The 66643-nt window shown below is 44.7% G+C and overlaps 2 protein-coding genes across 4 annotated transcripts in view; both read left to right on the top strand.

The window, feature by feature from the left end:
• Positions 1-8116: 8116 nt before the first annotated feature.
• On the top strand, positions 8117-39645 carry LOC137648602 (mitochondrial inner membrane protease subunit 1). 3 transcript variants are annotated; one of them, XM_068381524.1, is made up of 4 exons: positions 8117-8151; positions 20707-20857; positions 21101-21298; positions 38637-39645. In XM_068381524.1, the coding sequence occupies exons 2-4, from the start codon at positions 20744-20746 to the stop codon at positions 38808-38810; spliced, it is 486 nt and encodes a 161-aa protein (XP_068237625.1). In that variant the 5' UTR covers positions 8117-8151; positions 20707-20743; the 3' UTR covers positions 38811-39645. The 3 variants fall into 3 exon arrangements, with proteins under 3 accessions (XP_068237625.1, XP_068237623.1, XP_068237626.1); XM_068381522.1 differs by having other exon boundaries at positions 8136-8271; XM_068381525.1 differs by lacking the exon at positions 8117-8151 and adding an exon at positions 8253-8385.
• Positions 39646-57411: 17766 nt separating this feature from the next.
• Positions 57412-66643, top strand: part of LOC137648601 (serine/threonine-protein kinase Chk2-like) — a 110002-nt gene continuing 100770 nt past the window's right edge. Inside the window, exons 1-2 of the mRNA XM_068381521.1 lie at positions 57412-57570; positions 66480-66585. Of these exons, the coding sequence (XP_068237622.1) occupies positions 57535-57570; positions 66480-66585 (142 nt within the window). The 5' untranslated portion in view covers positions 57412-57534. The remainder of the gene's footprint in view (positions 57571-66479; positions 66586-66643) is intronic.

Below are 66643 nucleotides of genomic sequence, written 5' to 3'. Positions count from 1 at the left end.
CCCCAATTATAACAAGCTCCTACTAGACATCCAAAAACTGAAAATGTTAATACTTTCCAGAAGAAGCTATAGACTCTTGTTTTAAAGTGCTTCGATATTGTCAATTTGATTTGACAGGTAACATAGAATACGCTGTATGATACTTCAAATACTTAAAAATGTATGCGATAAACAGATCTTATAGATCTAGTAGTGCAAAGAATTTCCATGTGTGATAGGACCAGGAAAACATCTCTTTAAGTAAGTAAGTAATAGAATAAGGAGCAAGATACTGCCAATCAACCCACTTGAACTAACATGACCTTATGTTCTAGGTGCTAACTTTTACGATGGGTGGACTTTGATCATTTCAAAGCTACATTCAATAGCAGTATTCAACCTGGGAGATTACTGAATTCAGTCAGAGAGACGTTTTGAAATATGGCCTTTCGTGAGATGTGTTGGATTCAAACCCACCAAAAATGCAGAGAACGAAACATGAGGATTTCCAAATTCATCCCGATGAAAACTCAAAACTAATTGCGTCAGTCTATTCTTGAGGATTCGTTGGGGGGCTATCACATTTTGTCAAAATGCTCCCGTCCTGAGGAAGAAGAAGAAGAAGAAGAAGAAGAAGAAGAAGAAGAAGAAGAAGAAGAAGAAGAAGAAGAAAAATTTGTTTATTATAGCAACTTTTATTTCTGATGACCAGTAGGTTGTTTATGTCTTTTGTCAATACAGGTATACGTGTCATTTACGTTATGTTAGTCTGCCATAACAGTGTACCCTTTAGGACAAGGTTATCAACAGCTCCGCATCTAGCGAGTACACTATTTGAGGACATTATTGAACAGGAAACTGTAGGGGATAGACTCCGCCTGACCATACACGATGCCATGCAAATACCTAATTTTGTATAAAAACTGGAAAAGTGAAATCAAGGAGGAGGAAGTATATGATAATACTTTTTCGTTAATTTTATTATTCAGAGCAAGAAGAAACACATTGGGCTTGAATATATATAAAAAAAAAAAACAGACACCAAGGTGGAAATATAAACTGTGTATTCTGTGATGTAGAAGAAAATGCTAACCACTTCATCTTATATTGTCCACAGTATAGTGATATAAGAATAAAAGCAATTGAGCTCCAACAACTATACGAAGATGGTGCACAAACAGTTGGAAAATTCCTTTTTTTTTTTTGTTGTGAAGAAAATATTGCGAATAAGAAAAGTGTACTACAACAAATGTGGGTGAAAAGAGAAAACACTAGTGAAAATAAGGAACACACAAAACTAAAAGACACAAGAGGAGCCGATGCAAAGGAGAAGCTTCGACCTGAACCTGAACCTGAACCTCGTTATTATAGAAAGGATGAAATCCTCAATTCCCAGAAACATTTCTTAGGTATTACATCGGGTTCAAATATGTCAAGAGGAAGAAGAGAAAAGAATGAAAAAAAAAAAAAAAAAAAAAAACAAGAATATTCGAAAATCCGTTTCCAGCAGATGTGAATGAACCACACCAGGCTCTTTAATAAAACATAAAAGCCCTGGAAACTAACAGCTGGATTTGATGTAGCAACTGGTGTTTTATACAATGAGAGAGAGAGAGAGAGAGAGAGAGAGAGAGAGAGAGAGAGAGAGAGAGAGAGAGAGAGAGAGAGAGAGATTTCCTGATATCTAAGTGAAAAGTTTAAAACAACTTGAAGAATTATAGTTTATCTACCAATTTTCTTTTAATAAAGGTTGGGTGTTAGCGATCAGCAATCAGCAATAAGGATGATGCCATTTCAAATTTAGTATCTGATTTTTTTTTTTCTTAATTCCATTATCTTCAGCAGTAAACCAGATCTATTCATTATTATCGGAAAACAAGTGACATGCTGTCTTCATCTCTTACTACAGGGTCACTTTGAAACTCTCTCTCTCTCCTCTCTCTCTCTCTCTCTCTCTCTCTCTCTCTCTCTCTCTCTCTCTCGTTTATATATATATATATATATATATATATATATATATATATATATATATATATATATATATATATATATATATATATATTTATGTGTGTATGTATATATATAAATATATATATACCGTATATATATATGTATATATATATATATATATATATATATGTGTGTGTGTGTGGTGTGTGTGTGTGATAAAAACCGTGCCTGGCAATACATATACATACATACATACATACATACATATAGAAACACACACACTCACACACACACACACACACACACACACACACACACACACACACATATATATATATATATATATATATATATATTATATATATATATATATATATATATATATATATATATATATATATATATATACAGAGAGAGAGAGAGAGAGAGAGAGAGAGAGAGAGAGAGAGAGAGAGAGAGAGAGAGAGAGAGAGAGAGAGAGAGAGAGAGTTTTAAAGTGACTATGTAGTATCCTGCTTTTCCAACTAGGATTGACAGTTCCATCCTGTTTGTAATATCAGGAATGCAGTTGATTCTAATAGTAAGGCCTTTTCCATCATGAGGCTGAATACTACACAATATTCTAGAAATTTCATTCCAGCTGTGACCAAGTTGTGGAATGATCTTCCTATCCGGGTAGTTGAATCGGTGGAACTTCAAAAGTTCAAACTTGGAGCAAATGTTTTTATGTTGAACAGGCTGACATAAGTCTTTTTGTAGTTTAGAAATCAAATATCTATTTTGATGTTGTTTCTGTATTTGAAATATTTATTTTTTATTTTTCATCGTTTCTTTATTTCCTTATTTCTTTTCCTCACTGGGCTATTTTTCCCTGATGGAACCCTTGGGCTTATAGCAACTCGCTTTTCCAACTAGGGTTGTAACTTAGCTAGTAATATATATATATATATATATATATATATATATATATATATATATATATATATATATATATATATATATATGTGTATATATATATACATATATATATATATATATATATATATATATATATATATATATATATATATTAATTTAATCTATTTATATATATGTACACACATATATATACATACATATATATATACATATATATATATATATATATATATATATATATATATATATATATATATATATATATATATATATACATATATATATGTGTGTGTGTTTGTGTGTGTGTGTTTGTGTGTGTGTAAATATATATATATATATATATATATATATATATATATATATATATATATATATATATATATATATATATATATATACAGATAGTAGTTGGCCAAAGCACCAGCCACCCATCGAGATACTACCTGCAGAGAGTTACTGGGTCCTTTGACTGGCCAGACAGTACTACATTGGATCCTTCTCTCTTGTTAAGGCTCATTTAATCTTTGCCGACACATATACAGAATAGTCTGGCCTATTCTTCACATATTCTCCTCTTTCCTCGTACACTTGGCCACACTGAAATTACCAAACAATTCTTCTTCTTAAGAGGTTAACTACGGCACTGTAATTGTTCATTAGCTACTTTCTTCTTGATGAGGGTAGAAGAAACTCTAGCTATGGTAAGCAGCTCTTCTAGGAGAAGGACACTCCAAAATCAAACCATAGTCCTCTAGTCTTGGGTAGTGCCATACCCTCTGCACCATAGTCTTCCACTGTCTTGGGTTAGAGAACTCTTGCCTAAGGGTACAATCTGACACACTATTCTATCTTGTTTCTCTTCCTCGCTTTATTTTGATGTTTTTATCCCATTGTTATTTTCAAGTTTTCATAGCTTATAAATGAAAGATTTATTTTAATGTTGTTATTGTTCTTAAACTTCTCTTGTAGTTTTTCTTTATTTCCTTTCCTCACTCGGCTATTTTCCCTGTTGGAGCCCTTGGGCTTATAGCATACTGCTTTTCCAAGTAATAATGTATATATGATATATATATATATATATATATATATATATATATATATATATATATACATATATTACATATATATATATATATATATATATATATATATATATATATATATATATATATATATATATATATATACTGCATATATATATGTATATATATACATATATAATTATATATATATATATATATATATATATATATATATATATATATATATTATACATATATATGTATATATATATATATATATATATATATATATATATATATATAAATTCCACGGGGGCATAAAAATAATTAGAATAGCGCCAACGTTATCCCTGCATGTCATAAGAGGCGACTAAAAGGGACGGAACGAGGGGCTGGGAACCCCCTCTCCTGTATTATAATCCTGTGAGACATCAAAGAGGTGGAGCTGGGGGAAGAGTGACTGCTCCCCGCACTCTAGTTTTGGGGTGTTTGAATGTGCGCGGATCTAATACGATAGATAGTAAAAGATGTGAGATTGGAAGTATGTTTAGGAATAGAAGGATGGATGTATTGGCCTTGTGTGAGACAAAGATAAAAGGGAAGGGTGAAGTGATTTTTGGTGAAATGTCTGGTAGAGTGTCTGGGATTGAAAGAGGAAGAGCGAGAGAGGGTGTGGCTTTATTGCTGAGTGAATAGATGACAGGTAAAGTAGTGGAATGGAAGGAGATATCATCTAGGTTAATGTGGGTAAGGGTTAGGTTGGGTAGGGAATGTTGGTCGTTTGTCAGTGCGTATGGGCCAGGTAGTGAGAAAAGTGAAGAGCGGAATGAGTTCTGGAATTAATTAACTAGATGTGTAGAAGGACTGGGTAGAAGGAATTATGTAGTTGTCATGGGTGACTTAAATGCTAGAGTGGGCGCTGGAGAGGTAGAAGGTGTCATTGGGAAGTATGGCGTACCAGGTGAAAATGAGAGTGGTGAGAGACTGGTAGATATGTGTGTTGAGCAAGAGATGGTGATAAGTTCTATCTTTTTCAAAAAAAAGATAAAATCAAGTATACATGGGTAAGAGTGACAAATGGAAGAGTAGTAGAAAGGGCATTAATGGATTATGTTTTGATAACTAAAAGAATGTTTGGAAGATTGAAAGACGTGCACGTATCTAGGGGTATGGCTAACAGTATGTCTGATCATTTTTTGGTGGAAGGAAAATTATTTGTAGCAAAAGAGTGGGGGAACAGAGTAGGTGGATGTAAAAGAGACCTAGTGAGGGTTGAAGAGCTAATAAAACCAGGGGTAAAAAGTAAATATCAGGAAAGGTTGAAAATGATATATGACGAAGTGAAAGTAAGAGAAACTGGCAATTTAGAGGAGGAGTGGAAGTTAGTAAAAGAAAATTTTATTGGGATTGCAAGTGATGTGTGTGGAAAGAAGGTTTTGGAGGCAGCATGAGGAAGGGCAGTGAATAGTGGAATGAAGGCGTGAAGGTAAAAGTGGAAGAGAAAAAGAGGGCTTTTGAAGAATGGCTGCAGAGTAATAGTATAGAGAAGTATGAAAAATATAAAGAGAAAAATGCGGAAGTAAAGCGCAAGGTACGTGAGGCAAAGCGGGCAGCTGAACTGAGGTGGGGTCAGGGATTAGGTCATTCATATGAAGAGAATAAGAAGAAGTTTTGGAAATAAGTGAAGAGAGTAAGGAAGGCTGGCTCAAGAATTGAAGAGACAGTGAAAGATGGAAATGGAAGGTAGTTAAAAGGAGAGGAGGCAAGGAAAAGATGGGCGGAATATTTTGAAAGTTTACTGAATGTTGAGGATAATAGGGAGGCAGATATAATTGCTGTTGCAGGTGTTGAGGTCCCAGTGATGAGAGATGAGAATGAGAGAGAGATTACAGTAGAGGAAGTGAAGAGAGCACTAGATGAAACGAGAGTAGGAAAAGCATCTGGTATGGATGGTGTGAGAGCTGAGATGTTGAAGGAGGGGGGTGTGACTGTACTTGAATGGTTGGTGAGATTGTTTAATATGTGTTTTGTGTTGTCAATGGTACCAGTAGATTGGGTTTATGCATGTATTGTACCACTATATAAGGGTAAGGGAGATGTGCATGAGTGTTGTAATTCAAGGGGTATTAGTTTGTTGAGTGTAGTTGGAAAAGTGTATGGTACAGTACTGATTAATAGGATTAAGAATAAAACAGAGAATGCAATCTTAGAAGTACAGGGTGGTTTTAGAAGAGGTAGGGTTGTATGAATCAGATTTTTACAGTTAGGCAGATATGCAAGAATTATTTAGCAAAAGGTAAGGAGGTGTATGTTGCGTTTATGGATCTGGAGAAAGCGTATGATAGAGTTGATAGGGAAGCAATGTGGAATGTGATGAGGTTATATGGAGTTGGTGGAAGGTTGTTGCAAGCAGTGAAAAGTTTCTACAAAGGTATTAAAGCATGTGTTAGGATAGGAAATGAAGTGAGCGATTGGTTTCCAGTGAGAGTGGGGCTGAGACAGGGATGTGCGATGTCGCCGTGGTTGTTTAACTTGTTTGTTGATGGAGTGGTGAGAGAGGTCAATGCTCGAGTGCTGGGACGAGGATTGAAACTCGTAGACGAGAATGACCATGAACGGGAGGTAAATCAGTTGTTGTTTGCGGATGATACTGTACTGGTTGCGGACACAAAAGAGGAGCTTGGCCAATTAGTGACAGAATTTGGAAGGGTGTGTGAAAGAAGGAAGTTGAGTGTTAATGTGGGTAAGAGTAAGGTTGTGAGATGTACGAGAAGGGAAGGTGGTGCAAGGATGAATGTCATGTTAAATGGAGAGTTACTTGAGGAGGTGGATTAGTTTAAGTACTTGGGGTCTGTTGTTGCAGCAAATGGTGGAGTGGAAGCAGATGTACGTCAGAGAATGAATGAAGGTTGCAAAGTGTTGGGGGCAGTTAAGAGAGTAGTAAAAAATAGAGGGTTGGCCGTGAATGTAAAGTGAGTTCTATATGAGAGAGTGATTGTACCAACTGTGATGTATGGATCGGAGTTGTGGAGAATGAAAGTGACAGAGACAGAAATTGAATGTGTTTGAGATGAAATGTCTAAGGAGTATGGCTGGTGTATCTTGAGTAGATAGTGTTGGGAACGAAGTGGTGAGGGTGAGAACGGGTGTAAGAAATGAGTTAGCAGCTAGAGTGGATATGAATGTGTTGAGGTGGTTTGGCCATGTTGAGAGAATGGAAAAGGGCTGTCTGCTAAAGAAGGTGATGAATGCAAGAGTTGATGGGAGAAGTACAAGAGGAAGGCCAAGGTTTGGGTGGATGGATGGAGTGAAGAAAGCTCTGGGTGATAGGAGTATAGATGTGAGAGAGGCAAGAGAGTGTGCTAGAAATGGGAATGAATGGCGAGCAATTGTGACGCAGTTCCGGTAGGCCCTGCTGCTTCCTCCGATGCCTTAGATGACCGCGGAGGTAGCAGCAGGAGGGGATTCAGCGTTATGAAGCTTCATCTGTGGTGGCTATCGGGGGAGGGTGGGCTGTGGCACCCTAGCAGTACCAGCTGAACTCGGTTGAGTTCCTTGTCAGGCTGGGAGGAACGTAGAGAGGAGAGGTAATGTTGTTGATGTTGGCTAACCCCCAAAATTGGGGGAAGTGCTTTGGTATATGTACAGTATGTAATATATATATATATATATATATATATATATATATAATATATATATATATATATATATATATATAATATATATATATATATATATATATATATATATATATATATATATATATATATATATATATATATATATATATATATCCTGAATATCATGGAAATAGAGAGAAAGATATATCTTAAGGGTATATTAAAGCTGAGGATGTACATTACACTATTCAGAAATTTTCTTCCATAAAAGGGACAATCAATCATGAAACAGAAGAAATGGAATAATTTAGAGAAGATATTAGAGAGCCGTTACAAAGCTAAAATTCTTCTCAGCCGATATGAATAGTTATGTAATATGTAAACACCAGTCGATTGACGTAAAGCCATCGAATAACTATATCGTATTCCAGCTTTATCTTTTATCTTACCTCCGTGACACTTATGGAATATATGGAAAGGGTACAACACCAATAAATGATTGTAATTTACTTTAATCTTTTTAAAGCCCATTCCACTCTTATTTTGATTTCATTGTATTATTTCTGGTATCACTGAGACGTAAATTATTTTGATAATATTAGCTTCATGTTTGATATAGTTGTATGATTTGTTTGTATACGCCGATCTTCATTGTTCTCTCGGTAATTGCTTCTTTACATTGCCTAGCAAATTTTTGTTACGTAAACAGTTAGTCTATAGTTTTATACAGTGTAATGGAAGATTAACTGCAAGTAAATTGTCTATGAAATAGGACTGGCCAAGTAAGAGTCCTATCTTTGTAGTCAGCTTATCGGGTTTCAGAACGTCGAAAGTCTTGTTACTTTTCTAGTAAATTCATTAAGAAACGTTTGAATAAACTTTCAAAACGCAGTTCGGTAGATACAGCACTTTGCTTTGATATCTACCATCCATCCTTACGTAACTTATTCGTAAAGGGCCATTGCAGTCACTTCAAACCATAATTTAACCCATTTTTATAGTCGTCTACTTTACCTCATCTGAGTCCTCTCTGCCTTCTATCTTGTTCAAGGCAGTTTAACTACAAATTCTACAATTTATAAGCCAAGTTTTATTACCTCTTTCTGAGATTTCCAATGAGAAATCTAACTTTTAACTGTGGATGCTATTTGTGTGTTATTTGAATATTTTCCTTGTCTCCTAGAAGGGGTGAATGTGTTTATCGGGACAGCGATGTCTTTCTTATTACTAGCCCAATCTTTGGGTAGTTTGTAGCGCTACGGCCAAGCGTCCTAATTTGCTTATTATCGCTCCGACTGTTATCTTGTATAATAAAAAACATTTGGAAATGGTCTACGGATCTTAAATATGTTGTGTAAGGGGGGGGGGGGGGGCGCAGCCCCCCTGGGTAAGGACACGGGTTTTAGCATAGGTTAGGTGGGTTTTTTAAGTTAGCGGTTTCATTGTAGTGTATTACAGGGCAATGTAACCTAGGAAAACAACAACTTTTTCTTATAGAAAAAATTACGCTCTCTTCGAAAATGACATTCGTTCCCGTCGCAAATTAATAGTTTCAGAAATATATATACATCTATATCCTCCAATAATGGGGGACCCCCAGTGGGAACTCGGGGTTTTGGGTGGGGAAAACATACTGGGGAATCGATATATAAACGTAAAACAAGCCTTTTCTCCTCTATACATTACCTTCTTGAAATTATAATAACCGGAGGAAAATCCAAATAGTATATCTGGATAAACTTTGGAGGTGCCGTTACAAAGATTGTGTCATGAAAAAATACAGTAACCAGTGCTGCCAACGTCCGATGTAGATCAAATGTTATTTTGTGACCTGTCATACTACTAGGCTAGGTTAGGTGGGTTTGTTAGGTTCTGTGCCCTTTTTGTACTTTTTATATATTGAGTAAAACTTATATGGAGAAATTATTTAAAATACATATGGAAATATCTTGTTTCCGATTGAAATGAACATCAAATTCGGTTAATTCACGTTATTTACTATAGGAAAACAATTATATATCGTTTCCCAAGTATGTTTTCCCCACCCAAAACCCCGAGTTCCCACTGGGGTCCCCCAATTTCTGAAACTATTCATTTGCGACGGAAACGAGTGTCATTTTTGAAGAGAGCGTAATTTTTTCTATAAGAAACAGTAGTTTTTTTCCTAGGTTACATTGCCCTGTAATTCACTACAAAAATACCAAGTTAGCTTCTCCCGTCGTACTCGTAGGTAAGGAAACTGTTGTGTAAGGGGGGGGGGGGGGGGGGGGGGGGGGGGCACGAAGCCCTCCTGGGTAAGGATATGGTTTTTAGCATAGGTTAGGTGGATTTTTTAAGTTAGCTTCTCCCGCCAAAATCGTTTTTAGAACGACAGCCATAGATCAGAATATTCCCGTTTTATACGGGATCTGGCCGTCACCCTACAAATGCTCCCAATCTTTTTTCCTTATGGGAAAGATGTGCTTTACTATGATCCGATATACCATAATATAAAGTTATTTTATATTTTCTAAGTTCAGCCCAAGAAGGGGGCAAGCCCCCGGCTGGTGGTTGTGACCTGGGAACTACTAGGTTCGGTTAGGTTGGGTCTGTGGGGTGTGTATGATAGCGAGAGTGGTTGGGGGTGTCGTAGAGGGGGGCGTTTACCATTAGGTCATTAGGAAGGTAAGGACATGGCTTGTAGGTCAGGTTAGGGGGGGAAGTTTGGGTTAGTTGTTGTTCATTTTTCTCGGCGTGTCCCCATAAACTACAAAGGCTCTGATGGCCATACTCCATAACTTCCTTATTTTCAGTCGTATCGCTTAGAAGACGGCAGTTTAATGGGGGTCGCAGTTAATGTTAGCCACCCCCCAGTTATATAAGTAGGTAAAGACACAGCTTGTAGGTTAGGTTAGGTGGTGTTCCATGCATGTGTCCCTGTCAGTCATTATGCAAAGGTTCCTAAAGTACAGTAACTACTGTACTTTCGTAACCTACCAGTAGTGTTTTGGTTGTAAAAATATAGTTACAGACGGAACAACGTTTTTTAACAAAAAATAGTTATATATTCCTGTAGTAAATAATATGCTTTCACTGAATTTCACCTTCATTTTAACAGAAAATGACCGAAAACCCATTAGACCATCTAAGAACGGGGATATATTTTAGAAATCCAATTGTTTTTGCTCCTACGAGCTCGCTTCGCTCATGAAAAAGATAAACATCAAGCTCCTATGTAGTGGCAAGTGGCACATGCTGAGCTGCGCTCTCTAACCCCATTGATTATTATTTCTTAGGTAATTACCTTTTTATTTGTAGTGAAAATAAGTGTCATTTTCAATGAAAATGGACGTTTTTCTATAAGAAACCCCTGTCTTTCAGCAGAGAAGCTTTTTTTGTTCATGACTATTATAAGACCGTCTTGGGTGGTGGGATCAATGGGAGTCGGAAAGAAACGGGCCATTATTTTAAGTCTAGGCTGTAGCAAGTCATAGGATATCTTGCTCTCTTCATATAATGCTCATGATGCAGAGTTTATTACAGACTGTATGCACAATATCATATATGTACTGTACTTGAACAGGTTATGTGCATGATCCCTTGTGTAAATACAACCTTATCTGCACAATATTTGTGTCTGTATGATGTGTGCACAGTGCACCATATGAATTATTGTTACTGACATATGTACACGAGAGATTGTACACATAACCTGTTATATGCACTACATCATATATGTTATATGTATAACATAAATACTAAATAAATACTAAGATTAGTAACAATAATATCCCCCTGCCAAGAAAAATCAGTCTGAAAAACCTGAACAGTTATATTTTTTGAGCAACAATAGGCTAACAAACTATTGATGCAAAATTGTAGCCCTATTTTTTCCCCATTGCTTGGACCTTTTTGCAACCTCAGCTTTATTTTTAAAATTTTTCTTTATCTCCTATCCTTTTCAGCTAAGCAAGGGCTCTTGTAACTTTGTAGCCCACATAAACCAGCAGCTTCATTTTTATAATTTTTTGTTTATTTACTGGCGCTTCTGACCAGACACGAGGTCCTGCAAATTTACAGCCTGTGTAAAACTGCGGTTTTATTTCTTTAAATGAATATTATGTAATACTAAAACTTAAAGGATAAAAGTCAATTAGAGGCATGTGTATGATATACAGTATATATACATAGTATACACTGTAGTAATGTATGTGACCTGTCAAAAAGGGCAGCTAAATATTGAGTTATATATGCACTCGTCTCCCTCTCTTATCTCAGTATCACTACTCTCTCTCCCCTACCCGAGTTATGGGAAGGGCTGAGCATGACCAGAAAGAAATACTCGAGAGAGAGAGAGAGAGAGAGAGAGAGAGAGAGAGAGAGAGAGAGAGAGAGAGAGAGAGAGAGAGAGAGAGTAGTCATTTTCAATATTAATCTTACCCGATGATCATGTAGCTGTCAACTCCGTTGCCCGACAGAAATCTACGGACGGGATACGCCAGCGATCGCTATACAAGAGGGGGGTGTACTCACCAGCGCCATCTGTGGTCAGGTACTCCAGTACTTCTTGTCAACACCACCTCAATTTTTCCTCTGTCGTGCCGCCGGCAAGACCTACATGGATACGCTGTTGATTTTGGAGTCTTTGTTCACGGTTTTGGTGAAGTATTTGCTCTAAAATTTAGCCTTCGCTGTACAGGAAGCTTTTCCCTTAGCTTAGATAGCTTTTGGAATTTAATTGATTTATTGGTTAACGATCTTTGCTTTACTTTGGAATTCCCCCTTGACTGTTCTCTAAATTCAAGATGTCCGACCACTCTCAAGCTCCTAAAATTAGGCGATGTAGTGTTAGGACTTGTAATAGGCGTCTTCCGAAGGCCTCTGTTGATCCTCACACCGTTTGTTCCGACTGTAGGGGAAAATCCTGTCAGTTGGAAGATCGATGTGGGGAATGTGCTGGGCTTTCGGAATTCGAATTTAATGAATTCCTCAAGTATACGACTAGGTTAGAGAGGGAGAGAGTTAGGAGGAGTTCTTCTCGCTCTTTGGTTTATTCCTCCCCCCATGACCCTCAACCTTTTCCTTCCCCTGTGGTGGTGACCCCCGAACCTGCTACGAGTGCTCAGCCTGATATGACGGATATGTTGCGTGCCATTCAGGCTCTTGGTGATAAGGTGGAGTCTTTAGTTAGTGACCACAATCTTCTCTTGGCAGATGTCAAGGAACTTAAAGTGAAAAGTGCTGTGGGAAGTGTTAGTGCCAGTGCTGTGCCTAGTGTCAGTGTCAGTGTTGCGCATGAGGATACTTCTGTGCGTGCCAGTCGTCCTCCCAGTCCGGGACCTCTTGCAAGCTCCCAAGCCCAGGGGAGAAGCAACGTCGAAGGGCAAAAGGGTTCGGCAGGCCTTGATCGGCGCACAGTTGTATCCTCAGTGGTTGCGGGCGTATCTGATAGAGATCGTCACTTCCACTCCCAGACGATTGAGCCCTTAAATTCCTCGTCTGCGGAAGAAGTTTCCAGGAGGAAACGGTGGACCCAGGTCTCACGACCTCTCAAACGTAAGGTCCCGTCCGAGCTAGTCCAACGGCCCAGGTGTAGCCACTGGGCCAGTTCGGACTCGCCGCAGTCATCTGATGACTGCACACCTCCTAAGAGAGGTAAAGCGGTGCCTCAACAGGCCTCTGCTCCAACTTCTGTGGACCCCAAGTGGTCTATGCTGCAGACTATGCAGTCTCAGCTTGCGGCTTTGATGCAGGAGTATCAGGCAGAGAAGGTTAGCACACCTCCTCCTGCGAGCGCTCCTCCACCTCTGCGCAGTCCTCCCTGCCAGACGTATGTTCTTGAGGCTCCTCCTGCTTCCATGCGTGAGCTGCCGCATTGGGAGTTGCCAGGTTCCAGCGCTATGCAGCAACCTCCTCTACCCTTGAGGCAGGAGCCTCTTGCTATGCGGCAACCTCCTCAACCCTTGAGGCAGGAGCCTCATGCTATGCGGCAACCTCCTCTACCCATGAGGCAGGAGCCTCATGCTATGCGGCAACCTCCTCTACCCATGAGGCAGCAGCCTCATGCTATGCGGCAACCTCCTCAACCCTTGAGGCAGGAGCCTCACTCTGCGCAGCAACCTCCTCAACCCTTGAGGCAGGCGCAACCCTTGAGGCAGGAGCCTCATGCTATGAGGCAGCCTCCTCAACGCATGCAGCACGAGCCTCTTACCATTCAGCAGCCGCATTCTTCGCAGCATGAGCCTCTTCCCTTACAGCATGAGCCGCATACCATGCAGCATGAGCCTCATGCCTTACAGCATTCGCTTCTGACCACGCTTGCTCCTCAGACCACCGCAGAACCTCCCTCACCCCAGCCTCATGACTTTGTCATTGCCAGCCCTCAGTCTCTTCAGCAGAGGCATGATGATGGATCCGCAAGTGCGCATGCACCCGTTCTGCAGGATTCAGCCATTCAGCATGCCGCTCTACCGTTACCTCTCGCTACTCAACTCTCAGGCGATGAGGTTTCTGAGGATGAAGCTGCTCACCTGGATGATCCTACTTCTGATGTGGAGGGACACAAGTCTTCGCCACCTTCCTTAGACTTTCGTAAGGTCCTGGCTCTGTTCAGAGAGTTATACCCTGAACACTTCGTATCTGCAACCCCTCGTTCTCCTCCATCCGAGTTTTCTCTAGGCATGCAGCCTATTACGTCTGCCTACACCAAGCTTGTCCTCGCCAGATCATCAAGGAGAGCTTTGAGGGTTTTAGGGGATTGGTTGCAGTCCAAGCAGCAACTGGGAAGGACCTCTTTTGTGTTTCCTCCTCCTAAGCTGGCTTCTAAGTCGGGCGTCTGGTATGCCACGGGAGAGGAACCTGGCTTGGGGGTTCCTGCCTCTGCCCAGGCCGACTTCTCAAGTTTGGTTGACTCTCCCCGCAGGTCGGCTATGAGACGCTCGAAGGTCTGCTGGACTTTTTCTGATCTGGACCACTTGATGAAGGGAGTATTTCGCGCCTTCGAAATTTTTAACTTCCTCGATTGGTGCCTGGGGGCCTTAAGCAGGAAGACTGCCCCTTCTGACAAAGACTCGGCCATGCTGATCATGTCCAGTATGGACAAAGCAATTCGCGATGGTTCTGGCGAACTTGCGTCTATTTTTGTCTCAGGAGTCCTCAAGAAAAGGGAACATCTATGCTCCTACTTATCGACTGGTATCACCCCTTGCCAGAGGTCACAGTTGCTGTTTGCTCCTCTCTCCAAGTTCCTGTTTCCGGAGGAGTTAATCAAGGAGATGGCTGCGGCTCTTATCCAGAAAGATACGCATGACCTCATGGCCTCTTCAGCACGTAAGGCTAAAACCTTACCTTCCGTGCCGAGATCTTACCGCACCCCTGTGGCTGATACACCTGCTACCAGATTCATTCCGCCCTTTCGTGGCAGAGCCCCCAGTAGAGGAAGTACCCGTGCAGACAGTCACCGGGGCAAGTCCAAGAAAGGTGCCAAGTCCACGAAAAGCAAGCTTTGACTTCCTTCCTCTCCAGACAGCTGTAGGAGCCAGACTCAAGACCTTCTGGCAAGCCTGGGAGAGCAGAGGTGCAGACGCTCAGTCTGTCAAGTGGCTAAGGGAGGGTTACAGAATTCCGTTCTGCCGCAATCCCCCTCTGACCACATCTCCCATCAACCTCTCTCCCAACTACAAGGAGAAGGACAAGAGGCTAGCGTTACATCAAGAGGTGTCGCTCCTGTTACAGAAGGAGGCAGTGGTGATAGTCCGGGACCATCAATCCCCGGGCTTTTACAACCGTCTCTTCCTGGTGGCCAAGAAGACAGGAGGTTGGAGACCGGTGCTGGACGTCAGTGCGCTCAATGCTTATGTCACCAAGCAGACGTTCACAATGGAGACGACGAAGTCGGTCCTAGCAGCGGTCAGGCAGGAGGACTGGATGGTCTCGTTAGATCTGAAAGACGCCTACTTTCACGTTCCCATCCATCCAGACTCCCAACCTTTTCTGAGATTCGTCTTTGGAGAGGTTGTGTACCAGTTCCAAGCCCTGTGCTTTGGCCTGAGCACGGCACCTCTTGTGTTTACGCGACTGATGAGGAATATTGCGAAATTCCTTCACTTGGCAGACATCAGAGCCTCCCTTTATTTAGACGACTGGCTTTTAAGAGCTCCCACAAGTCGTCGCTGTCTGGAGAGTCTCAGATGGACTTTGGATTTGACCAAGGAACTGGGCCTCTTGGTCAATTTAGAGAAGTCCCAGCTCGTTCCTTCCCAAACCATCGTTTACCTGGGGATGGAGATTCAGAGTCGAGCTTTTCGGGCTTTTCCGTCGGCCCCAAGAATCAACCAAGCCCTGGAGTGCATCCTGAGCATGCTGAGGAGGAACCGATGCTCGGTGAGGCAGTGGATGAGTCTAACAGGGACTCTTTCATCGCTAGCCCTGTTCATCGAGTTAGGGAGACTCCACCTCCGCCCCCTTCAGTACCATCTGGCAGCTCACTGGAACAAGGATATGACGCTCGAGACGGTCTCTATTCCTGTTTCCAAAGAGATGAGGGCTACTCTAACGTGGTGGAAGAACAGCATTCTTCTCAAGGAGGGTCTCTCGTTAGCTGTTCAGACCCCCGACCTTCATCTCTACTCGGACGCATCAGACTCGGGCTGGGGCGCGACATTGGACGGACAGGAATGCTCGGGGACATGGAACCAGGAACAGGAAACGCTTCACATCAATTGCAAGGAGTTGTTGGCAGTTCATCTGGCCTTAATGAACTTCAAGTCCCTCCTGCTAAACAAGGTGGTGGAGGTGAACTCCGACAACACCACAGCCTTGGCGTACATCTCCAAGCAGGGAGGGACTCATTCGAGGAAGCTGTTCGAGATCGCAAGGGACCTCCTCATTTGGTCAAAAAGTCGAAAGCTCACGCTGGTAACGAGGTTCATTCAGGGCGATATGAATGTTACGGCAGATCGCCTCAGCCGGAAGGGTCAAGTCATCCCCACAGAGTGGACCCTTCACAAGAACGTGTGCAACAGACTTTGGGCCCTGTGGGGTCAGCCAACTATAGATCTGTTCGCTACCTCGATGACCAAGAGGCTCCCATTGTACTGTTCCCTGATTCCAGACCCGGCAGCAGTTCACGTGGATGCCTTTCTGCTGGACTGGTCCCACCTCGACCTGTATGCATTCCCGCCGTTCAAGATCATCAACAGGGTTCTTCAGAAGTTCGTCTCTCGCGAAGGGACACGGCTGACGTTGGTTGCTCCCCTTTGGCCTGCAAGAGAATGGTTCACAGAGGTACTGCAATGGCTGGTCGACGTTCCCAGGACTCTCCCTCTAAGAGTGGACCTTCTGCGTCAACCTCACATAAAGAAGGTACACCCAAGCCTCCACGCTCTTCGTCTGACTGCCTTCAGACTATCGAAAGACTCTCAAGAGCTAGAGGCTTTTCGAAGGAGGCAGCCAGAGCGATTGCCAGAGCAAGGAGGATATCCACTCGCAGAGTCTATCAATCTAAGTGGGAAGTCTTCCGAAGCTGGTGCAGAGCCAATGCAGTTTCCTCTACCAGTACCACTGTAACCCAAGTTGCTGACTTCCTGTTGCATCTTAGGAATGTTAGATCTCTATCAGCTCCTACGATCAAGGGGTACAGAAGTATGTTGGCAGCGGTTTTCCGCCACAGAGGCTTGGATCTTTCCACCAACAAAGATCTGCAGGACATCCTTAGGTCTTTTGAGACCTCTAAAGAACGTCGGTTGTCCACTCCAGGCTGGAATCTAGACGTAGTCCTAAGGTTCCTTATGTCATCAAGATTTGAACCTCTCCAGTCAGCCTCTTTCAAGGACCTCACTCTAAAAACTCTTTTCCTCGTCTGCCTTGCAACAGCCAAAAGAGTAAGTGAGATTCACGCCTTCAGCAGGAACATAGGTTTCACATCTGAAACGGCTACATGTTCCTTACAGCTCGGTTTTTTGGCTAAAAACGAGCTTCCTTCACGTCCTTGGCCTAAATCGTTCGAAATACCTAGCCTTTCCAACATGGTGGGTAACGAACGGGAGAGAGTACTTTGCCCTGTCAGAGCTCTTAAGTACTATCTTAAAAGGTCAAAACCCTTGCGAGGACAATCGGAGGCCTTATGGTGTGCTATTAAGAAACCTTCACTGCCTATGTCTAAGAACGCAGTTTCTTACTACATAAGGCTTCTGATTAGAGAAGCTCATTCTCATATGAAGGAAGAAGACCTTGCTTTGCTGAAGGTAAGGACACATGAAGTGAGAGCTGTGGCTACTTCAGTGGCCTTCAAACAGAACCGTTCTCTGCAGAGTGTTATGGATGCAACCTATTGGAAGAGCAAGTCAGTGTTTGCATCATTCTATCTCAAAGATGTCCAGTCTCTTTACGAGAACTGCTACACCCTGGGACCATTCGTAGCAGCGAGTGCAGTAGTAGGTGAGGGCTCAGCCACTACATTCCCATAATCCCATAACCTTTTTAACCTTTCTCTTGAATGCTTTTATTGTTGTTTTGGGTTGTACGGTAGGCTAAGAAGCCTTCCGCATCCTAGTTGATTTGGCGGGTGGTCAATTCTTTCTTGAGAAGCGCCTAGGTTAGAGGTTGTGATGAGGTCCTTTAGTATAGGTTGCAGCCCTTTATACTTCAGCACCTAAGAGTCGTTCAGCCTCCTAAGAGGACCGCTGCGCTCAGTAAGGAAGACGTACTTATTAAAGGCAGAGTAATGGTTCAAGTCGACTTCCTTACCAGGTACTTATCGTTTTATTTGTTAGTTTGAATAACTGATAAAAATGAAATACGGGATACTTAGCTTCTTGATTAACATGTATACTGGTTTTCACCCACCTCCCTGGGTGTGAATCAGCTACATGATCATCGGGTAAGATTAATATTGAAAACTGTTATTTTCATTAGTAAAATAAATTTTTGAATATACTTATCCGATGATCATGATTTAATTGACCCACCCTTCCTCCCCATAGAGAACCAGTGGACCGAAGGAAAAATTGAGGTGGTGTTGACAAGAAGTACTGGAGTACCTGACCACAGATGGCGCTGGTGAGTACACCCCCCTCTTGTATAGCGATCGCTGGCGTATCCCGTCCGTAGATTTCTGTCGGGCAACGGAGTTGACAGCTACATGATCATCGGGTAAGTATATTCAAAAATTTATTTTACTAATGAAAATAACATAATTAAGGGATAAAATTTAATTAGAAATACACACTGCTATAAATAGAAATTAAAATTTTATTTCTTAACCCAATGCTTTTTAAAAACATTAATATCTTATGTTGAGCAAAGAACAACTCATATAAGACACTACCTGTTGTGCATATAATCTGTTATTCACACAATATTATATGAATAACAACCAATAAACACAATTGAGTGTTGCGCATTTTTTACTATACACTTGAGCGATCGTGTGCATACATACAATAATATTGTGCCAATAGCCTTCCCATTAATATGTAAGCATTTTAATTCTAGGTTTTGGCAAAGATATAACCTTACCCATCCAACGTACAGAGATGTTAGAATGTTGAAAGTGTATGAAAGTATCACCCTGTGACAGTTAAAGTATGCAAGGACACAAAGTCTTAGGTTAGGTTAGGGGGTCTTTGAATGTATACTAATGTCAGTGCAGAGATAGATATTTGTCCTTAAAAAAATGTATTTAGAGGGGACCAATATCATCATTGATTCTGCTGCTGAATCTTGCTAACTGGTCAAAATAGGATGTCAAGTTTAGTTCCGATGTCAATGTACATTCAAATTCTCAACCAATATGATAGAATGTAAACAAGTAGAAAATAAGTACTGTATACAATTTGCACAGTATCTTTATTTCCCCAACCAAACCTATTATAAGGATTTTTTCAGCTTGGGATAATGGAGGGCTTTTAAATTTTAGTGTAATTTGGTACAGTATTGGCATCAAAACTCAACCAATAAACATGATTCAATAATGGAAGTGATGTAGTTACTGACCTGGTTAATTTCAAGAGGTACCTAAAACCTTTTTGTTATTACAGTTCTTTCTACTATAATTTGATAGATATCATCATCATCAGCCATTGCTATTTTACTGTAGGACAAAGGCCTCAGACACGTCCTTCCACACACACATCTGTTAATGGTCTTTCTATGCCAGTTTATACCCTCAAATTTCTTAGCTCATCAATCCATCATCACTTCCTTCCCCTGCTCTGTTTGCAATCTCTAGGGGCACACTCTCACTTATTTTTATTCCCCTTGTCCATCTACAGTATTATCTGTCATCTCATTATGTCCTGCCCATGTCCATTTCCTTTTCTTACAAGTTGTGAGAATATCTTATGTTCTAAGGCTTTAGTAACGCTCCAAGTTTCTGATGCATAAGTTAACACTGATTAAATACTTTTCTTTTTAGAGAATGTGACATTTTACTTTTCATAATCTCATGTTGTTTATCAAAAGCACCTCATCCCATGCTTATCCTTCATTTAATTTCAGTCTCATGTCCTGGGGAAACACTTGTTGTTTGACTTAGTACATATATTCATTAACAATCTCTAGGGGCTCGTCCATAACTCATATTTGTTGTCTTTGCATTTTCATTTAAAATGATATTAGATTTACTCATATTCATTCTAGCATATCCATTCAGACATTTTACCAGTAAGCAATGAAAAAGAAAATATATTTGACTTATGTAAATTGAGTAGTAATTGGGAGAGCTAGAGCTACAAACATATGTATCACATAAGGAAACCTTACCAATCCAATGACAACTGCAAAACGAACCTCTTCTTACTAGCCTAAAAAATTAGTGTCTGTATAAACAAAACAAAGAAAAAAATCCAGAACCATTGAGGTCAAATAAGAGAGACTTGATTTCACAGAACTAAAAAGCTGAACTAGTAAGATTAGCTTTATGAAAACAGGAATGGAACAGATTGAGCTGGACTTTGATAACACTCCTAACAGTACTTTAGGTAGCAAAATTTCTTTTATGTGCAAATTGGTTCATCTTAATCATTGGAATGATTGTTACTGTAATTTCAATCAAATGAAAGCCAGTTGTTTATAAATAGAGGAAACATTACCTTCTCTGATTTAGAATTTTTTCATACAAGAATTTTACTCAAGTGTTTTTTTTTTTTTACATTTATTTCTCCAGGATGTCAGTAGTTTTGGAGGAGCTCATTGCACATTTTATATGTTGACACTAATCCTATACTTTTGCATTGCAGGACAAAAAGTGCTGATAAAGATGCAAAGTTAGGAGTGATGCGTGCCAAAATTTCTCACCTTCTTGGACGAGCCTTAGGAGTAACAGGGTATATGGTACAGTATGGCTGTATAGCTCACTGCACCTTGGAATTTGTTGGAGACTTTGTTGTGGTAAGGGATGGTATTGTACTTAATCATATTTCTTTGATGAATTTTATTCTTGCATGATTATGTCATACTGTAAAGTAACTATCGCATATTTTCATAGATTTATTTTTTTAATCTTTATTAAGTCCTTTCTCATGTGATTCTATAAATACTGGATTGCTTTTTTAAGAAAGATTCATATTTAACTCTGCAACCTACACTCATTAGCTCAAGATTATTAGGTTTGTTTTTATTTTTCTTTAAAAGTGTAAAGGTCCTTCAATGGAGCCCACTATCTACTCGGAAGACGTGATAGTAACGGAACACATCAGCCCTCGTTTCAACCGTATCAGTCGAGGAGATGTGATTATTGCTCGATCTCCTATGAACCCTCATCATCATATATGTAAAAGAGTGACTGGACTTGGAGGAGATAAGGTCAAGAATGGGTTTCGTACACATATTGTGAGTTTTTTATACTTTGTTCCCTTCATAGATAAACATGACAGTTTAATTATGATCCACAAAATAGATATTTGTTCCGTAACCGAAATACAAACCACGCTATTTACATAGGGTATTACTTTCGGCGTAGCTGAAATGACGAGCCATTAGATTTTTAATGTGGGTTAACTACCCCCCGCTAGTTAGCAGGGGGTAGGGAAGGGGTAGCTTGCTACCCCTCCCCCCCACACACTGGTGAGTTGTCTCACTTCACTTTTGGCTCGGACGAAGTACAGACGTTTCTGTTTTCGTCCTCGTTAATGATAGCCTTAATTTGTTTTTTTGCTTTTTCTAGTTCTGTGTTTGGAAGTTAGCCTCGACCTTTTTCATCATGATGCGCAAGGTCCTGGACTTGCTGGCCGCCCCTGTGGGACTTTCATGTCAGCGGAGGACACTGATCCTTACACCCTTTGCCCGCAGTGCCGAGGTCAACGGTGTGAGAGGGAGAATACTTGTAGTGAGTGTAGGGAGTGGTCTGCTTCCCAGTGGGAGAAGTTCGGCCGTCGGCGTAAGAAGAAGTCCAAGAGAGACCGTTCTCCTTCAGGGGCAACCTTGAAGAAGGAAGGCTCTAAGGACTCCTCTTCCGCCGCCTGAACCTCCTGCAAAGCTCCCACTCGAGCGGTCTCTCCTCAGAGACTGCCGAGTGGTAGTGCAGGCCCTAGTGGTGTTTCTCGACCTCGGGGTGCGGGAGAGGGCGTTGCCTCCCTTAGTGTGGCAGCTCCCTCTTCTTCTCCGGGGGAGGACAATTTGGATTTTGATGAATATGACCAAACTGTGTCTAATAATGATTTGTTCCAGCTTTGGGCTTCCTTGGGGCTTAAGGGCTCGCCCTCCAAGGAAGCCCTGTTTGACCTGATCCAGTTGGAGGCTGCAGTCAAACAGTCGCCGGTAATACCGGAGGTATTCCCTTCGGATATTGTCGACACTGTCTTGACCGAGCCTTCCGACGGGTCTGGTCAAACCCTTGATGCTGCTCCTGTTGCGGACGCTGCTGAAGGCTCTCCGCCCCCCTCCGAACATCCTTCGAGGGGGGAGGGGAGTCCCACGGTCTCTCCTTCGGGCGGGTCTCCCTCTCGGGGGAGCGCGCTGACAGAGACTCCTCTTCGGAGGACTGATGACCCGGACGCGCCCTTCCTCGTGGTCGTATTCGACGTAAGGCCCGTCGGCCTCTCCGCAGCAGAGGACTTCCTTCTCCCTATAAGGGAGTTAAGAGGCGCCTCTTTGGGTCTTCCTCTCCTGTTCCTCCCCCTAAGGAGGAGGAGCCCCCCGTCAGGAGCAGACCGTCGCAGTAGCGCCCCTTGACCTCTCCGCAGATTGTTCGCGATATCCTACGCCTGCCAGACCTTCCGATCTGCCTTCTCCGTTCCTGGCTGCAGATGCGCTTTGGGCGCCTACTCACCCTGTTATCCAACAAGCACTGATCCCTTCTGGGAAAAGGGACTCTACTCACGGTGTGGGTAAGTCCCTTGCGCGTCAGGGTTCCCCTGCGCGTTCGCGTACAGTAGCGCACAAGCGCTCTCCAGAGTTACAGTCTTCGGATTTAACTCGCCAGCGCTCTCCTGCTCAGCAGCGATCACCTGCTCGCAAGCGCTCTCCTTTTCGCAGGTCTCCTGTGAAACAGCGCCCTCATGTTCCTGATGTGCGCAAGGCGCACCCACGTTCTCCTGAGCGCCCTCGTTCTCCTGTGCGCAGCCGCGCGACTACTCAGCCTGTTCCTGATGCGCGCCCAGCGCGCCAACGATCACCACCACGTCCACGATCGCCAGATCTGGACTTAGGTAAAGGTTCCATCCTGTCGCCTCGCCCTTCTGCTCTGGCGCAACAGCACTCGCGCTCCCCAGAGCGTTCATCTAGAGCTCCTGTTCGCGAGCGTTCGCCTGCGCGTTCGTCTCCCTCCACCTCTTCAGGTGTGCGCACTAACATTACTTCGTGCCAACGATCTCCTGCGGCCTACGCGATCACTCGCCTGTGCGCACACGCTCTCCTGAGCGTCAACGCCCTCTTAAGACTGATCGCCCCAGGTCTCCGACTCGCCCGCGCGATAAATCGCCTGCGCGCAGTCGTTCCCCTATTCGTGGTACGCGCCGTCGTTCTCCGGAACACACGCGTCATCGCTCGCCAACACGCCAGCGTTCACCAACGCGCCAGCGCTCCCCGCCTGGCAAACGCTCGCCAAGTCGCTCACGACTTCTTTCGCCCGAGCATCGTCATTCTCCTACGCGCTGCCAACGGTCATCTAGTGATCAGCGTACTCCTTCACCTACGCGACAATGCGATCCCTCGCCAATGCATCAACGCGACCGCTCGCCAACGCGCCATCGCGTCCCTTCGCCTGCGCGCCATCTCACCTGCGCGCTCTCTCGCCCATGCGCATTCCTCTACATGTGACAATGCGCCTGCGCCTCGGAAATCGCCCGCGCGCGATCCCTCGAATGTCGTGTCGCGCAAGGGCCGCCGCGATCCCCTTTCTCGCAGGGATCATCAACGCGGCCAACTGATGGGGACGCGTACTTCCAGATCGGTCTCTGGATTGCCACCGCGCAAGCGTAGGAGTACCCACCAGGATCAGGACCAGGAAAGATCTACGGAGAGTTCCATGCAACATTCTTTTTCTTCTTCCTTTCAGGCAGGCCCCATGGCGTCCACTCCGAAGGGTCAGGAGATCCCCTTCTCTCCAGTGGGGATAACTGACTCTGCGTCAGTTACCCGTCAGCCTTGGTTTCGTCACATTATGAATGCGGTGGTTCAGGCTGTGAAGCCTGCCCTCGCTGATTTGGAACTTAAACCAACGGCAGACTCATCCCCGCTGAAGAGAAGGAGAGTACTGTAGTGGACTTCGTGGTGACTTCTCCGCGGGAGAAGTTGGCTCCCAAGAGGTCGGTCAGGAAGGCTTCTTCTCCTTCACGTGCTGTTTCTCTTTCTCCTGTGGACGAGGTTTTTCCGTCCTCAGGAGAGTCCAGCGAGGCAGGGTTGTCCCCCACGACACCAATGGGAGGAACCCCTCCTCTTAGGAGAGAAACTTCTCGCGAGGAGGCTCCCTTCCGGACCTCTTTGCTGGAGTCCTGTATTCCTCCTAGGAGGGAGCCCAAGGACTCCAAGAAGATTCCTAAATCGTCATCCAGGATCCGTCCAGAGCCAACTAGACCCCGGGAGGACGTCCACATGTCTCCCCAAGATGAGCCTTTGGGGACCGGAGACTTAGCTGCCAGTCCGCAAGGAGGCGACCAGTTCGAGTCAGAACACGCTTTCTGGAAGGTCCTAGGCTTGATGAGGCAACTCAACAAGTTTAAGGACCCGGAGACTGCCCCTCGTGAGGGCAAGGACACGGTGCTAGACCAAGTCTACGGCACCCAGAAACCCACTGAGTCCAGCGCAGCTTTGCCTTGGTCCAAAGGGGTAAAAGGGGCCAGGGACAGGGTCGAAGCCCAGCTCTCCGAGCTCGCCTCCTCCGGTCGTTCTTCTGCCGGGTTCAAACTCCTCCCGCCTCCTCGAGTACATCAGAGGAGGTACTTTGAGATCATGGGGGAGTCCAGTATGGCCCTTCCGGAAGCTCCACCATTCTGTGGAAGAGCTTACCAGGGGAACTCCTCTCCAGAAGCTCTCCGCCCGGCAGGTGACGTTCTCGGCGTCGGAGATCCTGAACCTTGAGAAGGTCGCGAAGAGTGCCATGTAGGCAACTTCGTGGCTGGACGTGTGGCTGGGATCTCTGGGCATCCTATTGCGCTCTGAGGGTCTGTTCAAGGAGAGCAATAGGAAGGCTTTGGAGACCTTCCTCCTCTCGGGCACGCGATCGATCGAGTTTCTCGCTCACCAGGTTGCTAACTCGATCCTCAAGCATCGCGACGCAGTAACCGAGCGGTTCCATCCGAAGGTCCCCGCCGTGGACGTCTGCAGGCTCAGGCACTCCTCCATCACTGGGAGAGATCTGCTTGAGCCCAGGAAAATAGAACGAAGAACTGAGAGGTAGAGGAGATCAAATCAAGACTCTCTCCTCCAGAGGGCCCTGACATCTCGGCCCTACAAGCCTCCAGCACCTCAACAGCAACAGCAGCCTCGCAAGACACCGAAGCAGGCTCCGGCAGCTAAGAAAGGGGTGTCTAAGCCGCAGCCCTTTCAAACTAAGGACAAAAGGCGCGGCAAGTCCTCTAGGGGAGGAAAGAATCCTAGAGGCAGCGGCCGAGGCCGCAAGCGCTAGGATCGGCAATCCCCCCTCTTGTCCACCTGTGGGGGGATGCCTGAAAAGTTGCGTGCACAGGTGGCAGCAACTTGGGGCCGATTCTTGGATGGTCTCTGTGATCGGCCAAGGTTATCGCGTCCCATTCACGACATCTCCACCTCCCCTGACAGCGAAGCCAGTGTCGCTGAACTCCTATGCCATGGGATCGGCAAAGGGGTTAGCCCTTCGGGCAGAAGTCGAGACCATGCTCAAGAAGGATGCTCTCCAGGAGGTTGCCGACGGCTCCCCAGGCTTCTTCAGTCGACTCTTTCTTGTAAAGAAGGCGTCTGGAGGCTGGAGACTGGTCATCGACCTCTCAGCCCTGAACAAGTTTGTCAAACAAACTTCGTTCAGCATGGAGACAGCAGACATGGTCAGACTTGCAGTGAGACCGCAAGACTTCATGTGCACACTGGATCTGAAGGAAGCGTACTTCCAGATCCCAATCCATCTGTCTTCCAGGAAGTACTTGAGATTCAGCCTAGACAGCAAGATCTACCAGTTCAAGGTGCTGTGTTTCGGTCTCTCCACAGCCCCTCAGGTGTTCACCAGAGTGTTCACACTGATTTCGTCTTGGGCGCACAGGAATGGCATACGTCTCCTCCGTTATCTGGGCGACTGGTTAATCCTGGCAGACTCGGGAGTCGACCCTTCTTCGACACCGAGACAGGCTTCTGGGAGTTTGCCAAGATCTGGGGATCATGGTAAATCTCGAGAAGTCCTCTCTGCTTCCGACGAAACGACTGGTATATCTAGGCATGACATTAGACACCGATCTCCACAAAGCCTTTCCATCAGACGACAAGATAGCAAGGCTGATGAGGGTCGTAGAACCTTTCCTCAGACGGGAAGAGCTTCCACCCCAGTCATGGTTACGTCTTCTAAGCCATCTTTCCTCCTTGGCACGTCTAGTTCCGAACGGCCGCCTCAGGATAAGATCTCTGCAATGGCGGCTAAAGTCCCGGTGGAATCAGGGCTCCGATTCTCCGGACTTTCTGGTTCCTATAGAATCCATGGAACTGATGGACCTTCGGTGGTGGCTGAGCGACGTGAACCTTCGAAAGGGAGTGGATCTTCTCGTCCTCCCCCCGGATTTGACTCTGTTTTCGGACGCGTCAAAAGAAGGGTGGGGGCCCACGTTCTGAACCAAAGGATCTCAGGCCTCTGGTCAGAATCAGGAAAGTACCTCCACATCAACCTGCTAGAAATGAAGGCCGTTTTCCTGGCCCTTCAACAGTTCCAACGGACCCGTGGGCCACTCCTTGGTGGTGATGAGCGACAACACCACAGTAGTGGCTTACATCAACAAGCAGGGAGGTACCTTTTCCCATCTTGCAGTAGAGATTCTGAGATGGTCCGAAATCCACTCGATAGCACTTTCGGCTCGCTTCATTCCCGGCAAGAGGAATGTGCTCGCCGACAGTCTGAGCAGAACGACGCAGATAGTAAGTACCGAGTGGTCTTTGGATCCTCAGATAGCCAACAAAGTCCTGACTTTGTGGGGTTCCCCGGCAGTAGATCTGTTCGCGACAGCCTTGAATTTCAAGCTGCCCTGGTACTGCTCTCCAGTCCTGGACCCCAAGGCTCTATGGCAAGATGCTTTTCAGCAGAGGTGGGACAACATCGACCTTTACGCCTTCCCACCTTTCTGTCTGATGAGAAGGGTGCTCAACAAGACCAGACTATGGGTCAATCTCTCCATGACTCTTGTAGCTCCGCTATGGCATCACGCGGAATGGTTCCCGGAGCTTCCGAGAGAACTCCCTCCATGACACGAGCTACTCAGACAACCACACTGCAACATCTTCCACAAGGCCATAACGTCGCTTCGGCTTCACGCCTGGAGTCTACCCAGCGTCTCCTCACGGAGAGAGGATTTTCGCAACAGGTTGCGGACAGGATGTCTCGCCACCTGCTCGAGTCCTCTATCGAAGTCTACCAGGCGAAGTGGAGAGTCTTTTGTGGTTGGTGTCGTGGGAGGGGTATCGCTCCACTCGATGCCACTATTCCAGCAATAGCGGAGTTCCTTGTGTATTTACGGGAGGAAATGCGCCTTTCAGTCCCGGCGGTGAAAGGCTATCGCTCAGCCTTAAGCCTGGCTTTCAGGCTGAAAGGAGTAGACATTTCCTCTTTGTTAGAACTTTCCCTACTCATACGCAGCTATGAGCTCACCTGCCCTCAGTCAGAAGTAAGACCTCCTCCTTGGAACGTGGTTCAGGTCCTCAGGGCTCTGAAGAGAGCTCCGTTTGAACCATTACGCCAGGCGTCTGATCGCCACCTGTCTTGGAAGACGGCTTTCCTGCTCGCTTTGGCCTCGGCCAAGCGGGTCAGTGAACTTCATGGTCTTTCTTACGACGTCGCCCATTCAAGGGGATGGGGGGGAGGTAACGTTCAGGTTTGTCCCTGAGTTTGTTGCCAAGACTCAGAACCCTGGGGTGCCAGACCCTAGGTTCGACTCCTTCGGGGTAACAAGTCTTCGTTCTGTAACAAGTGACCCAGACCATCTGTTACTTTGCCCAGTGAGGAGTCTGGGGCGTTACTTGAAAAGAACAGCTGCAGTCCATCCTCATGTGCAAGCGTTATTTGTAAGCACAGGCAGGACGAAGAGGAGGGTCACCAAGAACACCATCTCGGCCTGGATTTGGAAGGTTATTCAACACGCATTGAATCCTGACCCTCCTCCGTCACGTCTCCCTAGAGCGCACGATGTCAGGGGCATCGCTACGTCCCTGTCTTTTAAGAGAAATTTCTCTGTGACGCAGGTCTTGCAAGCTGGGGTGTGGAAGCGCCAAACGACCTTCACAGCCCACTACCTGCAGGACGTGACCCACAGGAGCCTCGATACCTTCTCTATTGGCCCTGTGGTGGCTGCACAACAGCTGGTCTAACCTCAGGCTCCTTAATGGACAGGTAGCAGAAGGTTGGGGGCATTGTTACCCGGTTTTAGTCTGCGTGATTGAAAGAGTATGTCTGGCCCTTACTTCTTTCTTCATTCTCCCCTCTCATGGGGAAAGCAGCATCCTGGTCTCTGCATAGCTGACCTCAACCTCTGCAGGTAAACCATGCTTCCTTGTGCTCCTAGAATTAGCTGTAATACTGTTTGCGTCCCCCATACCCTGACGAGTTGGTATTGGGAACGTCCTAGCCTAGATTTCTATCTAAAGAACTCCAGGTCAACTTCCTAGGACGAGTCACAACTTCCTCCACACACAAACTTATGTAGGCCGCACATTTGTAGCAAGCAACGAAAAGTGCGAGGTGCAGGGACCCCCTTTCTCGAGCACTGCTCACTCGGATTTCGGGTCCTCGGGTAAAAGCCAAAGCCAGTAAGGCTGGGGACTTTCCGCCCTTCCTAAGGGGTAAGTCACCCTATGTAAATAGCGTGGTTTGTATTTCGGTTACGGAACAAATGACAAATTCGGAGATAATTTGTATTTTTCCTAACCAAACAAACCTTAGCTATTTACACATATTTGCCCGCCAGCCCTGTCCCCCAAGGCAAGTCCTACCTCTAAGTGAAGTGAGACAACTCAACGGTGTGTGGGGGGGAGGGGTAGCAAGCTACCCCTTCCCTACCCCCTGCTAACTAACGGGGGTTAGTTAACCCTCGTTAAAAATCTAATGGCTCGTCATTTCAGCTATGCCGAAAGTAATACCCTATGTAAATAGCTAAGGTTTGTATGGTTAGGAAAAATACAAATTATCTCCGAATTCATCATGTTTGTATGTGGATGCCACTCTCCCATTAAAATTTAAGGTACACGGGTGCTTAGTTTCTATTTAGATGCAAAAGATGTCTGATATATTTTGCCTGTTGTGTGTTCAAACACTTTTTCAGTTGTGAAGATCATGTTCAAGATAACCCTTGTGAGGCAAAATTTAAGAGAAGTTGAGTTTAGGTTTTTAGTAAGTTCTCTTCATACTATTAATTTTTTTAGTTGTCAGTGTTGGTAGACATAGAATCTTCAGACTGATTAATATAATTTGAGGTTTAGAAGATATCTAGATGGAAGAAGCTATAGATGATAGAAGACATAGGGAAAAATCGTAAGCAGAAATTCAGTCTAATAAATGGCTGGATTAAAAGGCATCCTTAAACGAGGGATCTGCAGTATATCCAAAGATAGTTGACTGCATGTTGGTATCCATGGTATGTGCTTGCAATCTTTTCAGTTTACAATAAGAGCCTTTTAGTTGACTAAAGAAGCTATAGTCAATCCTCACAGATAACATGTCTTGAGTTTTTTGTTAGAAAGCACTGTTTTGTAATTATTCTCTTTTGGTAATAAAGTAATTGCTGTGGAATAGAAGAACCAAATACTGAAGTTAGAATGTTACGGAGATGCATAAATTGAATGTCAATTTTACTTTTTAGTAAGACATTTTTGTCTGTATGATAGCATAAAAAACATGAATATTTTTTGGGAAATTTTATGGTGCAGATTTCACGTTTTTTTTAAACCTTAAGCTCCCACCATCATTGCTAATTATTTATATGAATCATCCTTGATTTTCATATTGCTTTTTCTAAGCCCGATTTAATAGACATTTATCCATGAAATTTTCTTTTTCAATATTAATCTTACCCGATGATCATGTAGCTGTCAACTCTGTTGCCCGACAGAAATCTACGGTCGGGATACGCCAGCGATCGCTATACAGGTGGGGGTGTACACAACAGCGCCATCTGTGGTCAGGTACTCCAGTACTTCTTGTCAACACCACCTCAATTTTTCCTCTGTCGTGCCACCTGCTAGACCTACATGGATACGCTGTTGATTCTGGAGTTATTGTTCACGATTTGGTGATGTATTTGCTCTAGAGTTTAGCCTTCGCTATTCAGGAAGCTTTATCATTAGCTTAGCAAGTTTTTGGAATTAATTTGATTTAATTTTGGTGACGAAGAGAGTATGAACTCTCTTTCACTTTTAAATGGCCGACCCTTCCCTTAGACGGAAGTGTTGGTGTCGAAGAGAGTATAGACTCTCTTTCTTAATTTTGCTTAACAAAGTTTTAGATTTATTTTATATCTCTCCACCTTTTATAGGCCTCTTCGATTAACTTCCTTTTATTATAAACTTATTAAAATTAATTTTTATATTTGTTTATATGCGACCTTTCCTAATAGTAGGCGGTCTTTTCTTGGAACCGAAGTTAATTAACATTGAGCCCGTCATTTCGTTTTTACCTGTTAACATTTTATGCTATTTTAATGTTTTTGAAAGAATTTCTTTGATAGTCTCGTACTGTTTTCAAAGTTGAACTAACGTTTTGTTTTGTCTCTGCAGTTGTTGACGTTCAGAACGTTCAACTTGCGCTCTATCGTTACGATAGAGAGAGAAGATTCACGGTTTCACGTTGCAGTAAGAGTAAACCGATTCTAGCGTTTTGTTCATTCTTTCTTAGCTTAAATGGTTTTTAATTCTAATAAAGGAACTTTTTATTTGGGAAATCTTTCAGTTTTTTCCTTTAACAATATGTTTTAACGATATATATAATTGGGCTCATCTCTCAGGTTCTAAGTCAAGAGAGAGAGAGAGAGAGATAGAGACGGAGGGAGAGAGAGGAGGATAAACGTTTCGTTCAAGCGGGTAACGTTGTTATCGTTTTTGCTCTTCTCCCTAGTCTCTTTAGGGGAAGAAGGTAAACGTTTCTAGAGTTTTATTCTTGTTCCCAGGCTTTATGCGGTGAGAGATTTTAAACGTAGTTTATTTGATCTAGTGTTTAGTCTCTTTTCCAGCCACTGAATTCTTTATCTTTCATTATGTTTTTCTGTTACATTGTAATACTGTTTTCGCAATTACTAACTTTTAATGAAGGATAGAATTGCGTGTTTCAGGTACAAACCAATTAAAGTTTCGAGTTCAGTGAAATAAGTGCAAACAGAAAATCAAAAGTGATAAAGTGATAAGCGCAAAGTGTTACAGTGTTGCGTTCGAGGGTTTGTCTGTTCGTGCCAGTTGTTCGCCTAGTCTGGGACCTCTTACAAGCTCCCAAGCCCAGGGGAGAAGTAACGTCGAAGGACTTATGGGTTCATCAGGCCTTGATCGACGAACAGACGTTTCCCTCCGTGGTTTCAGGTGTAACCAACTCACGTAGCCGACGTGATCACCCCACCCACACAAAGACGAGAGAGCCCATTTATTCCTCGTCTGCGGAAGAGGTTTCTCGCAGAAACCATGGACCAAATTCTTGCAGCTTTTAAGTGCAAGTCGGTCCCTTCCGCGCAAGTCCAACTCCTAGGTGTAGCCATTAGCACTGGGTCAGTTCGGACTTGCTGCAGTACGACAACTGCACACCTCCCAGAGAGGCAAGGTGGTACCGCAACAGGCAGTAACTCCGTCTGTTGCCGCACCAGCTGTTTTAGACCCTCAGTCTCAACGGACAGTAGCTCCGTTTGTTGTTGTCTTTCATAGACCCTAGTGGTCCATGCTGCAGACTATACAGTCTCAGCTTGCTCCTTCATACAGGAGTATCATGCTGGAAGGTTGACAATGTAGCCTGTTAACCTACAACCCGCCGAGGTTGTGCGCTCAGCAGATACTGCGGCTGCCTGCTCCCACCCTCCACTGTGAGAGCTCCACCTCCGATGAGCAGTCCACCCTGCCAGACGTATGATGTTGAGGCTCCTCCTGCCTCCATGCGTGAGCTGCCGCATTGGGAGTTGCCAGGTACCAGTGCTATGCAGCAACCTCCACTTTCCTTGAGGCAGGAGCCTCTTGCTATGCGGCAACCTCCTCAACCCTTGAGGCAGGAGCCTCATGCTATGCGGCAACCTCCTCTACCCATGAGGCAGGAGCCTCATGCGTTGCGGCAACCTCCTCCATCCATGAGGCAGGAGCCTCATGCGTTGCGGCAACCTCCTCCATCCATGAGGCAGGAGCCTCATGCGTTGCGGCAACCTCCTCCATCCATGAGGCAGCAGCCTCATGCTATGCGGCAACCGCCTCAACCCTTGAGGCAGGAGCCTCATGCTATGAGGAGCCTCATGCTATGAGGCATCCTCCTCAACCCATGAGGCAGGAGCCTCATGCTATGAGGAGCCTCATGCTATGCGGCATCCTCCTCAACCCATGAGGCAGGAGCCTCATGCTATGCGGCAACCTCCTCTACCCATGAGGCAGGAGCCTCATGCTAGGCGGCATCCTCCTCAACCCATGAGGCAGGAGCCTCATGCTATGCGGCATCCTCCTCAACCCATGAGGCAGGAGCCTCATGCTATGCGGCATCCTCCTCAAACCATGAGGCAGGAGCCTCATGCTATGCGGCAACCTCCTCAACCCATGAGGCAGGAGCCTCATACTATGCGGCATCCTCCTCAACACATGCGGCATGAGCCTCATCCCTTGCAGCATGAGCCTCATCCCATGCAGCATGAGCCTCATACCATGCAGCATGAGCCTCTTCCCATGCAGCATGAGCCTCATCCCATGCAGCATAAGCCGCATGCCATGCAACATGCTCTGCATACCTTACAGCATGCTCTACATACAGCATGCTCTGCATACCTTACCGCATGCTCCTCAGTCACACATCTTTGGTTGTTGCCAACTCACAAGACTGTCAAGCAGTTTCATAACGTTGCCTTCTGGTCTGCTGCTTTTGCACCAGTGAAACCCTCACTGAGAGAACTTAGCTTTTCTCGGATATGGTTCCTGTAGATGAGAAAGTGCTATTCTCCCTCCTTCTGATATTCCCTTGAGGACTCTGTCATTTGGAGAGGAGCCTTAAGCTGCTTAGCCTCCTATGGACTTTTATTAAGCATAACATACTTCCAGGGAGGGTAATGGTTCCGCTTCAGTCGCTAACCCCGTCTGTTGCCACACCTGCTCCCATAGACATAGAGCTTTGTTGCAAGACATGCAGTCCAAGCTTAGTCCTTTTTAGAGGATTTTTTTTTTGTTTACGGAGTTAGTGTGTCACTGGGAAGACGTTCAACAACCAGCAGAAATGACTTGTGACGCAGTGCGGCAACCTCAGCAACCCGATAAGGAGTTGTCTGTACGACCCAGACAGTCTAGACAGTTTCGGGTTGTCGCTGTACTTCCTCGCTTCCCCATGGTTGACAGTTCACAGACTGTGCAGCAGTACCAGGATCTTGTGTCCGGCTCCGTCAGACGACTGGCTTTTAAGAGCTCCCACAAGTCGTCGCTGTCTGGAGATTCTCAGATGGACTATGGATCTGACCAAGGAACTGGGCCTCCTGGTCAATTTTGAGGAGTCCCAGCTCGTCCCATCCCAGACCATTGTCTACCTGGGTATGGAGCTTCAGAGTCGAGCTTTTCGGGCTTTTCCGTCGGCCCCAAGGATCTACCAAGCCCTAGAATGCATCCAGAGCATGCTGAGAAGGAACCGATGCTCAGTCAGGTAGTGGATGAGTCTAACAGGGACACTTTCATCGCTGGCCCTGTTCATCGAGTTAGGGAGACTCCACCTCCGCCCCCTTCAGTATCATCTAGCTGCTCACTGGATAAAGGACATGACGCTAGAGACGGTCTCAGTTCCTGTTTCCGAAGAGAGGAGGTCTACTCTCACGTGGTGAAAGAACAGCTTTCTTCTCAAGGAAGTCTACCTTTGGCTGTTCAGAAACCCGACCGCCGTCTCTTCTCGGACGCATCAGACACGGGCTGGGGTGCGACTTTGGACGGACAGGAATGCTCGGGAACATGGAATCAGGAGCAAAGGACACTTCCCATCACTTGCAAGGAGCTGTTGGCAGTTCATCTGGCCTTAATAAACTTCAAGTCCCTCCAGCTTAACAAGGTGGTGGAGGTGGACTCTGACAACACCACAGCCTTGGCTTACATCTCCAAGCAGGGAGGGACTCATTCGTGGAAGTTGTTCTAGATCGCAAGGGACCTCCTCATCTGGTCAAAAGATCGAAAGCTCACGCTGGTAACGAGGTTCATTCAGGGCGATATGAATGTCATGGCAGATCGCCTCAGCCGGAAGGGTCAGGTCATCCCCACAGAGTGGACCCTTCACAAGAATGTTTGCAGCAGACTTTGGGCCCTGTGGGGTCAGCCAACCATAGATCTGTTCGCTACCTCGATAACCTAGAGGCTCCCGTTGTATTGTTCTCCGATTCCAGACCCAGCAGCAGTTCACGTGGATGCTTTTCTGCTGGATTGGTCCCATCTCGACCTGTATGCATTCCCGCCGTTCAAGATTGTCAACAGGGTACTTCAGAAGTTCGCCTCTCGCAAAGGGACACGGCTGACGTTAGTTGGCTCCGCTCTGGCCCGCGAGAGAATGGTTCATAGAGGTACTGCAATGGCTGGTCGACATTCCCAGGACTCTTCCTCTAGGAGTGGACCTTCTACGTCAACCTCACGTAAAGAAGGTACACCCAAACCTCCACGCTCTTCGTCTGACTGCCTTCAGACTTTCGAAAGACTCTCAAGAGCTAGGGGCTTTTCGAAGGAGGCAGCCAGAGCGATTGCCAGAGCAAGGAGGACATCCACTCTCAGAGTCTATCAGTCTAAAGGGGAAGTCTTCCGAAGCTGGTACAAGGCCAATGCAGTTTCCTCAACCAGTACCACTGTAACCCAGATTGCTGACTTCCTGTTACATCTAAGGAACGTAAGATCCCTTTCAGCTCCTACGATCAAGGGTTACAGAAGTATGTTGGCAGCGGTTTTCCGCCACAGAGGCTTAGATCTTTCCACCAACAAAGATCTACAGGACCTCCTTAGGTCTTTTGAGACCTCAAAGGAACGTCGATTGTCCACTCCAGGCTGGAATCTAGACGTGGTCCTAAGGTTCCTTATGTCATCAAGATTTGAACCTCTCCAATCAGCCTCTTTTAAGGACCTCACATTAAAAACTCTTTTCCTCGTGTGCTTGACAACAGCTAAAAGAGTAAGTGAGATCCACGCCTTCAGCAGGAACATAGTTTTCACATCTGAAACGGCTACATGTTCCTTGCAGCTCGATATTTTGCTAAAACGAGCTTCCTTCACGTCCTTGGCCTAAGTCGTTCGAGATCCCAAGCCTGTCCAACTTGGTGGGGAACGAACTGGAGAGAGTACTTTGCCCAGTTAGAGCTCTTAGGTACTATCTAAAAAGGTCATAACCTTTACGAGGACAATCAGAAGCCTTATGGTGTGCTATCAAGAAGCCTTCTCTTCCAAAGTCTAAGAACTCAGTTTCTTACTAATTCAGGCTTCTGATTAGGGAAGCACATTCTCATCTGAAGGAAGAAGACCTTGCTTTGCTGAAGGTAAGGACACATGAAGTGAGAGCTGTGGCTACTTCAGTGGCCTTCAAACAGAACCGTTCTCTGCAGAGTGTTATGGATGCAACCTATTGGAGAAGCAAGTCAGTGTTCGCATCATTCTATCTCAAAGATGTCCAGTCTCTTTACGAGAACTGCTACACCCTGGGACCATTCGTAGCAACGAATGCAGTAGTAGGCGGGGGCTCAGCCACTACATTCCCATAATCCCATAACCTTTTTAACCTTTCTCTTGAATACTTTTTATGGGTTGTACGGTCGGCTAAGAAGCCTTCCACATCCTTGTTGATTTGGCGGGTGGTCAATTCTTTCTTGAGAAGCGCCGAGGTTAAAGGTTGTGATGAGGTCCTTTAGTATGGGTTGCAGCCCTTTATACTTCAGCACCTAAGAGTCGTTCAGCATCCTAAGAGGACCGCTACGCTCAGTAAGGAAGACGTACTTAATAAAGGCAGAGTAATGGTTCAAGTCGTCTTCCTTACCAGGTACTTATTTATTTTATGTTATTTTTGAATAACTAATAAAATAAAATACGGGATACTTAGCTTCTTTGTTAACATGTATGCTGGTCTCCACCCACCACCCTGGGTGTGAATGAGCTACATGATCATCGGGTAAGATTAATATTGAGAAATGTTATTTTCATTAGTAAAATAAATTTTTGAATATACTTACCCGATGATCATGATTTAATTGACCCACCCTTCCTCCCCATAGAGAACCAGTGGACCGAGGAAAAAATTGAGGTGGTGTTGACAAGAAGTACTGGAGTACCTGACCACAGATGGCGCTGTTGTGTACACCCCCACCTGTATAGCGATCGCTGGCGTATCCCGACCGTAGATTTCTGTCGGGCAACAGAGTTGACAGCTACATGATCATCGGGTAAGTATATTCAAAAATTTATTTTACTAATGAAAATAACATTTTACTTCAACAAATACATACCCTTAACTTAGGAATAGAGCCCCCTAGCAGTAAGTGGTAGGGAGCCCAGGCTGTCGCTTGAGGTACAATGTTATAATCTTCGGTTATCTCTGTCGTCAGGTTGCGATCGCATGCACTGCAGTTCAAGAGATCTTCCCCCTGGTTTAGTTGACAGTTACTGCCTGAAATGTGCACAGGAAATATTTATTGGCGATCATGATCCGCATTCCCTTTGTGTATTGTATCAGGGCCAATTCTGTGATTTAAACCATCGTTGTGAAGAAAGTTTCATTTTGGTACCAGTAATGGGAAAATGTTTTAATGGTTGCTGATCAAGTTAACAGTTCTAGTGCAAAAGAAAACTTGTAGATAGTTTAAGAGAGGAAGCCAGCAAAGAATAGGCTAGTTAATTGTAGTAAGATGACTACACTATTGAAATGCCTCCACCTTTTGACAGCACACAAGTTCAGCCACCTTTTGATAATGATGAGCTTCACAAGCTTTGAGCATCAGTTATTCCCTTTGTTAATCCTTGGTTATTTGGTTTTTCTCAACCCGTTGCCAAACCTAACCCAACCCTTCCATTGTCATTTTGATATTAATAGTGTTTCATTCAGTAAGGGTTCTGAAAGTATGTTGCGCTCCATAGATTCAAAAGCCTCACACAGTCTCAAAATCTTTATATACTTTAGTTCCTTCAGGTGCTAAACCCAGACTGTAGTTTAAATAGTTTATCAAAGTAAGCTAGACAAGTAATCTAGACCAGGCTAGTAACTCTTATCCTCGTTGCATTACTTGTACGGAAATTTATCAGTCTCATTCCTTCAGTTGCACCCCACCTCCAAGAGCGTGGGAGTCAACAATAAGATCAGGAGGGATTCATAGAAATAAATAGAATTTTAGTAATAGATTTTTTTTATTTCTATACTCACCTGATGTTTATATACATGCTCACCCTCTCTTCCCTGCTGACTTACAGTATCAAGAGGAGGGATAATGTTGACTTCGAATCTGAAGATTATAATACCTAATATGACAACCTGGGCTTCTACCACTTACTGTTAGAGGGATCTATTCCTTTTGTTAAAAGCATGAATTTTTTGAAGCTAAAGGAAATTGGGAAAATTTCACGAGAAAGTGTCTATTAAACCGGGCTTTTGAAGAAGCAGCAATATGAACATCAGGTGACTATAGAAATAAGGAATTTTATTATTAGAATTCTAATTTTCCCTTCTGGGCTTGAATCATGGACATTCTCAAGATGATACTACACGCATCTATGCACTGCTACTTCATAAGAAAAATCACTCATTATTCAGCAATTATTTAAATATTCTTGAGTTGCTGTACTGATAAAATCTCTATAAAGTAAAACAGTAGTTATTTGGAATGGAAGTAACCTCCCTTGTTGCCTTTTATTATTGAATTTGAAATGGTGATACCATTGAAAGCAGAGATATTGCATTAAGATGTCAAGTTAGTATATAGTCATGAGAGTTGATTCAGTTAAGATGTCAGGTTTGAAGAAAATCAGGAGAGGTGATTATGTAAATATGGATGATCTTAAGTAATTTGCATAACTGCAGAAAGGTTATTGTAAAAGAAGCCTGAATTATTTACATTATCTTTTTTTTTTTAACTTTTAATAAATGTAGATGTCAATAGTAAGTTGTACAGACCTAATTTGAAACTTGAGGAAAGAAAATGGGTGGACTCACCCTTAAGAAGAAGGTGACATGTCTCTACTGGAAGATAGGGTACTTATAACTCAAAAGCTTAGGTTTTAAAGGTTCTTTTAGGGATAGAAAGAGAATGATTTCAGGTTATATAATCTGTATTCTGCCAGTGTGAATATCATGTAAAATCATGAAAAGTATAAACTCTTTTTATTTCTTTTTTTTTTTTTTTTTGTCTATTTCCAGGTGCCAAGAGGACATGTATGGCTTGAAGGGGATAACAAAATGAACTCGACCGATTCTAGAACCTTTGGTTCCGTTCCCGCTGGTCTTATTCGTGGGCGTGCTGTGTGTCGAATTTGGCCTATCTCTGACCTGGGGAGATTGGATTCTCTCCAAGAGTGGCAAATTGATAGGTGATACATTTTCTAGATAATTGAAAAGTACAATTTTTGGAAATATATTTTTCTTTCAAGATATTTATAAGAGTAAATATCTTCATGGTATTATGGGTCAATCAGTTACCATATTTTTAGGCAAAAAAGATGTACTCGTATGGAAAACACTCCATTTTTGACTGCTGTACATTAAATTATGAAAAAATTTTCTATCCACAGAATAAGAAGAAAAGCAACACTATTCCATAAGAAAAATCACAATACTAATAAAATAGAAAATTAGGGAAGCCATTTTAAACATTACTGTATCTGGTAACTAGTGATGTAGGAATATCTTTTTTTTTAATGCCATAACATGGTCTGTTTTCAACATTTTCTTTTACCTGAAGACTGGAATAACCCTACCAATGCAAGGGTGGATACAGCTCTGAAAACAACTAAATTAAACTTATAGCATTTTATGAACAGCATAACTAAATTATTCTCTTCCCTACGTTCACCTTGGCTACAAAGTGTACCCTACATTTGCATTGTCTACAGATTGTACCCTATGCGCTTATGTTAGTTACCAGCAAAGTTATCTGTGCCACTATAGACACAGGGTAGATTTTTAGAGAGATCTTTGGAACAAGGTAGCATCTTTTGTGTCAAAAGATATGGTAATTAGTTCCAAGTTTAAAGAAAATTTCTTTTAACTCCAATTATATTATGTATGCTGAAAAATGCAAAACATTTTGTAAATATAATTTTTTCCATTTTGTATTTATGTAAATACTACAGTATTTTATTTGATATGGTACTGAATTCATTTGTGTAGTTTGGTAATTTTATAATAAAAAAGATAACTGTCTCAAGTATTCTCAGTTTGTGTTACAAGATACTCTTTGCAGGTTTATTTAGAGAACCTTCAACATTTGCCATAATGGAGTCTGGAGTTTGAATAGCTTATGCCAGCAAATATCTTGTTTTTTTGTATTTTTGCTTTGCTGATGTTGTTTTTTTTTAGAATGTTAGCTGCGTAAGCATAAAACATTAAGGTCCCCTTTTTTTCATTTGTTTGATGCCGGCTACCCCCTAAAATTGGGGGAAGTACTGTACCTTGGTACAGTATATGTATGATGTAAGCATAAAACTACAGACCGATAGCTGATTTAATGGGTGTGTTCTCAATATTCTGTTGAAGTTACAGTTCCAATGTTTATTTTATGAATTATGAATATTGAAAAGTTAGTAGATGCTAAATGAAGTTTATTTATGTTTCATTGAACAGTATTTTAACAAAATTCTGGTCGGTTGGGAGGAGATCCCAGATACTCCTAGGAAAGTAGTTTGAGGTAAGTACTGTTAGGAAAAATACAATTTTCAATATTTAACTTAGCCGGTGATTATATAGCTGCAACTCTGTTGCTCGACAGACAACTCTACGGAAAAACTCGCCAGCGATCGCTACACAGGTTGCGGGTGTGCCCAACAGCGCCATCTGTCGACCAGATACCCAGCTCTCATGTAAACAAAGACTCAATTTTCTCTCTGTCGAGGTGTCTACAAGACGTACTTTACTCGCTGTTGCTAAACTGGAGTTTTTCACATCTAATTGGTGAAGTACTATATTCTAGTTTTGAGCTTTCGCTGTGCAGGGTTTTTCTTCACACAAATCCTTGAACTATTTTTTATATCGGATTCTTTGTTGATGACTTTTTGATCGTTTTTTGGAATTTCCCTTGACCAATTCAAAATGGCTGACCCTTCACAAGTCCCCAAATTTAGGAAATGCAATGCTAGGGACTGTTCTAGGCGTCTTCCGAAGGCTTCTATCGACCCTCACACTGTTTGTTCCAATTGTCGGGATAAAACCTGTCAATTGGAAGATCGGTGTGAGGAGTGCGTTGGCCTTTCGGAATTCGATTTTATCGAATTTCAAAAGTATACACGTAGGCTAGAGAGAGATAGAGTTAGGAGAAGTTCTTCTCGTTCTATTGATATATCCTCTCCTCATGCCCCACAACCTATTCCTTCCCCTGTAGTGGTTGCTCCTAACCCCCCTCCTGGCACTCAGGAACCATCGATGGCTGATATGATGCGTGCCATCCAGGCTCTGGGTGAGAGAGTTGAGTCCCTTGCTAGTGACCGTAATCAGCTCATGGCGGATGTGAAGGAGCTTAAGTGCCAAAGTGCAGTGGGAAGTGCTAAAGTGCCAAGTGATAGTGTTGTGGACAGTGTTGCGCTTGAGGGTTCGTCTGTTCGTGCCTGTCGTCCTCCTAGTCCGGGACCTCTTGCAAGCTCCCAAGTCCAGGGGAGAAGCAATGTCGTACGACGCATGGGTTCGAGAGGCTTTAATCAGCGAACAGACGTTCCCTCCGTGGTATCGGGCGTATCTACCCAAGATCGCTCCTACCTACCTAAGACGAGAGAGCCCATTTATACCTCGTCTTCTGAAGGTGTTTCTCGCAAGAAACTTTGGACCAAGGTCTCACGACCGTTAAAACGTAAATCGGTCCCTTCAGCACAAGTCCAACGGCCCGGTTGTAGCCACTGGGTCAGTTCGGACTCGTTGCCGTCATCCGATGACTGCTCACCGCCTAAGAGAGGCAAAGCGGTACCGCTTCAGACAGTAACACCGTCTGTCGCCGCACCTGCTCCTGTAGACCCTAAGTGGTCTCTACTGCAAGACATGCAGTCTAAACTTACGTCTCTGATGCAGGACTTTCGTGCGGAGAAGGTTGCTGCCGTACCAGCTAGTGCAGTACCTAGCCTACAACCCTCCACGCGATCGGTTGTGCGTCCTGTGGACGCTGAGGTAACCTTCTCACGCACACCAGTTGAAAGAGTTCCTCCACCCATGCGTTCCAGTGTGATCTGCCAGCCGCATGTTGACGTTAAGCGACGCACGGAGGTTGCCGTTGACGTTCTGGATGTTCAACAACCGTCAGAGTTGCCTTGTTTTGACGCGGTGCGTCAACCTCCGCAACCCAGTGTGGTTTCCACTGCGCAACCCCATCAGTCTAGACAGTCTGGGGTAGACGCTGTGCGTCCCCGCGCTACCATGGTTGTTGCCAGCTCACAGACTGGGCAGCAGTTCCATGACGTTGCGTCCGGCTCAGTCACGCATGCACCAGTGCGACCGGACTCAGCGAACCAGCCGTTACCCACTCCATTGCCGTTTCCTCATCAGTTGTCGGATGAGGAACTTTCTGATGATGATGTTGCTGCACATATAGATGAACCACAATCAGAATTGGACGAGCCTAAGTCTACTCAACCCTCTTTGGACTTTAGAAAAGTTTTGGCCATTTTCAAAGAGCTGTTTCCTGACCAGTTTGTTTCTGTGGCTCCTCGTTCTCCGCCTTCAGAGTTTGTTTTAGGCATGCCGTCTACCACTCCTGCCTTTACTAGACTCGTCCTCGCACGCTCGTCCAAGAGAGCTTTGCGGGTGATAGGAGAATGGTTGCACTCCAAGAAGAGCTTAGGGAAGACAGCCTTTGCTTTTCCCCCTGCTAGACTCTCTTCTAGATCGAGCGTCTGGTATGCCACGGGAGAAGTTCTCGGCTTGGGAGTTCCTGCCTCTGCCCAGGGCGACTTCTCAAGTCTTGTAGACTCTCCCCGCCGCCTTGCCATGAGACGCTCAAAGATATGTTGGTCATCATCGGACCTGGACCACCTTTTGAAAGGAATCTTTAGGGCCTTTGAAGTTTTTAACTTCTTAGACTGGTGTCTAGGAGCCCTAAGCAGGAAGATCTCTTCGACAGATAAAGAGACTTCCTTGCTCATTATGTCCTGCATGGACAAGGCCGTACGTGATGGGTCTAATGAGCTTGCTGCATCATTTGTGTCCGGGGTTCTAAAAAAGCGAGAAAATCTCTGCTCATTCCTTTCTGCTGGAGTTACACCGTGCCAGAGATCTGAGCTTCTCTTTGCTCCTCTTTCCAAGTGCCTTTTTCCAGAAGTCCTGATTAAGGAAATAGCCGCTTCGTTAGTGCAGAAGGACACTCACGATCTTGTTGCGTCCTCAGCTCGCAAAGCTCCCCTTTGCCTACCTTGTCAGCTAGACCAAGGATGGACACTCCAGCGTCTCGATTTATTCCGCTATCGTGGCAGAGCCTCCAGCAGAGGAGGTGCTCATGCCGAAGGGAAGCGAGGGAAGAAGAAAGGATCCAAGTCCTATAAGGGCAGAGTCTGACTGCCCGCATCTTCAGACAGCAGTGGGAGCCAGACTCAAGAACTTCTGGCAGACCTGGGAGAAGAGAGGCGCAGATGCACAATCCGTGAAGTTGCTCAGAGAGGGGTACAAGATCCCTTTTGTACGGAAACCCCCTCTAGCAACGTCTCCCATCGATCTCTCTCCCAGGTACAGAGAGGAAGACAAGAGACGAGCCTTGAAACGGGAAGTGTCTCTTTTGCTAGAGAAGGGAGCGGTGGTCAAAGTCTCGGACCTTCAATCTCCGGGATTCTACAACCGCCTCTTCTTGGTTTCAAAGAAGACAGGAGGGTGGAGGCCGGTGCTAGACGTCAGTGCTCTGAATGTCTTTGTCACAAAGCAGACGTTCTCCATGGAGACCACAAAGTCAGTCTTAGCAGCGGTCAGAAGGGAAGACTGGATGGTCTCGTTAGACCTAAGGGACGCCTACTTCCACGTCCCCATCCACCCGGACTCCCAACCTTTTCTGAGATTCGTTTTCGAAAAGGTGGTCTACCAGTTTCGGGCCCTGTGCTTTGGCCTAAGCACAGCTCCTCTTGTGTTTACGAGGCTGATGAGGAATGTAGCCAAATTCCTCCATTTATCGGACATCCGAGCCTCCCTTTATTTGGACGACTGGCTTCTCAGAGCCTCTTCCAGTCGTCGTCGCTGTCTGAAGGATCTGAAGTGGACTCTAGATCTGACCAAGGAATTGGGTCTCCTTGTCAATATGGAAAAGTCGCAACTGGTCCCATCCCAAACTATTGTGTATTTAGGGATGGAGATTCACAGTCTAGCTTTTCGGGATTTTCCGTCGGCCCCCAGAATAAGCCAAGCCCAGTTATGCATCCAGAACATGCTGAAGAAGGAACACTGCTCAGTCAGGCAGTGGATGAGTCTGGTAGGGACGCTATCATCCCTGGAACAATTTGTGTCATTAGGAAGACTACACCTCCGTCCTCTTCAATACCATCTAGCTTTTCACTGGAAAAAGGACAAGACGATAGAAGCGGTCTCGATCCCCATTTCCGAAAAGATGAAGTCTTGTCTGACTTGGTGGAAGGACAGTATCAACCTAAGAGAGGGTCTTCCCCTGGCTGTTCAGACTCCCAACCACGTTCTCTTCTCGGACGCATCGGACGTAGGCTGGGGCGCGACATTAGACGGTCGGGAATGTTCAGGACTGTGGAACTCGAGTCAAAGGATCATGCATATCAACTGCAAGGAGCTGCTGGCAGTACATCTGGCCTTGAAAAGCTTCAGGTCTCTCCTTCGAGGCAAAGTGGTAGAAGTGAACTCGGACAACACCACTGCCTTGGCGTACATCTCCAAGCAAGGAGGGACCCACTCACTGACGTTGTACGAGATCGCAAGGGACCTGCTCATCTGGTCAAAAGGTCAAGACATAACACTAGTAACGAGGTTCATCCAAGGCAACTTGAATGTCATGGCAGATTGTCTCAGTCGGAAAGGGCAAGTAATTCCAACAGAATGGACCCTCCACAAGGATGTATGCAAGAGACTTTGGGCCACTTGGGGCCAACCAACCATAGATCTCTTTGCAACCTCGCTGACCAAGAGGCTCCCAATATATTGCTCACCAGTCCCAGACCCAGCAGCAATACATATAGATGCCTTTCTCCTAGATTGGTCACATCTAGATCTATACGCATTCCCACCGTTCAAGATTGTCAACAAGGTACTGCAGAAGTTCGCCTCTCACGAAGGGACAAGGTTGACGCTAGTTGCTCCCCTCTGGCCCGCGAGAGAATGGTTCACCGAGGTACTTCGATGGCTAGTAGACGTTCCCAGAAGTCTTCCTCTAAGGGTGGACCTTCTACGTCAGCCACACGTAAAGAAGGTACACCAAAGCCTCCACGCTCTTCGTCTGACTGCCTTCAGACTATCGAAAGACTCTCGAGAGCTAGAGGCTTTTCGAAGGAGGCAGCCAGTGCGATTGCTAGAGCAAGGAGAGCATCCACCCTTAGAGTCTACCAATCGAAGTGGGAAGTCTTCCGAGACTGGTGCAAGTCAGTCTCTGTATCCTCGACCAGTACCTCTGTAGCTCAAATAGCTGACTTTCTCTTATACCTGAGAAAAGGACGATCCCTTTCAGCTCCCACTATCAAGGGCTACAGAAGCATGTTGGCATCGGTCTTCCGGCATAGAGGCTTAGATCTTTCCAACAATAAAGATCTTCAGGACCTCCTTAAGTCTTTTGAGACCACGAAGGAGCGTCGTTTGGTTACACCTGGTTGGAATTTAGACGTGGTACTAAGATTCCTCATGTCAGACAGGTTTGAGCCGCTACAATCAGCCTCCCTGAAAGATCTCACTTTAAAGACACTTTTCCTGGTATGCTTAGCCACAGCTAAAAGAGTCAGTGAGATTCATGCCTTCAGCAAGAACATCGGATTTTCGTCAGAAAAAGCTACATGTTCGCTACAACTTGGTTTTCTAGCCAAAAATGAGCTGCCTTCTCGACCTTGGCCGAAATCGTTCGATATTCCCAGCTTATCGAATATTGTAGCCAATGAACTAGAAAGAGTCTTATGCCCTGTGAGAGCTCTTAAGTTCTATTTAAAACGAACTAAACCTTTACGAGGCCAATCTGAAGCTTTATGGTGTTCAGTTAAGAAACCATCTTTGCCTATGTCAAAGAATGCTTTATCCTACTTTATCAGACTGTTAATACGAGAAGCTCATTCACATCTGAGTGAGGAAGACCAAGCATTGCTTAAGGTGAGGACACACGAAGTTAGAGCTGTCGCAACTTCCGTGGCCTTTAAGCAAAATAGATCTCTGCGAAGTATAATGGACGCAACCTATTGGAGAAGCAAGTCAGTGTTTGCGTCTTTTTATCTAAAGGATGTCCAGTCTCTTTACGAGGACTGCTACACACTGGGACCATTCGTAGCGGCGAGTGCAGTAGTGGGTGAGGGCTCAACCACTACAATTCCCTAATTCCATACCCTTTTAATCTTTCTCTTGAAATGTTTTTATTGTTGTTTTTTGGGTTGTCCGGAAGGCTAAGAAGCCTTTCGCATCCTGGTTGATTTGGCGGGTGGTCAAAGTCATTTCTTGAGAGCGCCTAGATTAGGGGTTTGATGAGGTCCTGTTGTATGGGTTGCAACCCTTGATACTACAGATCCTAGGGGTCGATCAGCATCCTAAGAGGATCGCGAGGCTCCGTAAGGAAGACGTACTTAAAAGGCAGAGTAATTGTTCAAGTCGACTTCCTTACCAGGTACCTATTTATTTTGTTTTTGTTATTTTGATAACTTCTAAAATGAAATAAAAAACTCTTAGCTCATAAAAGTGTAACCATATATTACTGGTCTCTACCCACCATCCTGGGTGTGAATCAGCTATATAATCACCGGCTAAGTTAAATATTGAAAAATTTTATTTTGATTATAAAATAAATTTTTGAATATACTTACCCGGTGATTATAAATTAAATGACCCTCCCTTCCTCCCCAATAGAGACGCAGTGGGACGAGGAGAAAATTGAGTCTTTGTTTACATGAGAGCTGGGTATCTGGTCGACAGATGGCGCTGTTGGGCACACCCGCAACCTGTGTAGCGATCGCTGGCGAGTTTTTCCGTAGAGTTGTCTGTCGAGCAACAGAGTTGCAGCTATATAATCACCGGGTAAGTATATTCAAAAATTTATTTTATAATCAAAATAACATATTACTTAAAATTTGTGATTTTGTTCAAGTTTGTTGGCCTCCAAGAAATGTTTCATGAATGTTTAGTAGCTACTGATTGTTTCAAAGAAAGGAAAGAAATGGAATGTAGGCAGGGGTGAATAGCAAGTTTTAAAGGAATTTGTTTTCTTTGTGTAATTTTAGAGTTTTTTTTTTTTCTTTTTGATAAACTGTACTTGTTCCATCATTACACCTTTTTTAAGAAAAGTTTTATGACTGCTCATAACATGCCATCACTAACCATACTATAGTCCTTTTAGTATTTTTCTATGAAAATAATCATGTTCATATGATGCTGGAATGTTATTTATTTTTAAATGGCTTATAAATTAATGCAAAGCAGAGATTGAAATACATTGAATAAAATCATACAGAAAGCTTTGATTATATAATTCAGTGAAAGGAGAGTTATTTTACTTTAGTCAGAATGTTACTAATTGCTGTGAAAGTACAGCACGACTTTATAGGGGACGTATCATAGTAGTGAAAGAATGTATGGAATACTGAGTAGATTCCTTTTTTTTATATTATATATTTGTCCACTGAATTTCAGTTGGCTGCATACTATACCATAATTATTTATTTTTCAGTTGTATAATACAAAGGCGATTTAAAAAAGATATTTCATCTTGTAGTGTTCACAGGTTTAAATAAAGTTGAGTCATGCAAGTTTTTCAGGACTTTATTTACCACCTTAGAATCCAACTTTGCAATTGTGGATAAGTGGTTAAGTTGTGCATTGTTGTTGTTGTTATTATTATTCTTAAGACTACAGTACATGATAGAGTTTTTCGTTACCATCAAACCATTACCTGATTCTAATTCCTTATCTTGATGAATCATATTTGTGATTTGTGTTATTTTTTTTACTGCTCTCGTACTCCTGTTTTCTTCAGCTTAGCTGCTGTAGTCTTCTCTTATCTGTTTAAAATACAGTTTGTTCCGTAACCGAAATACAAACCACGCTATTTACAAAGGGCTATTACTTTTAGCGTAGCTGAAATGGCGAGCCATTAGAATTTAACGAGGGTGTATTACCCCCGCGCTAGTTAGCGGGGGGGGTAGGGGAGTGGTAGCTAGCTACCCCTCCTCCCCCTCACACACACGTGAATACTCACTTTAACTTTTGGCTCGGACTGTGACAGACGTCTCTGTCTTGGTCCTCGCTTGGCAGCCATTGTCTGTTTTGTCTTTACTTAATTGCTTACTTTTCTTTTACTCAATATATATGTAAACATGTTTTCATGTTTGTATATATATTTGAGTATAGAAGTAAGTAAGTTTCCTTTTCAGATGTGTGTGTGTAGTGTACGATATCTACGTGGAGGCCTCGGCAGTTAGGCCACCACGGCGTATTTTATGGGTGGCGATCGAGTTTGACTTATGTCTTTCTCTCTCTCTCTCTTTTGAGGTCGTTCACCCTTTTACTACGTGTTACTACGCCCTTGTAGCCTAGCTTCCTTTCCGTGTGGGGGGTTGCTACATCGTACGTTTGTATCAATTAGTTATGAATCTAATTGTAGTTGTTTTTTGTTTTTTTTTCAGCTTGTAGAACGATTCCTTACGGGGTTTTCGTTCTTTCTTTAGTGTTCATTCATTTTTAAATTACGATCTAGTTCGTTTCTGTAATATAGCAACAGTGTGAGCTGTCTGGTTGAGTCCTGGGGATTCGGCTGTTGCTGCCTCCCCCCTTGTATTTTCGTCAGGGGCGTGTCTCCTTCTACTGGTAGTACTCCCGTGTCGACGGACAGCTCTCCAGTTCATTTTAGAACAGTCAGGAGGCTTGCCTCCTTGGGCGGATAACTTTCCTTCCGAGGGAAGTTTTTTTCCTGTCCAGGCTTGAGTTTTTCCCCTTTTGGGGGGTTCTTCTCTTGCCTTTTTTTCGTGCGACTATGCTCTTGGTGCTGAGCGGTCGCACCTGCAGTTTCGCTCAAGGGGCTGGGAAACTGCAGGAGCTCCTCTTCGGAGGAGTGCTCCTTTTAGGTCACTGGCTGACCAGTCTCTTCCACGAAGTGTTTCTCTTTCGTTCGCGAGAGAGTACACTCATAGAGACTCCTCTTCGGAGGTTTCTTCTGTTGCTGTTGCTGTTGGCCTCCCTCGCCGTAAGGCCCTCCGTCCGCCTCGTCGTAAGGGCCTCTCATCTCCCTATAAGGGTGCTTGAGGCGCCCTTTTGGATCTCTGTTTGCAGCCTACAACTCCTTTTTTCTCGATCTTCCACCTTGGTGCAGATGGACAGCAGTCTGATCTCGTCTTCCGACGGGCAACGGTCTTCCCGACGGACAACGGTCTGCCCGACGGACAGCGGTCTTCCGACGGACAACGATCCCTTCGGGGCAAAGGGTTGCCCCCACGGGGGTTCTTCCCTTGCGTGTCAAGGTTTCCCTGCGCGCCCTTCTGCTCATCAGCGCTCTCCTGTTCGTCAGCGCTTTCAAGATGATCTTCCCTGCGGTTCCTGTTACGTGCCCTGTGCGCCCACGTTCGCCCTCGCGATCTAGAACTTCGGTTCAGGTCGGGGTCAAGGACTCTTCTTCTTTGCGCAGGCTTCCACGCGTAGCCTTCTGCTCGTCAGCGATCATCAGCTCGTCAGCGATCATCAGCTCGCCAGCGATCATCAGCTCGCCAGCGATCATCAGCTCGTCAGCGATCATCAGCTCGCCAGCGATCATCAGCTCGCCAGCGATCATCAGCTCGCCAGCGATCTCCGGATCGCCCACGTGTGTTACAGCTGGCACGCCAACGTTCTCCAACACTTCTGAAGGAACATGGTTCGCCAGCTACTAGCTCACCTGCGCATGCTGATCGCCATCGCATGACCCTCAACTGCGGATGCTGATCGCCATCGCGCGACCCTCAACTGCGGATGCTGATCGCCATCGCGCGACCCTCAACTGCGGATGCTGATCGCCATCACGCGACCCTCAACTGCGGATGCTGCTCCTCATCGCACAACCCTGAACGATCGCCCTCCTGCGGATGCTGATCACCATCGCACCCTTTCACGCGATCATTCACCTGCGCATGCTGCTCGCCATCGCACAACCCTGCACGATCGCCCGCTTACGCATGCTGCTCCTCATCGCACAACCCTGAACGATCGCCCTCCTGCGGATGCTGATCACCATCGCACCCTTTCACGCGATCTTTCACCTGCGCATGCTGCTCGCCATCGCACAACCCTGCACGATCGCCCGCTTACGCAATGTGCTCCTCATCGCACAACCCTGAACGATCGCCCTCCTGCGGATGCTGATCACCATCGCACCCTTTCACGCGATCATTCACCTGTGCATGCTGCTCGCCATCGCACAACCCTGCACGATTGCCCGCTTACGCATGCTGCTCCTCATCGCACAACCCTGAACGCTCGCCCTCTTGCGGATGCTGATCACCATCGCACCCTATCACGCGATCATTCACCTACACATGCTGCTCGCCATCGCTTACCATCACGCGGTCATTATCGCCAGCGATCTTCTTCACCTACGCGGCAGCACGATCCCTCGCCGTCACGCCATCGCTTGCGTTCGTCGCCTCGGACACGTGTTCATTTACCTGCCCACCCTCACGCCCACTCGCCTGCGCGCCCGCGCGACCGCTCGCCTGCGCTACCGCTCGCCTGCGCTACCGCTCGCCTGCGCTACCGCTCGCCTGCGCGCCCGCGCGACCTTAGTTCGCGGCGAATTCCACAGCCGGTGGTAGCAGCAGGGACGCGTGCTCCTAGACGGCACTCGGGATCACCTCCATCCAAGCACAGGTTGGTAGTGCAGGACGAAGACAGGTCAGTACAGCATTCTTCCCCACCTTCTTTTCAGGCAGGTACCGTCGGGTCCACTCCAAAGGATCGCCCGATCCCTTTCACCTTAGCGAGGATTTCGGACTCTGTGTCCTTGGAGCAGCAGACATGGTTTGGTCCGCTGGCACGGGCGTTAATGAGGGTTATGAAACCAGCACTCGCCGGCCAGGGTAACAAACCAGCGGCTGTCTCTCCTACGCTGAAGAGAAAGAGAGGAGTGGACTTCGTGGTGACTTCCCCCAGGGCGAAGTTGGTTCCCAAGAGGTCGGTCTCGAGGGTCCCCTCTCCTGCACGAGTACTCTCTCCTTCTCCCGCCCTGGAAGGATTTTTGGCGAGGGGGCTTTCCGTTCAAGATTTCTCCATCGGACAAGGGGTGACTGCTTACCTCTTCCTCTGGGAGCTTACCAGGTTCTTTCCCTCCTCGGTTACGGCCCGAGGTTTGGTTCAAGGAAGCTACAGGAAGATCAAGGGTACTTTCCTCCTCTCAAGCTCAGACACCTTGGCCTTTCGTCGTTAAGTATCTACATGCGGACAAGCTTGATGTTGTACCATCTGGACGCGCTGACTGAAGGCTTCCTTCGGGTGTCTCATCTGTGGAGGTCGACGACCTCAGACACCCTTCCATCCTTGAGAAGAGTTTTGTCTGTGCCCAAGGACAGAGACTTAGACAGCTGCTGTGCGTAGTAAATCGACTTCCGGTTTCACTCCTCCAAGGCGCTTTCTTCCAGACTCTGCAGGGCTCCAGCGCCCTTTTCTTTCAACCACGTCGGCCTAAGTTATCGGCTACGACAACTGGGACAAGGTGTCCAATTGCAGTTTCCTCCTGTCAGGAACAGATGGCACGGGAGACTCCCCGGGGGGGGCATAGTCCTAAAAGGAGTTCACCAACTCTAGGATTGCAGGTTTTTCGCTGGGAGGATGCTTAAGGTTACTCATCCGAATGACAGCTTCCCGATGCCCATTCCCGCACAATCTCTGTGAGTAGCCAAGGATATCGCGCCTGCCGTCTCTGTCAGCGAATTCAGTGTCTCTGAACCTCTATGCCATAGCGTCAGCAGAGTTGCCCGGTTGGGCAGAATGATCCATACCTTAGGCGAAGGTCTTCCTTAGGATCTTCGACGGCTTCACCCCCGGCCCCCTCAGTCGATCCTTTCTTGTAAGGAAGGATCTGAGAGGGGATGTCCATATTCGACCTCTCAGCCCTGATCAAGTTTGTCGAACAAACTTCGGCCAGCGTAGACCAGCAGAATCGATCAGACTGGTAACGAGGCGACAGGACTCCTTTAACCCTGGATCGGAAGGACGGGTACTTTCAGTTTCCATTCCATCCATCTTCCAGGGTGCTCGTCGAATTCAGCCTAGACTGCAAGTATTCCTGCTTATGATGCAGTGTGGCTATCCCGCCGTGGCATAGCAGGTTTGTTTCCCCAGAGAACTCTCCCTGCCTTCCTCTTGGCCGCTCAGGTGCAGGCTTCCGCCTCCTCTGCTGTTTGGAGGACTGGTCAACTCCGGTAGGCTCGGGTTTCGACCTTCTTCAGCGCCGGGACAAGCTTCCGGATGCTGACCATGAGTGTGGGCTCATGGTATTTTGCTTGGAGCCTTCTCTTCCTCTGCTTCAACATCTGGAGTATCTGGCCATGATATTGAGTCAACCGCCTTACCACATTGGAAACCCCGCTTCTCGTCCGTCCAGCGAGGTTAAGCAACGTCGGTACTTGGATGGGTGACCACCTGGGGACGCCAGATTCTGTTACCGCATCCTCCGAGCCTTCCTTTCGGTTGACTGTGGCAAGACTGAGGAGAGTCGCAGTACCTGTTCTCAGTCAAGCAGAGCTTTCAGCCCTGCCTTGGAACGTTTCCTAGTTCTTCTTTCCTCATTGACCCGTCTATAGTCCGAACGGTCGCCTCAGGATAAGTTCCATGTGGGGCGATCCAAGTTCCGGTGGCTTCAGGCAATGTTTAACCGGACTCCCTGGCCCTATGGGACCAGCGGAACTATTAAACCTGCAATGGGTGTTGACCTATGGAGCCTCTTGATGGTAGTGGATATTCTCGTCCTTTCCCCACATTCTTGATACGGTTCTCGGACTCGTCAAAGGAAAGGGGGGGGGGGCATGTTCCGGTCCAGGCCTATGGTCAAGACCTGAAGGATACCTCTCCATCATTCAGGCAGGCTTAAGGGCCTTAGTCTGGCCCCTCTTCAGATCCTACAGCTCCTGCCAAGTCGCCCCGTTGCGCGTCGACTTCATTCTAACCAGCAGGGGACGCATTTTCACACCTTCACATCTTGCAGTAGAGATACCGGGATGATTGAGATTCTCTCAATTCCACCATCGGGTCTCTCATTCCAGGCAGGGGAATGTTTCTCTCAGACTATCCGAGCAGAGCCTCATAGAGAGTGTACCTAGGGGTCTTTGACCTTGGGTAACCAGCAAGTGCTGGTCTGGGGGACCTGATCGCGACACCTTGGAACCTCAAGCTTCCACTAGTCTTCCCCCCAGTCTCAGACCCCGAGACTCTGGCAAGATGCATTCCGGTGATGGTGGGACAACTTCGACGCCTGCGTCTTCCCTCCTTTTTGTCTGCGGACAATGGGTCTCAACAAAACCAGGTTGTCTGTCAACCTCTCAATGGGAGAGCTCCACTGGGACTATGCGCAGAATGGTTTCTGGACCCTCTGCTTCCCCTGACGGAACTCCCGGGAGAGCTTCTCCCACGGCGCAGACTACTCAAGCAACCACACTGTGACATCTCTCCCGAACCAGGGCGTCGCTTCAGCTTCATGCCTGGAGACACTACGCTTCCTCCTCTAGAAGAGACAACCCGCTACAGTCGCGGTACGGAGGTCGCGTCATCTGCGATAGTCATCCACAGGGGTCTCCCAGGCAAAGTGAAGAGTCTAAGGTGGTGGGTGCCGTGGGAGATATACCTCTTCCCGTGAGGCCTCTTCTCCAGCAATAACGGTCTTATTGCCTTTCGGCGGGAGGAAACTCCTTTCCGCTCTCGGCAATGAAGCCTGTCGCTCAGCCTTTCCCTGACCTTCAGGCTTAAAGGAATAACTTTTTCCTGCCCGCTGGATCTATCCTCGCTCATGCGAAGCTACGATCGTCCCTGCCCTAGTCGGAGGAAGACCTCCAACTTGGAGCATGGCTCGGACTTTTAGTCCTTTAAAAGATCTTCTCAAGACCCTTTTACGACAGGCCTCGGATTGTATTCCGCCTTGGGTCTTCTGCTCACTCTGGCCACGGCCAGTGTGTAAGCAATCTTCTTGGTCTCTTACTACTCCCCCCTTTCTAAGGAAGAGGGGAAGGCAACATTCAGGCTCGCTCCTGAGTTGTTGGCTAGACTCAGAATCTGAGGGTCCCGACCCTTCGGTCCGATTCATTCAAGATTTCGAGTCTCCATTCTGTGTGTGATGTCCCAAGACCTTCTCTTTCTTGCCAGTAAGGAATCGAGAGGTCAGCGCTGGGAACAGCTGCAGTTTGGCCTCAGTTGCAGCCGATTTGGGAACACAAGGAGGACATGGGGGGGAGAGTCACCAGTATACCTCTTCAGCCCGGACTCGAGGACATTCATCTCGACCTGTCTTCAGACCCTCCCCCGTCACGTCGCCCTACAGCACGATGTTGGATACATCGCAACGTCCCTCGCCTTCGAGTAATACTACTCTGTGACGCAGGTGCTACAAGCTGGAGTCTGGAAGCGTCTGATGACCTTCGCAGCCCGCTTCCTGCAGGGCGTGACCCACAGGAGTCTCGATACGTTTTCTATTGCTCTGTGGTGGCTACACAACAGCTGGTCTAACCTCAGGCTCCTTTTTGGACAGGTAACAGAAGGTTGAGGGCATTGTTATCAGGTTTTAGTCTGCATGAACGAAAGAAGTATGTCTGGCCCTTACTTCTTTCTTCATCATCCCCTCTACGGGGAAGCAGCATCCTGGTCTCTGCATAGCTGACCTCGAACCTCTGCAGGTAAACCATGCTTCCTTGTGTTCCGAGTATTGAGTCAATACTGTCGCGTCCCCCATACCCTGACGAGGTGGTATTGGGAACGTCCTAACCCAGAGTTCCTTCTGGAACTCCAGGTCAACTGCCTAAGACGGGTCACACTTCTTCCTTTACATACAAGCTTACGTAGGCCACATGGTTCCTTGCGGAGCAAGGAACTTGTGAGGTGCAAGGACTCCTTTTCTCGAGTGCGACTCACTCGGATTCTGAGTCCCCGGGTAAAGCCAAAGCCAGTATGGCTGGGGACTTTCCACCCTTCCTAAGGGATAAGTCACCCTTTGTAAATAGCGTGGTTTGTATTTCGGTTACGGAACAAATGACAAATTCGAAGATAATTTGTATTTTTCCTAACCATACAAACCTTAGCTATTTACACATATTTGCCCGCCAGCCCTGTCCCCCAAGACAAGTCCTACCTCTAAGTGAAAGTGAGTATTCACGTGTGTGTGAGGGGGAGGAGGGGTAGCTAGCTACCACTCCCCTACCCCCCCCCCCCGCTAACTAGCGCGGGGGTAATACACCCTTGTTAAATTCTAATGGCTCGCCATTTCAGCTATGCTAAAAGTAATAACCCTTTGTAAATAGCTAAGGTTTGTATGGTTAGGAAAAATACAAATTATCTTCGAATTTGTCATATTTTTGTACCTTTGATTTGCCTTTTCTAAATTTGTTATTATTTATTATTATTTACTTTATAATCACTTATTTTCTTTATGCAGAATACACTTTTATCATTTTGGCATGTTATGTAGAATATTTATTTTTTGTTAAGTGATGATTTATCGCTCTTTCTATGTAATAGAGGTGCATGTTAAATGCAGTTCATATTGCCATTAAGTCTTCATATCAACTGTTGATCCTTGTCCTTGTCAGTTCTGCCTCTTCAAATTTTATTTCTACTGAAATACTGTATCCTTTTTTTGCAATATATCTGGAAATTTTATCTATCTGGTAACAGGATATTATCAGTTCATACCACCATCCTATTTTAATTAGGAGGAGACTTATGTAGAAGTAGTTAAAAACTATAAAAATAGTAAAATTTTACAAATTCAGTGTGATGCAAAACAAGACAATATTTTTTTTAATCAGTTACTATCATAATTTAATCATAGATTCTCCATGAATTTATTTTCTGATCTAGTTCTTGGATTTTTGTCTTAAAATGCTATGCATAAGGGACCATGTAATAAATATACTGTAATATCTCTTGCATCATTAAACATTAAGTCTCCCCTGACCCACTGCTAAACCATATGACATATATTCCATAAACCAAATGAAATAAGACATTAATTCCATTTGAAAATAAGAAAAATTAACGTTCCTATAATAAATGAGTTCTCTCTTTCTAATTCTTTGAATATAAAAGTATGGAATTTACAATTGATTCTGACAATGCTATAGGACTTCAAATGTGTCTGCTCAAAGGGAACTTGTGACAAACTAATGTGAGCTCCACCCTTCATTACATTCGGTGGAGTGGGACCAGGATAAGCAAACTACAGATTCCTATTACTAGCTAACCCATAATCCAAGTTGGAAAAGCAGGATGCTTAAACCCAAGGGCTCCAACAGGGAAAGTAGCCCAGTGAGAAAAGGAAATAGAAATAAATAAACTTCAAGAGAACTAATGAACATAACTTAAATATTTTACAAACAGTAACATTATATTAAATCTTTCATATTGAAACTATAAAAAAAAAAAGTAAACAAAAATACATGGTTTGATTTTGGAGTGCCCTTCTAAAACGGCTTACCATAGCTAAAAGAGTCTCTTCTACCCTTATCAAGAGGAAAGTATTCACTAAACAATACAGTGCAGTAGTTAACTCCTTGAGCAAAGAAGAATTGTTTAGTAATCACTGTTGTCAGATGCATGAGGATAGAGGACGGGAAAGGAATAGGCCAGACTATTCAGTGTATTTGTAGGTAAAGGAAAAATTAGCCGTAACCTGAGAGGGATACAATAGAACAGGCCAGACTATTCAGTGTATTTGTAGGTAAAGGAAAAATTAACCGTTACCTGAGGGGGATACAATATAATACTGTCTGACCAGTTAAATAACCCAATAATAAAACTCCAGCGGTAGTATCTTGACGGGTGGCTGGTGCCTTTGCCAACCTACTACACTACAAAAGTAGCTGAGTTCGGCTAACTTGCAGTCAAATTTTAAAATAGTCCTAGTCCAACTATTATATAGCTTTGATTAAGATACTGTATATTTTTGGGGAAATTGTAGTTAATTATACAGTGCAATATTAATGAGTCGGTTTACCGGTGTTATTCGTGAAGCTACAGACATATCTATAAGCTATGGAATGTAACTGACCATTAGATGGATATGGTAAAAATAATCGTAAACTTAGAGAGAGCCGCCAAAAATGAATAGCGTAATGATCAAAATTTGTAAACATGATCTTTATCTTCCCTTTGACCATGTCAGGGAATTTCCATGATGCAATATCTTCAAATGAGTCATGTGCTGGTAAAAAAAATTTGTCAGCACTCTGTCAAGTGTCTGTATTTATCAGCAGATGTACAAGGTCCCATACAATATAAATATATTTGTACATGAGGCTGGTTAACCTATATTAAACTCAACAATACACTTGGCAAATTTAGAAAGGAAAAACAATCACATTCTATTGACCTATGCCAACTTTTCACTAGTGGTCAGTCCGACATTTATCAACAGAAGGATGAATTCTACACGTACATTTACGAAAAGATGAAGCATTTTCTCAATTTTTGGAATTTAAATTCTATATAATACAATAATATAAATAAAAATAATTGAAAATTATGTTTTAATGAATTAATATAACTTTATACTATTCATAAAAGATAAAGTTTAGAAGTTAAAATGCCTTGAGTCAAACGAAACGTATCATTTTCAAAACAGATAAAACTGGCTATGTGAACGCGCCCATAAATACAACTCAAACACAAATACTGTGCGTGTATCACTATCCAGGGCAGAGATTCCTGTTTGTGTTTATATATTGTTCCTTTAACGATTACGAATGAAGTTGTGATATTTGGCAGACCACGAACGATGGACGCATATCCAAATAGTCAAGCAAGCACTCAGGTAATGATATCATGGTTTTATTTTTAGAAATTTTGTTTTCAAAGACAGGAATTCCTAATCGGGTCATGGTAGTCTTGAAGGCTATTCCTAGGTCTCATGTTTACTAAAGCGTATATTTGTAGTCTAATAGATGCAGTCATTCTCTATATTTGTAAAGTAATTATTCATTTTATGTGAGGTATCATTGTCAGATATTAGAAAGAAAATAGCTTACGATAGGTGTTCTAAAGGCGGTGTTTTGAATGTAATTTAACACTGACATCACCTGGATATATATTCTGTACAATGAAACATTGATAAAGGAGCCTTTGTATATCAGCGGCCATTTCTTCCCACGCAGATTAAAAGTGGACATCAATTAACCTAATCTTTCACCCCTAATCTAATCTATAAGCCGTGTCCTTACCTGACGGGGGGGGGGGGGGGTAACGGCCCTATGTGACCCCCTTTATACTGCTGTATTCTAAATTGGCCATAATCATACTTACAAGTGGCCACTATCATACATACACCCCCTGATAAATACATGATACTTTACTTTCTAGCTGAATACATGAACCACATACATTTCCTACTCGTTATCTCTTGTTTAATCCATTTCTGACCATGAATATTGGGGCAAACTATCTGTTTACGAGTTTTCTGGTAAATATTTCTATATTGATAATATCTTTTACGACTTTAAAATTGGGAATATGGTTTTGAACGTTTAATGGTTTTAACTGGCGGAAAATAACTGTTTTTGAACTATGGGACCCCAGACTCCAACCACACTTAAAAAACATTAAGTTCTCACAAAAACAGCTATTATTATCGAGAAAACACAAAAAAATTGCCAGTATTTACACCACCCCCAACTCCAAGACAGGAAATGGTACATGTTTTGTATAGTTCTGATGGTTTAAGTGGCAAATTTTAAAAATTTTCAAATTCCAAAAGCTATGACTGAAAAACCGCATTTTAAAAGTGAAACAAACTCAGGAACACCACCTAACCTAAGGTTCCCTACCTAACCTAACCTATTAGCTGTATCCTTACCTACAAGGGTGTTTGTTATCTACACCCCCCAAGACTGCTGTAACCTTAGCTTACCGTGAGTGTAATCTCAGCCTTGCGTTTGCTTCCAAACCATCCTACTCCGGGCAAGGTAACACTAAATCATAGTAGTAGGAAAGATAACGCCTTTCCTATCAAACTAAATACACCCTGACTTTTGCTCTGCCGTGGTTTTTTTCACTCGCAAATGAACATTGTCTTAATGCTCCTCTCTTTTGGCAAGCAGTACATGGATGTGCTGAGCACGCTGTCCATGTGGGTCACTATTAATGTTTAATTACCTATGATTGATATCACATTCCTTAAATAATCTTTTCTCTACTGTTGTGCTCTTCACTTGCAAATAAACATTATCTCACTGCTCCTTTGTTCTTCCAAGTCGTACATAGATGAGCTGCACATGCCATTTGTGTGGTCATTATATGGGAGATATTTTTTTACCTTCAGATAAGCAACAAAAACTATATATACTGAATGGAATGTTGTAAACATAATAGTTTTAAACATCTGATTTACCCGGTAGTTATATATATAGCTTACGTCCCTGACGTCACGGCAGAAATTTAAAAACTCACGCCAATCGCCGATTGGGTAGCCAGGTATACCACCTGTGCGTCCTCTAGCTAGGTACCTGGAACCATTCCATGATTCCTCAGATCTTCCCTGCCGCCGTAACCGGCGACATCGTTGGGTATTTCTGCTCGCTATTTACCTGATTTATTGCAGTTTACATTGGTGATGTACAATAATTTGGTTTCGACTTTCGCTCGTTTGGATTTTCTTTTCGATATTCTTGAATTACTTTTGGATTTTGATATTTTGACCCTTGCTTGTTTGATCTCTCTTATAAATATTCAAAATGGCCACCCCCCCTGCAACTTATAGAATGTGTAAGTGGGTCTAAGACCGGCTTGCTAAAGCCTCTATTGATCCCCACTCTACTGTATCTGCGTAAAATGCAGAGGTAAAGTATGTGAGTTGGGTGATCGTTGTGACGAATGCATTCTTTTATCTGAGAGTGAGGGGCTAGAGTTTGACCGCTATACTCGTAAACTTGAGAGAGATAGGCTTAGAAGAAGTTCTTCTCGTTTTTCCAGAGACTTTTCCTCTTCCCGTGTCACCGAACATAATCCTTCCCCTGTAGTGGTAGTTTCAGATCCCACTACTGTTACTGCTAATGAACCTACGCTAAAGGATATGATGGTGGCTATTCAAGCTCTGGGCGTGAGTGTTGAATCGCTGGCTGCGTACAGAACTCAATTGATGTCCGATGTAAAGAAATTAAAATGTGACAGTGCTAGAAGTGCAGTGAATTTATTTAGGAAATGAGAGGCTTTAGCTCCCGAGCAGACGTCCCCTCGAGCGTGCCTGTTGACGTTTCCTAGGACGTTTGGCCTCACCATAGGAAAGGTGTGGTAAAAGTGGTTTCGTCATCTTCGGATGATGCAGTACCCAAACGGGGCTGGCGTCAAGCTTCCAGACCTCTAAAAAGGAAGATGGACAAAGTCGATCAGCATCCTATCATGACACCGCAAGCTCCTGGTTATAGCTATTGGAGACGTCCGGAGCGTTTTCCTTCTTCCGAAGAGAGCTCTCCTGCCAAACGTCCTTCGAGGACGTCGGATACTGTCAAGAAACGTCCAGCTCTTCCAGTTGCTGGTCAGTTGTCTGAACCGGGCATGACCTCGGTTCATACTCTTCCTCCGCTGTCAGACTGGTTATCGCCCTCTGGACGCTCGCGGCGTGGGTAGTGAACTCGTGATAGACATGACGTCTCCTGTATCACAACGAGTTAACCCAAATTTTAATATGCTGCAAGAGATGCAACAGAAACTCTCTTCGTTCATGTAAAGTTATCAATCTACGGACAATAAAAGAATAGTATGCCTGGATCCTGAACGTCAGGAAGCATCTTTTCTGGGCGCCAAGCGGCGTAAGGCTATTAGTCGAGAGGTTCTTGACGACGAATGTCTTTACACTTCCCCCGTTAAATGTCATGAGACTGTTCCACTTGACTCCGAACGTCAAGCAACCAAACGTGACACCAGGCGTCAAGTAGCCAGACGTGACACTGAGCGTCAAGCGGCCAGACGTGACACTGAGCATCAAGCGGCCAGACGTGACGTCGAGCGTCCAACAGAGCGAGGCGCCGAGCGTCCAACTAAATGTGACGTCGAGCGTCCAGCAAGACGTGACGTTGAGCGTCCAGCTAGACGTGACGTCGAGCGTTCAGCGAGACGTGATGTTGAGGGTCCAGCGAGACGTGATGTCGAGCGTCCATCAGGACGTAACGTCGAGCGGCAAGCAGCCAGACGTGACATCAATCATCAAGCAGGATGCGACGTTGAGCGTCAGACAGAACGTGACATCGAGCGTCGAACAACTTTACGTGATGCCGGGAGTCAAGAAGTGAGGCCTGACATTGAGCATGAGAGCCTCGGACTTCGTGATGACACTAGTCGAATTGAATGTCGAGATCAAGGACGCCTTAGTTGCGATCGCTTTGATCGCGAGCGTTTTACCGAGCGTCAAGTGTTAGAACAACACGGCGACAGACGCGATGATCTGGGGTCTCTTGACGCCAGAAGTCAGGACCTTAATGAGATGTATCCTGATAATTACAACGTCGCTACTTCCGTTAGAGCTTTGTCAGAGGAAGGCATCGGCGCTCACCTTTCCCCTGTTGTATTATTTGAGGAATTATCAGGAGAATATCCTAAGTCTTTTCGTCCTTCAGTTTATCTTAAGAAACTCATGAAAATTTTTAATGATGAGTTTCCAGATTATTTTGTGCCTGTTGCTCCCTGTTCGCCACCCTCAGAATTCACGCTTGGGAAGGCGTCGAAGAAGTCTCTTTTTACCAAGATGGTTCTGTCACGGTCATCAAAGAGAGCTTTAAGGATGATGGGAGACTGGATGGAGTCTAAGAAGGACCAAGTAAAGGCAGCTTTTGCTTTTCCTGCGACTAGACTGGCCTCTAGATCGAGTGTCTGATACGAGACGGGAGAAGTTCTCGGCTTAGGAGTTCCTGCCTCTGTCCAAGGAGATTTTTCAAGTTTAGTAGACGCCTCCCGTCGGTCGGCCATGAGGAGGACCAAGATTGTCTGGTCAACTTCGGAATTAGATCATCGTCTCAAAGGCGTCTTCAGAGCCTTCAAGGTATTCAATTTCCTCGACTGGACTCTGGGAGCCTTGGGGAAAAAGGTTTCTGCCCTTAAAGAGGGTGACACTGCTAGTCTCATCTACATCATGTCCTGTATGGATAAAGCTTTACGAGACGGATCTAATGAGTTGGCAGTGCTTTTCTCAGTGGGATTTCTTAAGAAAAGAGTTCAGATGTGTTCGTTTCTGTCTCTTGAAGTTACTCCCTTTCAGAAATCAGAATTGCTATATGCACCTCTGTCTTCCTCTCTTTTTCCACAAGAATTGATTAGAGAGATTTCATCCGCATTAACCCAAAAGGGTACTCAAGATTTGGTTTTAAAGAAGGCAAGAAAGGTTCTCCCAACTTCCTTCGCTAGCCGCAAGCCAAAGGAAGAAAGGCATTCCTCAAGTTTTCTCAGCCCTTTCGAGGGAAGACTTCCAGCAGGGGTAGATCCAGACCCGAGGGAAGGAGAGCAAAGAGGAGAGGATTCAGAACAGGGCGAAGCAGAGTCTGACTGCTTTCGCCTTCAGGCAGTAGGAGCCAGACTACACAACTTCTGGCGAGCTTGGGAGAAGAGGGGAGCAGACCTTTGGTCAGTACAACTTCTGAAGGAGGGTTACAAAATCCCTTTTATATTGAAACCTTTACCAATAGATCTCTCTCCCAGATACAGAGAGGAGTCAAAGAGGCAGGCTTTACAACTCCAAATGTCTCTCTTGTTGGAGGAGGGTGCGGGACTTGCGGTCACCAGGTTTCTACAACCACTTGTTCCTGGTTCCCAAGAACTTGGGGGAATGGCGTCCAGTCCTGGACGTAAGCGCACTCAATGCGTTTGTTCAAAAGACGAAGTTCTCCGTGGAGACATCAAAGTCAGTCCTCGCAGCAGTAAGAAAGGGCGACTGGATGGTCTCATTTAACCTCCAGGACGCTTACTTTCACATCCCCATTCATCCGAGCTTCAAACATTATCTGAGGTTCGTTTTCAAGGAGGAAGTGTTTCAGTTTCGAGCCCTGTGATTCGGTCTCAGCACCGCCCCTCAAATATTCACGAAACTAATGCTAAATGTAGCAAGAATACTGCATTCAAGAGGCATCAGAGCCTCCCTGTATTTGGACGATTGGCTTCTCAGAGCTCATTCCTACGATCACTGCCTGAAGGATTGTCAGATAACTTTGAGACTAACAGAAGAATTGGGTCTTCTTGTCAACTGACACCATCACAAAAGATACTTTATTTGGGGATGGTGATTCAGAGTCAAGTTTTTCGGGCTTTTCCGTCTCCCTTAAGGACGGAACAAGCCATCTTGAAACTGCAATCTTTTCTAAAGAAACAGAAGTGTTCTGCGAGGAAGTGGATGAGTCTGTTGGGAACCCTCTTCTCGTTGGAACAGTTTGTTTCCCTGGGAAGGCTGAATCTTCGTCCTCTCCAATTCCACCTCAATCATCATTGAAACAAGGAGAAAGATCTAGGGACGATTTGCATTCCCATTACGGAATCCATAAGAAGTTGCCTTCAGTGGTGGAACGATCCGGACAGGCTTCAAGAAGGTCACCCCTTAGAACAGAGGAACCCAGACCTTGTGTTGTGTTCCGATGCCTCGGACTCGGGGTGGGGAGCAACACTGGGGCAAGTTGGAAGTTTCGGGGCTGTGGACAGAGAATCAGAAGAGCTTCCACATCAACCAAAAGGAACTGTTAGCAGTCCTGTTGGCCCTCAAAAGCTTTGAAGGGTCAGTTTTGAACAAAGTGGTGCAGGTCAATGGCGACAACACCACGGCATTGGTTTACATTGCCAAGCAAGGCGGAACCCACTCGATGTCCCTTTACGAAACTGCGAGGAATCTTCTCATCTGGGCAAAGGAGAAGAATGTAATCCTTGTAACAAGGTTCATTCAGGGGCAGAAGAACTTGATGGCAGAAAGCCTCAGCAGGAGAGGTCAAGTTCTGTCCACGAAATGGACACTCCATCAAGAAGTCTGCAAGAAACTGTGGCAACTTTAGGGTCGTCATTGTATAGACCTGTTCGCGACCTCGAAGACAAAGAGGCTAGAAACTTACTGCTCCTCAGTGCCAGATCTCGAAGCAGTCCACATAGATGCTTTTCTGTTAGACTGGTCCAATCTGGACGTGTACGCTTTTCCACAGTTCAAAATTCTTTACAAAGTGATACAAAAGTTTGTGTTACACGTAGGGACCAGAATGACTCTAATGGCCCCCTTTTGGCCTCAAGAGAATGGTTCACAGACATACTGGAATGGATGGTGGACACTCCAAGAAGCCTTTCATTAAGAGTAGATTTACTCAGACAATCCCACTTGGAAAGGTACCATCAAAGTCTCCAAGCTCTTCATCTAACTGCCTTCAGACTATCGAAAAACTCACAAGAGCTAGAGGTTTTTCTAAGGAGGCAGCTAGGGCTATTGCAAGAGCAAGAAGGACTTCTACCATCAAGGTTTATCAATCCAATTGGGAGGTTTTTAGGGAATGGTGCAGTCAACTCTGTTTCCTTATCCAGTACCTCTATAACTCAGATTACTGACTTCCTGTTATACCTTCGAAGGAAACGCAATTTTCCTTCCTCTACCATCAAGGAATACAGGAGTATATTAACGACCGTATTCAGGCACAGAAACTTGGACCTTTAGAATGATAAAAACCTACAGGAACTTTTCAAATCGTTTGAATCGTCAAAACGATGGCACCAGGATTCACCAGGTTGGAATCTGGATATAGTCCTGAAGTTCCTTATGAGTGACAGGTTTGAGCCCTTGTATTCAACTTCATTTAAGGGTCTCACGATGAAGACTCCATTTTTGGTTAGTCTGGCGACAGCTAAAAGAGTCAGTGAAATTCATGCTTTTAATAAAAACGGTGGCTTTCGAGATAACAAAGCTATCTGCTCATTGCAGTTAGGCTTTCTCGCCAAGAATGAGCGCTCTTCTCAACCTTGGCCCAAGGCTTTTGAGATTCCTAGTCTTTCGGATGTGGTTGGCGAGGAGTTGGAGAGAGTCCTGTGCCCATTAAGAGCCCTGAAGTTTTACCTGGACAGAACGAAAGAGTTGCGAGGCAAATCGGAAGCTCTTTGGTGCTCGGTCAAGAAGCCCTCGTTACAGATGGCAAAGAATGCCCTTTCATTCTTCATCAGACTCTTGATAAAAGAGGCTCATCCACATTGCAGTGTGGCAGACCTCAAGCTGTTAAAAGTCAAGATGCATGAAGTTAGAGCTGTAGCAACTTCGGTGACCTTCAAGCAAAATAGATCATTGCAGAGCATTATGGACACAACCTTTTGGAGGAGTAAATCTGTGTTCGGTTCACACTATTATGAAGACTGCTACACTCTGGGACCATTCTTAGTAGCGAGTGCAGTAGTGGGGGAAGGATCCACCACTACATTCCTATAATCCTAATACCCTTTTCTTCTCTTGGAAATTTTGTATTTTTATGGTTGTTTGTGGAGATTGCGACAGTCTTCCACAATCATTGATTTTAGTCAGGTGGTCAATTTGTTCCTTGAGAGCACCCAGAACAAGGGTATTGGAGGAGGTCCTGTCACATAGAGGTATTTACACCAGTTTGACAGCCCCTAGAGGTCTTCAGCTCCCTGGGAGGATCGCTGGATCTCATAAGGAAAGCGGACATAATGAGGCAGAAATTCATTGAAGTTAGCTTCCTTATCAGGTACGAACCCTTAAGCTTGTTTTATTAACTCTTAAGTAAAATTCCAACAATGTTGGCTGTCTCTGACCCTCCACCAAAGGTGTCAATCAGCTATATATATAACTACCAGGTAAGTCAGATGTTTAAAAATGATATTTTCATTATAAAATAAATTTTTGAACATACTTACCCGGTAGTTATATATGATTTAATTCCCACCCTCCTCTCCTCTAGAGACTATGGGCATGGAAGATCTGAGGAATCATGGAATGGTTCCAGGTACCTCTCTAGAGGGCGCACAGGTGGTACACCTGGTTACCCAATCGGCAATTGGCGCAAGTTTTGAAATTTCTGCCGTGACGTCAGGAACGTAAGCTATATACTGTATATATAACTACCGGGTAAGTATGTTCAAAAGTTTATTTCATAATGAAAATATCATATTACCAAAATGCCACAAGTTGGGGATGCCTGTCAAGCAGTTTAAGCTCTTGTGCTTATAGAATCCTGCTTTTCTAACTAGGGCTTTAGCTTATCTAGTATTGATGGTAATATCAATAACAATATTGCCTCCAGTTCACTTGCTTTCAATCTCCTTCACTCGGACTACCAAGGTTCATTAGCATTATCCACCTCCCACTCCTCCACACACACAGTGGTGAACAATATGTTCTTGAAAAATGTTGATTCACTCCGAGAGGAGAAATTTACTCCCAGAGGAGAACAAGGTCAGTTGTGTTCGCACCAGCCAGTGCTCTGTTTAGGCGGTAACCAAGCTTGACTTTTGAGCTTACACTGGTTGTACTGATTTGGAGAGCTGTAGAAATATATTACTTTATACTTGTTGAGGCTTCCTCCTTCTGTAATAAACTTTGGTATTGAAATTATTCATTTTGATGTAATGCATAAACTATTTCTTTATATGTACTATGTTTTGCTTAAAATATGGTATCTATGGAAATATTGTTGAATTTTTTTTGGTATAAATTTGATATTTTTCATACCCGTCTTCACTCATATTTTACTGTATATAGTATTAAAATTTCAGGGATTCCGTGAAACACAAGAAATACCCGAAGTTCCTCTAGACTTAGCAGAGATAGATGCTGTATGGGGCAGACTTTTCTCAGTGAGAGATAATTTATCTGGTTACCGTAAGTTCTGTCAGTAAGAACACTTTTCTGTTGTTTCTTTTGAAGAATCATATGAACA

This window comes from Palaemon carinicauda, chromosome 10 (genome assembly GCF_036898095.1).
Source record: "Palaemon carinicauda isolate YSFRI2023 chromosome 10, ASM3689809v2, whole genome shotgun sequence".
Classification (NCBI taxonomy): Eukaryota; Metazoa; Arthropoda; class Malacostraca; order Decapoda; family Palaemonidae; genus Palaemon; species Palaemon carinicauda.
The sequence above is the reverse complement of the archived record's forward strand: the minus strand, read 5'-3'. Positions and strand labels throughout refer to the sequence as shown.

Excerpts from the sequence above, each read along its gene's own strand:
- LOC137648602 (XM_068381524.1), top strand. The coding sequence starts at position 20,744 with ATGCGTGCCAAAATTTCTCACCTTCTTGGACGAGCCTTAGGAGTAACA. Across the intron at positions 20,858-21,100 it reads TTGTTGGAGACTTTGTTGTG|TGTAAAGGTCCTTCAATGGA; the intron begins GTAAGGGATGGT and ends TTTCTTTAAAAG. Across the intron at positions 21,299-38,636 it reads ATGGGTTTCGTACACATATT|GTGCCAAGAGGACATGTATG; the intron begins GTGAGTTTTTTA and ends GTCTATTTCCAG.